Raw genomic sequence first — 72,089 nt, 5'->3', positions numbered from 1 at the left:
GGGGGGGTTTCTTTAAAGCGGTATAAAACCCCAAACCAAAAATGTAATATAGTGTAGCTTACCAATCATAAGATATGGTGGCTGCATTTGTTTTCTTTTTTAGTTTTTGTCCCCTCTGTTTTCACCCAGTGATCTGGCTAGTAACACACCTCCTGTATTAGAGTGCCCCCACCCTGGATAAAGGAGCAACAGAGACATCTTTGGACAACAGCATTGTCAGTTTGGGGAGAGGGTAGCGTTAGATGCAGTAGCAGATTTAGATACACTAAACAAATTGAAGCCATACTCCAGCTAACGCCTTATTAGCAGTTATAGCAACACTTTTTTCTTTTGGGATAAAGGTTTTACATAAATAAAAGCTGATCATTGTAAGCAGGGGGAGTCAGGAGAGCAGGGGCAGGAGGGAAAAGTACAGGGGAGATTTGGAGGGCACAGTGCAGGCAGGCAGAAGGACACAATACTGGGGCCAGAATAGCACAGTACAGGGTGGCGGGCACAACTCCGGGGTCAGGAGGGCACAGTACAGGAGCAGCAGGGCACAATACTTGGGTCTGGAAGAAAAATTACAAGGGCAAAAGGCACAATACTGGGGTCGGGAGGGCACAGTATGGGGAGGGGGTTATTTTGAGATTAGGAGGGCACAGTATGGGGGCCAGGAGAGCACAATCTTGGGGTTAGGAGGGCACAATACTGGGGGCAGTAGGGGACAGTACAGACAGGCAGTATGACAAAATACTGGGGTCAGGAGATCACATTTGGGGGGTGGGATGACAGGGCACCATTTTGTGGTGAGGAGAGCACAGTACTGGGGTCTTTATAATCTAAGTTTCCTCATGCAAAGCAGCTCAGGGAAGCTGTTGTATTTCTTCTGGCACGCTGATCCCCATCCACCCTCCCTTTACTCTTGTGTGATGTCATATACAAGTGCTTGGGATGCACAAGAGAGGAGAGATGGCTGCGATCAACTATGAGTGGCATTCAAGTCAGTCGGGGACTTTTCATTTTACAGGTATAAAAATGGATGCTTGGATGCTATGTGGCGGTACTATACTCAGTAGTAAGTGACAAGTGTGTCCCATTACTGATAGGTGGTGCACATGTCACGGGCCAGTCCAGAGACCATTAATCAAGATGGCAGACAACAGTGTTGGTGCATGCATGGAACAGCTTGTAGGCATGAAGTTTCTTGTGAACAAAGGCGTAAAACCTGTGGATATCTACAGAAGACTTCAAGCGCAGCGCGGTGATGAGACACTCAGCTGCAGTAGGACATTTGAATGGTGTAAACGTTTCAAAGATGGCCGTACATCCGTCAGTGACGATCCCGGCCACCGTGGTTCCCAGCCTACAGCAATCATTCCTGTGAACATTCAGTGCATGGAACGCCTGATCCTGGATAATCGATGTGTAACCTGTCGCGAAATTGCAAAAGAGATTAATCTTTCTGTGGGAACGGTGAACACAATCATTTACAAACATTTGCATTTTCGAAAAGTTAGCGCACGCTGGGGACCAAGACAGCTTTCCACTTTTGTCCGGCACAGAAGTCTGCACTGCTATTAAGGTGCATTTTGGCAGGATTTTCTGGATCGCATCATTGCATGTGATGAAACCTGGGCTCATCATTTACCCCAGAATCAGAACGAGTATCAAAGCAGTGGAAGAATATTCAGAATATTGCTGTTGTGTTCTGAGTGATATGCATACACATCTGCAAAAAAAAAAAATGGCCTGGTTTGATCACTAAGGGTGTCCTGTTTCTCCAGGACAACGCACAAGCATCATACTGCTCACCGCACTACATGCACATTACAGCAACACTTGTATTGTCACATCCCCCCTACAGCCTGGACCTCACACGTGATTTCCCCATGTTTGGACCCTTAAAAAGTTCCTCTGCATTTCAGCACTGATGTTGAAGTGAAGCAGGCTGTCCTAGGATGGTTCAGGCGTACTGACAAATCGTTCTATGCCGAAGCTTTCCAGGCATTGGTTAAATGCTGTGATAAGTGTATAAATGTAGCAGGGGAGTATGTTGAAAAATAAATGCAGTTTCCACTCCTTGAAATTTGTTCTTCTATGATATAAACTCAAAAGTCCCAGTTTGAATTGAACGCCCTTCGTAGGTATCTTGCTTTTCTGCACTGCTCTGCATTGAGAGGAGCAGATAGACTGAGTGTCAGCTTTTTGGGGAAGCAGCCTACCTGAAACCTGCATGTGATGGAAGGGTAGATCATGCCGGTACCTCTGGGGACTGAGTCACTTACTTGATATAAAAATCAGACAAGGATTTCTAAATTTACTGTGACTTGACTTTGTTAGTCACTGTAAGGGCTAGTTTACACTTGCTTCAAAACATGGCTTCGGACACACTTTGTTAAAGCTCTCTGAATGCCAGTCAAAGCCTGTCACTAAATAAAATGGTTAGCTTACAGTCCTGTTTACACCTTGCTTTTGCTTGGTGGTTCGATGAGGCTTCAGTGGGGCTTTGGTGAGGCTTCATGGGGCTTCTCGGTGGGGCTTCAGTCAAGCTTTGCCATAGACTTCTATGGCTGCTTTGAAGACACTTTGAAGCGCCACTAAAGCTACATGGGTTATCATTTTTTAAGCGAAGCAAAGCAAAGCAAAAGCCAGGTGTAAACAGGCTTTAAGCTAACCATTTTATTTGTGACAGGAGCTTTGACTAGCGTTCAGAGAGCTTTAACAAAGTGTGTACGAAAACCTTGTTTTGCAGCAAGTGTAAACTAGCCGTTAATGTGTGTTGAAGCCGAAAGCAAAGTGTCTCTTGCCTCACAAAGTCATGGATTGTGCCACAAAGTTTATCTTTCTGATTGTAACCCACTCAGCAATAGTAATTAATGTTTTTGCCAATTTTGTCATCCAAATTGACCATGCACATAGGCTTCCCACACACATACCACAGCCATTTCCCCTAAGCTTTACTTACCTGAGCCACGAAGGCCACTGCAAACTTAACATGAAGCTGTCCAAATACATAAATGTGGAAACAGTTACCTAAAGTACAGTACATTAACCACTTAATGTTCAACAGATTTGCTACGTTTCATGACCAAAGTACTTTTTGGGTTTTTGAAATGTAACCTTTAACAGCAGCATTGTTTTAAGACTATCTTATTGAACAAAAGAGGCTCTGCTACCATCACCAATGGCAAGTTACCATGGTAAATTTAACTAAAACCTCCAATGAGTACTACATTATTATACACCATTGTTAACTGATTGTCAGTCATTTATATTTATTTTTAAACTGTACTAATATGTACACACTCATTGGTTTTTGGATGGGCTGCTCATAGAAAAAAGTTCTATCAAGTGGAGTTTACAAAAAAAGAAAAGAAAAAACACAATCCAACCTTTGAACAAGAAGACAAACTAATCAGCTATTTCTGGGAAAATTCATAGCAGTTACTACAGTTAGTCTAAGCCTGGTCTATGTGCAATAACATTATCTTTTCTCCCTTTTTTTTTTTTTTTTTTTTTTTTAATGAGGTGGAGATTGAAGAGCCTGGGAAAATCTTGAAACAGTTGAAGTGGTGGGAGGGGCCAGGTAGAATATATTGACATTTTCATTGAACAAACTAGAAGCTTTCATTAATGGAAACACTACTCTGTAGACATTGTATTGGTCTTCATCTCTACAGTTTGAAAGACATTTTGCTTTCCAGGGTAAATGTGAGAATATACAGTATCTCAAAAAAGTGAGTACACCCCTCACATTTTTGTAAATATTTTATTCTATCTTTTCATGTGACAACACTGAAGAAATGACACTTTGCTACAATGTAAAGTAATGAATCTACAGCTTGTATAACAGTGTCCCCTCAAAATAACTCAACATACAGCCATTAAAGTCTAAACCGTTGGCAACAAAAGTGAGTACACCCAAGTGAAAATGACCAAATCGGGCCCAAAGTGTCAATATTTTGTGTGGCTGACACTATTTTCCAGCACTGTCTTAACCCTCTTGGGCATGGAGTTCACCAGAGCTTCACAGGTTGCCACTGGAGTTCTCTTCCACTCCTCCATGATGACATCATAGAGCTGGTGGATGTTAGAGATCTTGCACTCCTCCACCTTCCATTTGAGGATGCCCCACAGATGCTCAATAGGGTTTAGGTCTGGAGACATGCTTGGCCAGTCCATCACCTTTACCCTCAGCTTCTGTAGCAAAGCAGTGGTCATCTTGGAGGTGTGTCTGGGGTCGTTACGTTGGAATACTGCCCTGGGTCCCAGTCTCTGAAGGGAGGGGATCATGCTCTGCTTCAGTATGTCACAGTACATGTTGGCATTCATGGTTCCCTCAATGAACTGTAGCTTCCCAGTGCCAGCAGCACTCATGCAGCCCCAGACCATGACACTCCCACCAACATGCATGACTGTAGGCAAGACACACTTGTCTTTGTACTCCTCATCTGGTTGCCGCCATAAAACCCTTGACACCACCTGAACCAAATTTAAAGTTTATCTTGGTCTCATTAGACCACAGGACATGGTTCCAGTAATCCATGTCCTTAGACTGCTTGTCTTCAGCAAACTGTTTGCGGGCTTTCTTGTGCACCATCTAGAAGATGCTTCCTTCAGGGACGACAGCCATGCAGACCAATTTGATGCAGTGTACGGCATATGGTCTGAGCACTGACAGGCTGACCCCCCACCCCTTCAACTTCTGCAGCAATGCTGGCAGAACTCATATGTCTATTTCCCAAAGAGAACCTTTGGATATGACGCTGAGCATGTGCACTCAACTTCTTTGGTCGGCCATGGCTTGGCCTGTTCTGAGTGGAACCTGTCCTGCTAAACCACTGTATGGTCTTGGTCACCGTGCTGCAGCTCAGTTTTAGGGTCTTGGCAATCTTCTTATAGCCTAGGCCATCTTTATGTAGAGCAGCAATTCTTTTTTCAGATCCTCAGAGAGTTCTTTGCCATGTGGTGCCATGTAGAACTTCCAGTGACCAGTATGGGAGAGTGATGCCCCGTACACACGGTCGGACTTTGTTCGGACATTCCGACAACAAAATCCATGGATTTTTTCCTAAGGATGTTGGCTCAAACTTGTCTTGCACACACACGGTCACACAAAGTTGTCGGAAAATCCGATCATTCTGAACGCGGTGACGTAAAACACGTACGTCGGGACTATAAACGGGGCAGTGGCCAATAGCTTTCATCTCTTTATTTATTCTAAGCATGCGTGGCACTTTGTCCGTCGGATTTGTGTACACACGATTGGAATTTCGGACAACGGATTTTGTTGTTGAAAAATGTTATATCCTGCTCTCAAACTTTGTGTCGGAAAATCCGAAAAGTTTTTTACTTTTTTTCTGTCAGTAAATTTTGGAACTGAGTAATTTTTGCCTTCACTGATGTGTGCTGATGAGGCGGCACTGATGAGCACTGATAGGCTGAACTGGTGGGCATTGATGAGGTGGCACTTATGGGCACTGATGAGGTGGCACTTATGGGCACTGATGAGGAGGCACTAATATGCCGCACTGATAGGCGGTACTGATAGGCAGCACTGATGGGCATTGATAAGCGGCACTGATAGGTGGCACTGATTGGCACTAATAGGCGGCACTGTTGGGCACTGATAGGTGGCACTGGTGGGCACTGATAGATGGCACTGATAGACGGCATGGATAGGCGGTACTGATGGGCACTGATAGGCATTGATGGGTGGCACTGATGGGCATTGATCGACAGCAGTGATGGGCATTGATGGGCAGCACTGATTGCCAGCACTGACTGGCATCGCTATTGGGCACTGCTTGGTGGCACTGGTGAACACTGATTGCTGGCATTGGTGGGCACTGTATGGTGACACTGTATTGCTATACTGTAATCAGGGCACTGATGATCAGTGCCCTGATTACATTCCTAGATGTCCCCCTGCATGGAGATGCCGCTGCTCTGCTCTCCTCGCCACACACTCTGTCAGTGTGAGGCAAGGAGCACTGATTACCGGCACTTCCTTGTCTGGGAGGCCGTCATATGACGGGCGGCAAGCAGTTAACTAAATATCATTCAGCTATGGTTTACATCTACCTTAATTCTTGTAGTTACAGATAATGTGAATAGTGAGCAAAGACGACTGATGGGGGAACTTAAGGCAGTAGGATTAACAATGGCAGTATAACAAAGGCAGTATATCTTTAGACACTATATGCTATAATCCCATGGGTAGGGTTCTTCATTAAACCTGTACACCAGTTACATTATGGGGTTGATTTACTAAAGGCATATAAGCAGGGCCGGACTGGGAAAAAAAATCAGCCCTGGAAATAATTTCATACCAGCCACATAGCATTTTTATACCAGCCCAACAGCATAACGTCATTATTTTTTGTTCATAAAAAGGAAAACCATGCATTTTAAAGCACATTTGAAGAGCGTATTATATGTAGATAAGACAGATATGAAAGCACATAGGGCTAGGGGGATATATATATATATATATATATATATATATATATATATATATATATCAGCAAATTTCAGTTAAAAGTAGTAAAAGTGAAGTAATCATCAAAGGGGACACCTGGGTCTCTGGGAATGTGAGGGGGGGGGGGGACTCTGGTGACCAGAGACCACCTTTCACAGAAAATACACTAAGGTAAGATACTGATATAGGGGGGGGGAAACCTTAATATCAGTGTCCCCTTACATTATTGTATTCACTTCCCCCTTACATCAGTGACCCCTCCTCAGATTGGCCTGGCGGCGCTGTCACTGACCCCCTCTCAGGTGCACCATGCAGAGCTCAGTCAGTTGGCTCCAGCTTGGTGGCTCTGGTTTTCCTATTGTCTCCTCTCCACAGTCCACACATGTCTGATTTCTCCCATGACCCCCATCCTGGCGGTGCTCCCATTCTTGACTCCTCTCCAGACTTCCTCAGAGACTGCAGACATGAAATAAGACAAGAGATGGTCAGAGGCTGCGGGCATAGTACAGGAGATGGTCAGAGACTGCAGGCATAGTACAGGAGATGGTCAGAGGCTGCGGGCATAGTACAGGAGATGGTCAGAGGCTGCGGGCATGGTACAGGAGATGGTCAGAGGCTGTGGGCATGGTACAGGAGATGATCAGAGGCTGTGGGCATATTACAGGAGATGGTCAGAGGCTGCAGGCATAGTACAGGAAATGGTCAGAGGCTGTGGGCATATTACAGGAGATGGTCAGAGGCTGTGGGCATATTACAGGAGATGGTCAGAGGCTGTGGGCATATTATAGGAGATGGTCAGAGGCTGCGGGCATAGTACAGGAGATGGTCGGAGGCTGCGGGCATGGTACAGGAGATGGTCAGAGGCTGCAGGCATAGTACAGGAGATGGTCAGAGGCTGCAGGCATATTACAGGAGATGGTCAGAGGCTGTTGGCATGGTACAGGAGATGGTCAGAGGCTGTGGGCATATTACAGGACATGGTCAGAAGCTGTGGCATAATACAGGAGATGGTCAGAGGCTGCATGTATAGTACAGGAGATGGTCAGAGGCTGCGGGCATATTACAGGAGATGGTCAGAGGCTGTGGGCATGGTACAGGAGATGGTCAGAGGCTGTGGGCATATTACAGGACATGGTCAGAAGCTGTGGCATAGTACAGGAGATGGTCAGAGGCTGCATGTATAGTACAGGAGATGGTCAGAGGCTGCGGGCATATTACAGGAGATGGTCAGAGGCTGTGGGCATGGTACAGGAGATGGTCAGAGGCTATGGGCATATTTCAGGAGATGGTCAGAGGCTGTGGGCATGGCACAGGAGATGGTCAGAGGCTGTGGGCATATTACAGGAGATGGTCAGAGGCCGTGGGCATGGTACAGGAGATGTCAAGATGTCAGAGGCTGCAGGCATGGTACAGGAGATGGTCAGAGACTGTGGGCATATTTCCGGAGATGGTCAGAGGCTGTGGGCATGGCACAGGAGATGGTCAGAGGCTGTGGGCATATTACAGGAGATGGTCAGAGGCCGTGGGCATGGTACAGGAGATGTCAAGATGTCAGAGGCTGCAGGCATGGTACAGGAGATGGTCAGAGACTGTGGGCATATTTCCGGAGATGGTCAGAGGCTGTGGGCATGGCACAGGAGATGGTCAGAGGCTGTGGGCATATTACAGGAGATGGTTAGAGGCCGTGGGCATGGTACAGGAGGTGTCAAGATGTCAGAGGCTGCGGGCATGGTACAGGAGATGGTCAGAGGCTGTGGGCATATTACAGGAGATGGTTAGAGACAGAGGACATGATACTAAAGATGTTAAGAGAATGTAGACATGATACAGGAGATGGTCAGAGACTGCGGACATGATACAAGAGATCAGTGCAGCCTCACTGTGCCCATCAATGCAGCCTCTGTGCCCATCATTGCTGCCTTACTGTGCCCATCATTGCAGCCTCACCGTACCCATCATTGCAGCCTCACATGCCCATTATTGCAGCCTCACCGTGCCCATCATTGCCGCCTCACCATGCCCATCATTGCTGCCTCACCATGCCCATCATTGCCACCTTACTGTGCCCATCATTGCAGCCTTACCGTGCCCATCATTGCCACCTTACCGTGCCATCATTGCCGCCTTACTGTGCCCATGATTGCAGCCTCACATGCCCATCATTGCAGCCTCACCATGCCCATCATTGCCGCCTCACCATGCCCATCATTGCCACCTTACCATGCCCTCATTGCAGCCATACTGTGCCCATCATTGCAACCTTACTGTGCCCATCATTGCTGCTTTACCGTGCCCTCATTGCAGCCTTTCTGCACCCATGATTGCAGCCTCACTGTGCCCATCATTGCCACCTTACCGTGCCCTCATTGCAGCCTCAGCATGCCCATCATTGCCACCTTACCGTGCCCTCATTGCAGCCTTACTGTGCCCATCATTGCAGCCTTACTGTGCCCATCATTGCAGCCTTACCGTGCCCATCATTGCCGCCTTACCGTGCCCTCATTGCAGCCTTACTGTGCCCATGATTGCAGCCTCACATGCCCATCATTGCAGCCTCACCTGCCCATCATTGCCGCCTTACTGTGCCCATCATTGTCGCCTTACTATGCCCTCATTGCAGCCTCACCGTGCCCATCATTGCCGCCTTACTGTGCCCATCATTGCCATCTTACTGTGCCTTCATTGCAGCCTCACCGTGCCCTCATTGCAGCCTCACCATGCCCTCATTGCAGCCTTACTGTGCCCCCATTGCAGCCTCACCATGCCCTCATTGCAGCCTCACCATGCCCTCATTGCAGCCTTACTGTGCCCTCTTCGCAGCCTTACCTTGCCCTCACACAGCCTCACCATCGTTGCACTAATCGGCTGCGCTGTGACAAAAGTCCCGCCCTCCTCCTAGACCAGGGGCGGATCCAGAGCCTAGTCTCGGGAGGGGCACTGCCAGAAAATACTTTTTTTGGGGTAAATTTAATGGGGAAATGGGTGGTGTTAGCGCTTCAATCATCAAAGCACCATGGTTGTTATGGTGTCAGGATGATTGAAGCGCATTATTACTATTATTACATGGTTATAAAAAATGAAATGGTTCAACTCACCATAGAATCAGTGGGAGCCCCGAGCGTGTCACTTGCCACATGTTGTGGATTGTCACTTGCCACGTCACCTGTCACTAGATGCGGATTGTCACTTGCCACGTCCCATGCCACACGTTGCGGATTGTCACTTGCCACGTCCCATGCCACACATTGCAGATTGTCACTTGCCACGTCCCATGCCACACGTTGCAGATTGTCACTTGCCACGTCCCATGCCACACGTTGCGGATTGTCACTTGCCACGTCCCATGCCACACGTTGCAGATTGTCACTTGCCACGTCCCATGCCACACGTTGCAGATTGTCACTTGCCACGTCCCATGCCACACGTTGCAGATTGTCACTTGCCACGTCACATGCCACAGGTTGCGGATTGTCACTTGCCTGCTATAATTGTCTGCTGTGTCCCAGTCAGAGTCAGGCTTATTTAACTGGTGACCCCCTGTCATCAGTGCTGGGCAGGGAGGAATGGGCTGGCTGCTGCCGCTGGGAGAGTGATGGGAGCAGAGCGAACACAGGGCTCATCCTGAGCAGATGTGTCAGCGCTGCATCCCGCCCCAGGGGCAGCAGAGAGATGATGTAATCTCTCTGCTGCCGCGGCTTCCTGTACATTCTACAGTGAGGGCGGAACTGCAGGGATGCAGGGCGGCGCTGGGTGGTGAGAGATGATGTTATCTCTCTGCTCCCCCGCCCGCCGGCTCCCTGATTGGCCAGCAGCCGCTCACAAACTGTCACTGAGCCGCACACAGCTGTTCACGTAATGGAGCCGCCCATGCTCTCAGCTGTGGAGCCGCCCGCCGGCTCTCACCCACAGAGATGCCTGCCCTGCCCACCCACTCACCCACAATTTCGGAGGGGGCAATTGCCCTGTTGCCCCCCCCCCCCCTGGATCCGCCCCTGTCCTAGACCAGCTCGTGTGATAGACAGAACACTGCATCTATCACACGAGCTGGTCTAGAAGGAGGGCGGGACTTTTGTCACAGCGCGGCCGAACATTTAACACTGAGCTCCGTGACACAGCGGTCTCCCGCGCATGTGTTACAAGTAGGGGGGAGGAGGAGGAGGAGGAGGAGGAGGGAGGGCAGCCACAACGACAGCTTAGTAAATGAGATGAAGCTCTGCTGATTTGTGTGCAAGCAAAAATACATTTTCTTTATTTTTCTTGGGTATTCATTGCAAAGTGAATTTTCACCACATTCACTAAGCTAAGAGCAAATTCCCTTGCAAAATGAAGCACCTATTTGCCTTTAGTAAATCAACCCTGTGACATAGAAGCAGGCTCATTTAATCCAGGAAACAGCTAGACCCCACATGCTTTTCAAGTTCAGAGGAAAGGAGAAAGTTAATTTCTATTATTCATCCAGTAAATAAAAAATGTACCCAAATGAGTAAACTGCAATCATCGAACATTTCTTTTAATCCTTATTACGCAGGAAACACAAACACAAAGGATTATTTATCTTTTTAGTAATTACTTACATTACAAACATTCACACCTGTTCAAATGTATCCGATCTACAAACCAATTGTTTAAAGGTGTACAGAAGAAACAAAAAAGGGTGACAGCAAAAAAAGAGACCAAGTAGTTCATCAAGTCTCCCCCAATTATTTTTAATTTACATTTTTTTTTTTTTTCTTATTTGTCTGAGTATCGGTCTGAGTATTGATCCATGTTTGTCCCAAGCATGTTTGAATCGACTTACTGTTGACTGGCTCACTACCTCTGCTGAAAGTCTATTCCAAGCATCACCTACTCTTTAGAAACACCAGTTGTGGCCAAATCAAGAGTACATATTACCATTAACATTATTGATATACCATCTTCCTTAGCACTGTGTGATAACTGCAGGATGTACATTTTTAGAAATGGTGGATCGTAGAATACAGAATGCATAATTGGAAGCCTTTAGCCGTTGGGTAGCTGTCCTTAGAGAAACCTCAAGTAGTATAGGCAAGTGTGTTGCAATGTGTGTTGGTTGGAAGAAAGCTGGATCACCTGCAAATAAATGACAGTATAAATGGCCAGCACATGGTCTTTTTCAAGTGGACTTCCATCCATATAAAAGTCAGCAACTACAAAAAGTGTAGCTGCTGACTTTTAATAATCGAACACTCACCTGTCCCAGGGTCCAGCGATGCGGGCGAACAAAGCCCCACTCCTCTCCTCCTCCTCTCCTCGGCACCAGCATTGTGACTGTGGGCACCCGGCTGTGGCTTCACAGCCGGGCACGCACTGCACACACGCGAGCCGCGCTGCACACTGTGATTGGCCAGGCAATCTTCTGGGAACTGTGATGTGTCCCAGAAGATTGCACGGAAGGGAGGGGGGAGAGGTGAACTTCCTTCTGGCTCCACAGACCCCCGGGAGGAAGTGGGAGCTGGATGCCCCTAAATATAGGGTATCTGCCTCCCCCCAAAAAAATGACATGCCAAATGTTGCATGTCAGGGGGTCACCTTCACTTAAAGCGGAAGTTCCATTTTTGGGTGGAGCTCCACTTTAATGTTCATGATCTATATGATATAGCCATGGTCATGAATATATCTTGTTTGAGGTAGGTGACAACTAATTATAATTATTGAATATTAAAGCACACTTCCCCGTTAGTTCTAATTAACAAGAAAGAAAATGCATTTTGTTGTGATAAAAACCCAAAAGGACCAGTACCGGAAGTTTTTCAGCATGGTGCACAATGTATTAAAGTGGCACTAAAGGTTCATTTTTGTTTTTATTTAAATAACAAACATATCATACTTACCTCCTCTGTGCAGCTCGTTTTGCACAGAGTGGCCCCGAACCTGCTCTTCTGGGGTTCCTCGGTGGCTCTCGCGGCTCCTCCCCACATCAGATAACCCCCTGGGAGAAGCGCTCTCCTGGGGGGTTACCTTGCAGGCGCGCTCCCGAGTGGAGCATTTGGCGACCATAGAGGCCGAATGCAGGACTTGGCCCCGCCTCCCCAGCGCTCGCGTCATTGGATTCGATTGACAGCAACGGGAGCCAATGGCTGCGCTGCTATCGATCTATCCAATCAACAGCCGAGAACCCCAGGCAGAGAGACAGTGCGTCCCCGTGGGTCAGGTTTGAGGGGTCAGATAAATAAAAACGGGGGGCTGGGGGGCCGGTCACTGACAGAAAACTAACACAAACCTTTACAACCCCTTTAACGATCTTCTGGATCGGGCTCTTGTGGACTTGGGGATGATCAAAAGCAATTTTTTAAAAAATTTTGGTAGAATTGTCAAACTGTTTTGCTTATGTTTCATTGATCCCACCACCAAATACAAGATACAACAGCTGGCCATGCAAATTACTTTTTACATAACCATGCATGAACTGTACTTTGTGTGGGATAGGAACAGAAACATCACAGAAACATTGGGATTTAGTGGGGTAGGAAATTTATCAAAGTTCTCTCTGGATGAGCAGATGGCACTCTGTGATGCCTAAAGAAGGTCACACAACCAAATTGTGGATGTACTGTACTGTGCAAAGGTTTTAGGCAGGTGTGAAGAAATGCTGTAAAGTAAGAATGCTTTAAAAATATATATATATTTTAATTGTTTATTTTTATACATTTACAAAATGCAAAAGTGAGCGAACAGAAGAAAAATCTAAATCAAATCAATATTTGGTGCAACTACCCTTTGGATTCAAACCAGCACAACTCTTCTAGGTACACCCTGTACACACAGGAAGGAACTCAGCAGGTAGGTTGTTCCAAACATCTTGGAGAACTAACTACAGATCTTCTGTGGATGTAGGCTGCCTCAAATCTTTCTATCTCTTCATGTAATCCCAGACAGACTCGATGATGTCGGGATCAGGGCTCTGTGGGGGCCAAAGCATCACTTCTAGGACTCCTTGTTCTTCTTTACACTGAAGATAGTTCTTAATGACATTGACTGTATGTTTGGGGTTGTTGTCCTGCTGCAGAACACATTTGGGGCCAAACGCACGCCTCCCTGATGGTATGGCGCGATGGATGAGTATAGATGAATATGGCCATCCTATATCAGAAAGTTGGATCACAGCAGCAAAAAGGAATTTGGAGACTTGGAGTAGGCTGAGCGCAACAGAAGGCACATTTTAGAGTTAAAGATACACACTTGAATATAATATATTTTTTAAAACAAAGTTTAGTGTCCATAGGTTGGACTTAATGGACTTGTGTCTTTTTTCGACCTCACCTACTATGTAACTATATAAGACTTTTCTCTTATTCATTTCTCTCTGATTTTTATGCAGTTGCTCTTCAGAGCATTTTAGATGTTCATTATCTCTAAAGAAAATTTGCCCAAAGCTACACATAAGATGCAGAAAGCAAGATTTAACATACCATGACAAATGCAGAGGTGTGACTGTAGCGTAAATATTCTGTGCAGTAGTATGTTAATTCACATATACCTGTGTATATGTCACAGTGATTATAGATATTATCATTTGTTGGCAAATGCAAGTTACAGGAATTTCCAGCTCTTGACTTAGTTGTTATCAGTTTTCAGCTACATGTCACAATAGTGTCACTGAAGAGTTAAGCGGGCAGGTCCTGCACCTGTTAAATGTGAGCATACAGGGTGTGTTTACTCAGGTACGGGATAGCACTATATAAACTAAGATGATTCCTCTAGAGAGAAGAGAGAAAGAGAATAAGAAACAAGAAAGAAAAGGACAGAAGGTGAATACAGGGAGACTTCAGAGGGGGAATCAGAAAAGAAGGGATAGAGGTAAAGACAGTTATAGAAAGGAAATGAGTTAAAAGAAGACAAAAATCATAGAAACAGTGAAATAACTAGAAAAGGATAGAAGAAGAAAAAAAAAAAAGGAAACAAAAAAACAAAGAAATCTTTGTTATCTTAAAGATAACGAATAGGAAGAAAAAAAAAAAAAACTGAAGGTAGAAGTTGGGAGATGCAAGGTATTTAAACAGGCAAGCAAGGAGAGGAGGAAGAAATAGAAGAGACATCCTTTGCACCAGGGACACGTGTCTCTTCCAGGATTTAAAGCATCGTCAGCGAGAGACAGAGGGAGGAGAGAGGGCCTTAAAGAAAAAGAGGAGGGAAAGAGAGAGAAGGGAATAGAAATTGGGAGAGAGAACGTCAAACAGAAGTGAAAGAGAGTTGTCTGTGACTTGATACAAATGACACTGTGATATCCCAAGGTGGCACTTCACTTTCTGGACAGGTAAAGTTCTACATTTTAACTTACAAAATGGAGAAAAGAACAATGCTTCATTTTACGCATTAGAACTTAAATCCCGTTACTTAGATATAATGTTTTAAATATTTTATGATCTTCTTAACATCCTTAATATTTTTCCATATTGCAGATTTTTTTGTGCCTTTTCGATGTTTTATTTTTCTGTATTCCAAGCAAAATACTAACTGTAAGGCCATTAGGTATAAATAATGTCACTATATTTAGGGTTTGTACCATACTGTTACTTAGTTTTTAGTTTGGTACCCACAGATCCTATATCCTATCATCCAATTATTCACAAGCACTTACTCTTAAGATACCCAAGCATATATTTCTATGACTTCAACCAAAAGCAGTGTCTCGTATCTGAATACCACATGGAAATCTCTTCTGTTTTAAACAGGTAAGAATGAGCCATATTGAAAGCGTTTAAGATGACACAAACAGGTGACTCTGTATGCCGTAGGATTATATGTCACTGTTTGGATCCCGTGATTTTTTATTTTTATTTTTTGCCATTGTTTATAGAATGTTCTGTTTCAAACACCTTAAATTCTAACATTTTTATAATACGGAGTTGTTTGAAAAGCAGGCAGCTTAAGGGCGTAGTCTTATATATAATTATTTCGCAGCTTAGAAAATGTAGCATTTCATATCTATAATGTACATGTTTTATATGTGAATACATGTATGTTTGCTAGTTACATCTCTTATGTACAATATGATGTGAATAGATGACCTAAGGCAGCACAGTGACGTAGTTGTTAGCAAAAGTAAAATCTACATGTGTGACCATGGTACGGTTTGCGGCTTCCAAATGGAAGCCATATCTAGTTTACCTTTAATTGTCTTCCTGCAGACTGGATAACTTCAGCAAACATTTACAAAATTCACTTTTAAAACTAACATAAGTGTTAATATGACAAAATATCCTGTGAGGCTAAACCATTTGACCTTGGTATGGTCATGGCTGCCACTTCATGTCACCATCTTTTAAGTCTTATTCCTTCAAAGGGAGGTCTTTTATTATGCTAGGGACGGTCCCTTTAACAAGCTTAGAGATGTCTTTATCTATGTTCATCCACTGGAATATATGGGATTTCAGTGTTCTAAACACCACTTAGCAACGTATATAGAATTGGCAAAAGAGATTGGACTGGTGAATTGAACATAATCTAATAAAACATAAACTGCTATTAGTTTATAGGAATGGACAATACTTTTTAGTTTACAATGCAATATTTTAGGTACCGACATATGTCAAATGAAGTCTAGTTATCACTAAAATATGTTAGTTTGGGATGCATCTTTTTAGAAATTGTTTTAGTAAAACCAACACCACTCTATGCTTCCTTGTCTTGTAGAAATCTGGATTTAACCTAGTAAGTTAGTGGTTTATGTATTAGTTACACAGTCATGTAATACATTTGTGTGTATATTTAACTATTGAGCAGGTCATTAAACAGAGCCAAGATATATTAAGATAACCAAGATATATTAACAATCTGTCACCCAGGTTTATTTTGCAGTCTGCAAAGCTTTGTAGCAACCAATGCGCAAACATTTTTCTAGGTTCTAAGTTTGGCAGAGCTGAAATTTGAATGGTTACTTTGAGTAATCACTTTCCTTGTGCCCAGTGAGCAGGGGGTGGAAGGGTAGCAAATATAGTGCCATATTAATGCAGCAAGAGGAAAAAGAAGAACCTATTTCCATTTAGAAAAGGAAGCTTTAACACTCTGACTTTGAAAATTTGTCCCTTGATATGTTTGCTTGTGACGGCGTCCTGCGTTTTTAATTTTGCCATGCTGCTCAACCACATTAGTTATCCTTCTTACTTTGCAGGGTATCAGTTTAATCATGTCTGGTGGTTTATCCGCTCAACCTGTATTTACACAGTGCTGATATTTTTTGCAATGTTTTGCAGAGTAAATATTCAGAATTAACATCAGTCACTACTGGAGCTTGCAATTTAACTTTCCTAGCATATTTCTATAGGCACCAAAACACTAGGGTCATTTAGGGCAAGAACGAATTATCCTAAAACTAAGTTTCTTTGAATATAGAAGAGGGTATCTATTAGGAATTAAACATCCATTTTTGTTTTACTCATTTCTGTTGGGTTGGAGATAAGAATAAGCTGTTGGACTTCAATTAGCAGCAAAAAAGTGCTGTTGGTATTGTTTTATCACTGAGCTTTACTAACTTTACTTTATAGCTAACTACATGACAATAATTTCACAGATAATTTCTTACTAAACATCATCAGTGGTACCCGGGGCTGCATTTACATCTCAGGAGCCTATAGGAAGAGAATTTTGAAGCACCCCCCCCCCCCCCAAAAAAGACAGCAAGACTGACTTTTATTTCTTGATAAATTACCGCAAAGGCATAGGAAACGCCTCAACCTAACTTGTGTGCGCCCATAAAATGGTGACATACATCAGTACCCTATATTTTCTAAAGGTGACGCTTCAAAAGCCCCCTTTAGGTCATCAGTTTAGCGTTACAGCGGAGGTCTTGTGCTAGAATTATTGCTCTCACTTTGGCGGGTGTGGTGATATGTAACATGTGTATAGCAATCACAGTTTTCCCTGCATGCCTCCTCTGGGCAACACTGAAAGTAATGCAATGCACATAGCATTGCAATACATCCCTTCCTGGCTATGCTAGCCAACAAGGAGAGGAGGAGAGCGCCAAGTCTGTTCCAGGCTGGGGCGTACGCGGGGGGGGGTCACCAGTATCGGGGGGGGTGTTGTGGAAGCATTTGGGTGGCAGTGCAGCCAGGCCAGGAGTCTGCCTGTCGGTTTTACAAACAATCCCAGTGGCTACAGCCAGAAGTTCTAACTTGCATACTTGTTTCAAGCCAGTGTCTTTGAAAGTACTAAAAACAGAAGAACAGCATTTTGCCAAGGCAACTATGATTTTCAGAATGTTTATAATGGCAGTATACATATGATGATGGTTTCTGTGTTTGCAGTAGGGCTGTGAAGAAACTCATTTTCAAAGTTCATTATACTGGCAGTGCGCTTTTAATGAGAACAGATCTTGGCAAGATGTTAGCCCTCTCATGTAAACACCCAGTAGATCTTTCTAAGCTGTTAGAAACAAACTAAAACCCAACTTCAGAGTCTTTGCCTTGATCCTTGAGAAGGAGTAACTTCACATTAAAAGCAGCTAGATACTGTAAGTCACGGATGGCTTGGTTTAAACCTTTTTACAACTTGTTAGGAATATGTGTAAAGTTTAATTATCATAGTCTGGGCACAGTTTTACTTTAACCCCTTCCCGCATGTAGTGGCACAGGGTTGGGCCTTATGCTATGCTTCCCCATATAAATGCATATGGCTGGAATATATTTTGTGCATGCAGCATGCTTAGCACAAAATATGCTCTTAGCACTGTGACTGCACTGTCACTGACAGCTCCTGGTTACACAGTGAACATCAAGAGCCAGTAGGATGGGCTCCTTGTCACGTGATAACTGTGACAGCCAATCATGTTGATTACATGATCGGGAGCCTGCCCTACCACTGCTAGGATCCCCTTGAAGAGAAAAATTACACAGCCTGATTTGAAATAACACTAGTCACACAGGTAGGAATTGATGCTGAGTGCAGGAGACATCCTGTAATTTTTGCCCCTACGGTGCTGTTCCCTATGTGCAGAAATACACTGAGATTTTATATTATAAACAGATTTACTGAGTTCTGAGCTTTGCTGTCAGACACACTTGAGTTGATATATTGAAGGACCCAATAGCTTATGGCTTCTATAGGTTATAAGAAAAATCAAAGTTACATGTGAAATACACAAATGTGTCTGGAACACAATCCCAGCAAAAGCTGAAAACCTATAGTGTATGTGGCTTCAAAAAGAGACATCTCTTACAGTATCCAGCTTTGCTATGCAAATACTTATTCTGAACTACAGACTGATGCACCAAATTTATTAAAGTTTGACCTGTTTCACTAAAAATGTAATTGAAATCACGACTAAAAGCAGAACAAAGTATAACTATAAGATGAATATAGAATGTTGCAGTAAAAATGAGAATGTTTACAATTTGATTTACAGGTATTCCTGCTTACAGTCTTACGGCATGGGGAGCAGTGGAACAAACCTTCCTACTGCGACGCACTTGGAGCTACAGGATTCCTCACTGACTAGCTTGGATAAGCCTCCTGAAGAGGGTGCACCTGGGTACTACCTGCCATTTTGTGACATGCTGTACAGTGGTGATGGAGGAAACTGGGCTCCCAAAAGTCTATTGCCAAGTGCACAAAGAGAAGTTCAAAAGGAACCCGAGCAATGCCCTGTCATAGACAGTCAAGGACTTCATCATGAGCTGGAATACCAAACATCACTACACCTAGAGGACCATTCTTTGGAACAAATGCAGACTATGGTTGTAGGGGAAGTTCTAAAAGATATTGAGACAGCATGTAAACTACTCAATATATCCGCAGGTGAGTGGAACATCTCTGTTGTGCACAGTCACATGTGGATTGCTATACAGCTTGATTAAAAAGTTCATTTATAAACAAAAACCATGCAGATAATTTGAATCTGATGTGCTCTATCAATGTATGCAAGGGCAAACCACAGTCTAAAGCCAGGGTACACACGATCAGACTTTCCGACAGGAAATGTTCGATGATAGGCTGTTAATGGTAAATCCGATCGTGTGTATGCTCCATCGGACAATTGTTGTCGGATTTTCCACGGACAAATGTTGGCTAGCAGGTTTTAAAATTTTCTGAGGACAAATGTGTGTGTTGTCAGATTTTCCAAGCGTGTGTACACAAGTCCGTAGGACAAAAGTCCAAAGTACAAACATGCGTGCTCGGAAGCAAGGACGAGCCAGAAGCGGTCGGTCTTGTAAACTAGCGGTCGTAATGGAGAATTAACATTCGTGGCGTGGCAAATTATGAGATCTCGAAATGCAGCGCACATTCTCTTCTTCTTTAATGGGATAATAATGAAGCTGCTTTGCCGGTGATACTAATGGAGTTATTGCAAACAAATTTTCAAAGGCTTTTTTTTTACTAGTGATATCAAGAAATATATTATTATGCTTTTTTTTTTTATTTGGGCAAGTTACCACAACACTATTATCCCGTAGTTTTTAAGATCAAAGATACAACTATGTTGGTGTCCCTTGTCAATTTTACATTGTATTTTTTAAAATGTAACTGCCTACTCCCAAAATGTAGTAACACACATAGCCAAGTATTATTCTCCACAATTTTTTTTATTGTGCATTAAAAAAAGAAAACAAATACAATTAGACATGCTATCTGCCAATAGAACTTAACCAAAACGTGCATTCTATGCATCCAAAAATATAGAAAATATACCAAATCAAATCATTATTCAACCAAAAAAATAATGTCAAAGCAATAACTCCAAGGCCAATTATAAATAACCCGTTATCTCCTCCGATTCCGCAACATGTCTGGTTGACCAATGGCCGTTCAGAAATGAACTGAAAAGGGCGAAATGAAAAGTGCGAATAAACACTCACCAAACTTCTACTAACACGAAATTAGCAGAAGGAGCCCAAAGGGTGGCGATAAAGAGCTGAAAAACCGTGTAATACGTCTAGTACGTCACTACGTTTGTAATTGTTGGCCAACAATTGTGTGGCCGTGTGTATGCAAGACAAGTTTGGGCCAACGCCCTTCGGACAAAATTCCATGGTTTTGTTGGCCAACAACCCGATCGTGTGTACGAGGCTTTAGATTAACCAGTGGGATATACTAAAGATAAATTACCTTCTGCTCCAAGATTAGGGAAACAGGTGGGGAGGGGAACAATTAAGAAAAGCTTTTTGTGTGGGGGTTTCCCTGACTGTCTTTATTATGGCCAGTGGTTTTAGTGCTTTCTGAGTCACTGACGTAGAACCAAGAATCATATTAAGAGGTATGACATTACTGATCTGCATGGTTGTTGCAGGTTACGGTCCGAAAATAGCCAAATATTATACAGTTTTTTTCTCAACAATCCCCACTAACTAAAATACAAAAGCTGAAGAAGATCATCTCTAAAACCCCAAAGATTAAAGCGTGCTTAGAAGAAATACAAATGAATGTGCTATAAATAGAAAGTGCATTTAAAATGTTACTGTAAAATAGTACACTGTTGCATAAGCACAAAATTATTACAAAATATTTATCATGATTATGCGGATAATCAAAGGATAAGAAAACAAGTTCCTAAATGCTATTAGTATTCTAGGCTGCACCACTGTTTGCCAAAATTACACCAATTAACAGCTCAGTTGTTCAGATAAAGCAAGCCAATGCAAAGCAGTAGATATACAGTATCTCAGATGGGATCACTGAGCTTATTCTCTGCTTTGTCTTCTCCCTACTTACACATGGCCCACCTCATGTTTTCCATTTACCAGTTCAGAGATGTGCTGTTTCTGCATTTCACTTTAAATCTTGGGATCCCAAGATATTAATATGTTAATTTTAAGCTCCTTGAGGGCAGGGTACGATGAGATTGACGTATGTAAAGTGCTGCATAAATTTTCAGTGCTACATTAAATACCTCTAATAATATTCAATTTATTGCTTTTAATAGGGACATGTTGTTTTGGGACCTAACAAAAATGCAAACTAATAATCTCAGTTCCAGGGGCAGCTCTAAGCATTTTTTTATTTATTTTTTGCTGCTTTTTTTTTTATAAGTTGGGGGTCCCCTAAGTTATAAAAAATGAATTATATCATCCTGAGAAACTCTAATGCTGTGTACACACGGGCGGACTTTTCAACCAAACTCGTCCGCCAAAACGAATCCTTCGGACAATCCAACCTTGTGTGGGCTTCATCGGACTTTGGACTGACCTTTTTGGTCAAAAATCAGACGGACTTTAGATTTGAAACATGTTTCAAATCTTTCCAATGGATTCGAGTCCGGTCGAAAAATCCGCTCGTCTGTATGCTAGTCCGACAGACAAAAAACGGCGCTAGGTGCAGCTATTGGCTACTGGCTATCAACTTCCTTATTTTAGTCCGGTCGTACATCATCACGTACAAATCCGTCGGACTTTGGTGTCATCGCGTGTAGCCAAGTTGGTTCGTTCGAAAGTCTGTCGAAAGTCCGTCGGAAAGACAGTCGGACCTTTGATGACGAAAAGTCCGCCTGTGTGTATACGGCATAAGGCCCCTTTCACACGGGGCGGATCCACTCAGCGGACTCCACTAGCACAGCAGGGGATGGCTCCGTTGATCCCCGCTGAGCAGGCGGATGACAGGTCTGTCTCTGCTCACTGTGCAGGGATGGACCTCTCAGAGTCCCGCTGCTCTCTATGGGAAGATCGGATTAAAACGGATCTTGTCGGATCACATGGCAGGCAGGTGTCAGCTGACACATCTCCGCTGACATCCGCCTGCCCATACAAGTCCATAGGTGGCCTGCTCAGATCTGCCTTAAAAACAGACAGGCAGATCTTTGCGGCCGATCGTGTGAAAGGGGCCTTGAAAGTAAAAAATGTAATGTCACATAGTAAACAGAAATAAAGTAATAATAATAACACATATTGTAGCCCCCTTGGGTGCACATAAGAGAAAACAGATTAGCATTCAAAGGATATGCATAGCTACAGTGCATCTAGAAAGTATTCACTGCGCTTCGCTTTTTCCACATTTTGTTATGTTACAGCCTTATTCCAAATCGGATTAAATTGATTATTTTACTCAAAATTCTACAAACAATACCCCATAATGACAACGTGAAAGAAGTTTGTTTAAAATCTTTGCAAATGTATTAAAAATAAAAAACAAAAAAATAACATGTACATAAGTATTCACAGCCTTTGCCATGACACTCAATATTTAGCTCAGGTGCATCCGGTTTCCCTCTGATCATCCTTGAGTTGTTTCTACAACTTGATTGGAGTCCACCTGTCGTAAATTCAATTGATTTGACATGATTTGGAAAGGCACACCCCTGTCTATATAAGGTCCCACAGTTAACATTGCATGTCAGAGCAAAAACCAAGCCATGAAGTCCAAGGAATTGTCTGTAGACCTCCGAAACAGGATTGTATCGAGGCACAGAACTGGGGAAGGGTCCCAATGAGCACAGTGGCCTCCATCATCCGTAAATGGAAGAAGCTTGGAACCACCAGGACTGTTCCTAGCGTGGGCTGCTCGGCCAAACTGAGCGATCGGGGGAGAAGGGCCTTAGTCAGGGAGTTGACCAAGAACTCGATAGTCACTCTGACAGAGCTCCAGAGTTTCTATGTGGAGGAGAACCTTCCAGAAGATCTCTGCAGCACTCCACCAATCAGGCCTGTATGGTAAAATGGCCAGATGAAAGCCACTCCTCAGTAAAAGGCACATGACAGCCTACCATGAGTTTGCCAAAAGGCACCTGAAGGACTCTCAGTCCCTGAGAAACTAAATTCTCTGGTCTGATGAAACAGAGATTGAACTCTTTGGCCTGAATGGCAAGCGTCATGTCTGCAGGAAACCAGTCACCGCTCATCACCTGGCCAATACTATCCCTACAGTGAAGCGTGGTGGTGGCCACATCATGTTGTGGGGATGTTTTTCAGTGGCAGGAGCTGGGAGACTGGTCAGGATCGAGGGAAAGATGAATGCAGCAATGTACAGAGATATCCTTGATGAAAACCTACTCGAGAGCGCTCTGGACCTCAGACTGGGGCAAAGGTTCATCTTCCAACAGGAAAGTGTAGTACCCCTTATATGAAAGTCAGTAAAAAAAAGGGCCCATTACCTTGCTGCATCAGTGATGAAGTGCCCTCTTACTTTGGTAGCCAGTAAAGAATTGCATTCTTAAGCTGGCCATGGATGGATCGATGTTCGGCCGAATCAGCAGACCCGGACGAATTTCAATCCATCTATGGTTGTTCCCATTCTAATGATCAACTTCTCTTGAACCGATTTGTTGGAAAGTTTTCCGCGCTGCAGTCAATCAGATAACACAGTGGGGAGGATTCCTTCATTCACCTTGCTTGTGTGGATGGGGGAATCCGCTCAGTTTTTTTTTTCAACAGCTTGCTGGTTGATTGAGAAAAAACAAACTGATCCATGTATGGCCACCCATAGATTGGTGGTCAATAGCCAAGTTCGCCCTTAAAGCTGGATACACACTATACAATTTTCTGTAAATTTTTTCCTTCATATTTACCAAAGCCATATAATATGAGGTCAAACCTTAAGAGTTTCAATTTGTATGCAATCAGGCAGGCCCTTGCACTACATGGTTTTGGTAAATCTAAAGGAAATCAAACAACAAATGTTGTGTTGAGTTATTCTCTTTACGGTCAACCCAGAGGACACGGGGGCACTCTTTACGTCTAGAGGAAAAGAGATTTCATCTCCAAATACGCAAAGGTTTCTTCACAGTAAGAGCTATGAAAATGTAGAATAGATTCCCGCCAGAGGTGGTTCTGGCCAGCTCAGTAGATTGCTTTAAGAAAGGCCTGAAAACTTTCCTAAATGTACATAATATAACTGGGTACTAACATTTATAGGTAAAGTTGATCCAGTGAAAATCAGATTGCCTCTTGGGGGATCAGGAAGGAATTTTTTCCCCTGCTGTAGCAAATTGGAGCATGCTCTGCTGGGGTTTTTTGCCTTCCTCTGGATCAACTGAGGATATAAAATTGGGTATATTGGATTGTACGATATTTTTTATTTTATTTTTTTATTTTTTTTAAGGTTGAACTGGATGGACTTGAATCTTTTTTCAACCTGACTAACTATGTAACTATGTATAGTGTGTATGGGGTCTAACACTGGTGGTCAGGGTATTTTCTCCACTACAGCAAGCAGTGAACGGTATGCATTTAGTTGAACAGTGCGCGTGACCTAAAGAGGAATGGTTAAAAAGAACATGAGCCTCTTCACTGTATATACTGCACACGCCTTTTAACTTTTCTGATGCTAGTGTTGGTTCCCTACCTCTTAATTTTAGAATTAAAAAAAAAGAGGGACAGAAATTTACAGGGATGTATGGTGTGATTTCTGGCCTCCATCATCCGTAAATGGAAGAAGCTTGGAACCACCAGGACTGTTCCTAGCGTGGGCTGCTCGGCCAAACTGAGCGATCGGGGGAGAAGGGCCTTAGTCAGGGAGTTGACCAAGAACTCGATAGTCACTCTGACAGAGCTCCAGAGTTTCTATGTGGAGGAGAACCTTCCAGAAGATCTCTGCAGCACTCCACCAATCAGGCCTGTATGGTAAAATGGCCAGATGAAAGCCACTCCTCAGTAAAAGGCACATGACAGCCTACCATGAGTTTGCCAAAAGGCACCTGAAGGACTCTCAGTCCCTGAGAAACTAAATTCTCTGGTCTGATGAAACAGAGATTGAACTCTTTGGCCTGAATGGCAAGCGTCATGTCTGCAGGAAACCAGTCACCGCTCATCACCTGGCCAATACTATCCCTACAGTGAAGCGTGGTGGTGGCCACATCATGTTGTGGGGATGTTTTTCAGTGGCAGGAGCTGGGAGACTGGTCAGGATCGAGGGAAAGATGAATGCAGCAATGTACAGAGATATCCTTGATGAAAACCTACTCGAGAGCGCTCTGGACCTCAGACTGGGGCAAAGGTTCATCTTCCAACAGGAAAGTGTAGTACCCCTTATATGAAAGTCAGTAAAAAAAAGGGCCCATTACCTTGCTGCATCAGTGATGAAGTGCCCTCTTACTTTGGTAGCCAGTAAAGAATTGCATTCTTAAGCTGGCCATGGATGGATCGATGTTCGGCCGAATCAGCAGACCCGGACGAATTTCAATCCATCTATGGTTGTTCCCATTCTAATGATCAACTTCTCTTGAACCGATTTGTTGGAAAGTTTTCCGCGCTGCAGTCAATCAGATAACACAGTGGGGAGGATTCCTTCATTCACCTTGCTTGTGTGGATGGGGGAATCCGCTCAGTTTTTTTTTTCAACAGCTTGCTGGTTGATTGAGAAAAAACAAACTGATCCATGTATGGCCACCCATAGATTGGTGGTCAATAGCCAAGTTCGCCCTTAAAGCTGGATACACACTATACAATTTTCTGTAAATTTTTTCCTTCATATTTACCAAAGCCATATAATATGAGGTCAAACCTTAAGAGTTTCAATTTGTATGCAATCAGGCAGGCCCTTGCACTACATGGTTTTGGTAAATCTAAAGGAAATCAAACAACAAATGTTGTGTTGAGTTATTCTCTTTACGGTCAACCCAGAGGACACGGGGGCACTCTTTACGTCTAGAGGAAAAGAGATTTCATCTCCAAATACGCAAAGGTTTCTTCACAGTAAGAGCTATGAAAATGTAGAATAGATTCCCGCCAGAGGTGGTTCTGGCCAGCTCAGTAGATTGCTTTAAGAAAGGCCTGAAAACTTTCCTAAATGTACATAATATAACTGGGTACTAACATTTATAGGTAAAGTTGATCCAGTGAAAATCAGATTGCCTCTTGGGGGATCAGGAAGGAATTTTTTCCCCTGCTGTAGCAAATTGGAGCATGCTCTGCTGGGGTTTTTTGCCTTCCTCTGGATCAACTGAGGATATAAAATTGGGTATATTGGATTGTACGATATTTTTTATTTTATTTTTTTATTTTTTTTAAGGTTGAACTGGATGGACTTGAATCTTTTTTCAACCTGACTAACTATGTAACTATGTATAGTGTGTATGGGGTCTAACACTGGTGGTCAGGGTATTTTCTCCACTACAGCAAGCAGTGAACGGTATGCATTTAGTTGAACAGTGCGCGTGACCTAAAGAGGAATGGTTAAAAAGAACATGAGCCTCTTCACTGTATATACTGCACACGCCTTTTAACTTTTCTGATGCTAGTGTTGGTTCCCTACCTCTTAATTTTAGAATTAAAAAAAAAGAGGGACAGAAATTTACAGGGATGTATGGTGTGCAGTACGCTGTGCTGAAAAGTAGACATGACTACATAGTGCTGAATACTGGGCATGGTGTAAAGGGGCATGGCTGATAAGGAGTATGTAATATACAGCACAGCTTGCATAGTGCAGCAATTAGCATTATTTAACTGGCAATAGGTAAAAAAAAAAGGCCCCAGAGTGAGTGGGAGGAAAAATGCCCTTGCATTTAGGCTGGGTTCACACTGATACTACACGACAGTCATACGTCTGTCATCCTAATTTGCTCTGCGACATCAGTCCTACATCGGTCCTTCATCCAACCAAATTGAATGAACGGGATACTACTTTGATCCAACTTTGTGATAGTCTGACTTGTCCTTTGACCAATCAAAACAATCCCAGTGGTGACATAAATTTCTTTTACTGCTGCTGTAATCACCATATCAGATGTCACAAGTTGGATGGTTAGGACAAGGATCCTACTTTGATTCGACTTCAATGATATTCAATGGGCTGCAATAGGATCAAAGTCGGGCCAAAGAAGTGCAGGGAGCATTTTCAAAGTCGGACCAGTTAAGATGGCTCTCATAGGGAAACATTGATTTTCACACATCAGGCGACATGAGCTCCCAAAGTCGGAGCGTTTGTCGTACCAGTGTGAACCCGGCCTCATGGTCAGTAGGAGATAATTATTCACCTGTGTTAACAATCAATGGAAAGAACAAATGTGCTGTGAAAAGAAAATGCCCCCCAAGCACCACATATAATACATACAAACACATAAACACTATAAGATCGCTGAATTTCATATACTCCACCACTTGGGTGTGTGGGCAGTGTATTCAGCACCAAAACTTAGACAGGACAGGATCCGAATATGCCTCAAAAGCTCCCTACTGTCACCTGTATTTCTTTTGCAGCTCTCATGTGATATGTTGGAGCCATGAAGCCCTTTGTTTACAGGTGATGGCGGGGATCTAATGTGACATGTTTGGGTCCCACTCTGCATAGACTGTTGATTTATATATATATGGTCAGCCTGATTTTAAAATATCCTTTTGTAGTATTACCAACAATTTTGCACTAGGCCCTGCCTGGTAACATATGAAACTGTTTAGATCAGTGGTTCTCAACCTCAGTCCTCAAGTACCAACAGGCCATGTTTGCAGGTGTTCCTTTATCTTGCACAGGTGCTTTAAATCAAGAGTCAATGGCTTGGTATTTTGGACAGCTATTTTATCTAAGATAAATTCCCAAAACATGGCCTGTTGGGGGTTGAGAACCACTGATTTAGATGGACTATAGCCTTACAAAGTTGTTAATTCTAAAGGCGATTGCACAGGCACCCAAAGGCAGCCACAATGGACCTAAATGGCACAAACTTGTGAGCAGGCTGCCCATTTTCAGTATGCATGACCAGCACGTGCAGCTGAGACTCCCCCCACAGAGAGAGCTTCACCCACCCATTGTTTCCAGCGCCCAAGCTCACATGTTGTCCACGTGCACAGATGCTGGCCAAAGTCCTCACTGACTCATCTTCCTGGTCCATAGTCCTGTTAACCCCTTATAACCCAGATCACCACTCATGTAGGGCCCTGCAATTTGTCCTGGTCCAGGTCAGGGCTTGGGGAATCCATGCAAGCATCTCAGGCCTATGTCACATGGGAGCCCGGGTCACTTGTCGCATATAATGTGAGGGGGTTCTCTCTCACCGCCAGAAGGGTGATTTCTGTCCCCTAACCACCTTCTCCGGAGCTGACCAGGCTTGCACAGTTAGAAAACAATTCTTCATATTGTAGCTTAGGTTAACCCACAATATCCATGAAATTCTGTTCACTGGCTGAGACAACGAAGAGCCGATAAGTATCTTTGCTTTCAATTTTACTTGAACAGGTGATAAAATGTGAAAATCAACTTTTTGTCATATCATTGGTGCAAATAACATATACAACTGTCCATAACATTAGTAGTAAAGTACAGTAAAACATCCTTCTAGGTCCTGAAAAAAACCTGTTCCACTAAATACAGGAAGGGTGATGTGATGCTAATGCTGCTCTACTCAGGCCCTAGGCCTTCAGCAGATCTATTCCTTCTCCCAGGCTCCAGGGTGAGCTCTCCACCTCAGAGGTACATCCTCCTTCTTCTAGCTGTTGGTATCCAAGACCCTGATTGGCTCCTTCCCTCAGAATATAAACGAAGAGGGGCTAAGCCAATCCTAACAGCACTCCTCCACTGTAAAGTGGGATGCCAACCTGAGTAGGATACGTCTTTATGGGATTAAAAAGCTTTGTTGAGGGCTGCATTTAATTAATACAAAAATAAAATGAAATTATTTGGGGGATTAACATACCCATAAGACATTTTATTTATACAAACAAAAAAGTATGTTGATCAAGTTAATAAATGTTTTACAAATAAACAATTCAGAGGGAGTGATTCACACCAGGACCATGCGATGCCTGCGTGTTCCAATGCTGTATGTTTTAACAGCTCATTCATTTGAATGGGCTGCCTAACACACTGGACCATAGGAAAAGTAGAGCTTGCACTACTTTTAGAAATGCACTGCACCAAACCACATGGTACTGCCGTATCATGCACCTTGGTACCCGCAAACACACTGCGTTTGCAATCTGCACTTGGAGTGCCATGAACAATACATTGGCACCTGCATGCAGTTCAAAAGGGCAGTATGATCACCTGCAGTACAGGAAAAGTGCACAAAACTGGCCTTTCCCGCACTATGTTCTGGTGTGAAAAGGCCCTGAGAATCAATTGCCTAGGACACCACTGTGATAGAGCATTCTGTTTTCTAAACACGCACAGCAAACGCTGTTCATGTGCAGACAAGCTCTTTCTATCTCAAATTCTGTACAGATTGAAAAGAGATGGGAAGGGATGGAGAAGGTTGTCTCCTTTTCTATGGAAAAAACTGGCCTTATAATCTCTTTCCTATTAACATCATTGGCAACAAATCCAATATTTACCAGCCAGGCCAGTACAAATACTGGCCCGACAGCAACTCTAGAGGGGGGGCGAAAGTAACTCAACTGACTCATTCACTTATGTGTGTAATTTAAGCTTGAGCTATGGAACCCTATAAATGTTTTTTTTTTTTTCAGCAAAGCAGTAAAGCTTAACCTGGTAATTATGTAAAAAACAGCTTATAGCTCCCCTTTTTGGCTGGAAAGGATTATATGTTAATATGCAATTTTTTTTATGTTAATATTATTTTTATACAGGATTTATATAGCGCCAACAGTTTACGCAGAGCTTTAAAATATAGAGGGGGGACAGTACAATTACAATACAGTTCAATACAGAAGTAATAGGAGAGCCTTGCTTATGAAGCTTACAATCTACAGGGGGGGGATTGGTACTAAAGGTAACAGCTGCAGGGGATGATCTGATGGAGGTGACTTGGGTACAATTCTTAGGTGGAGGTGGGGTAGGCTTCCCTCAATAAGTGACTTTTCAGGGATCCCCTAAAGGCAGACAGGGTAGGAGCTGATTGTTTAGCCATCAATTTAATAAACTAGACATTGCCTTTAAAGCGGGGGTCCACCTATCTATCGTTTTTTTTTTTTTTTAGTTCATTCACAAACTTTTCTTCTCAGCATTACATACTCACATATTGTGTGTAATATGTCCGCCTGTGTCAGATTTCGTCGGAAAGAATAACTTATATTATTCACTGCAGTCGGTTTCCATCTTCATTGTGGGCATTTGAAGCCTACAAGCACTTATTTCCTGGATGTGGTGAATGCTGTGCTCCCAGCATTCACCGCTCGTTCCCGCACATGCTCAGTGGCATCCTGGGAAGCCTGAGACTAGCTCCCAGGAGTCTGGGAGAGGCTAGAAACACGCCTACTCCCACGGGAGGAGAACCAGGAAGTGCAAAGAAGAATAGAAAAATAAAAGGTAATTACAGCGATTTAAATTTTTTTAAACGGCATGTCAGCATCTAGGCAAGAAGGAGAATACATACAGATATTGTTCAAAATTTGGGTGGAACCCCGCTTTAAAGTATGATTTAGCTTTAGTCCAAAAGGGCTGAGTATGTGGGTTAATAGGAGTTGACTGTAACTTTAAAGAGGCATTTTGTCCATTTCTGTGTAAAACCTTCAGACCCATTGATACCTACACTATATTGTCAAAAGTATTGGGACGCCTGCCTTTACACATGACTTTTAATGGTGTCTTAGTCCATAGGGTTCAAGATTGAGTTGGCCCACCCTTTGCAGCTATAACTGTTTCAACTCCTCTGGGAAGGCTGTCCACAAGGTTTAGGAGTGTGTCTATGGGAATGTTTGACCATTCTTCCAGAAGCGCATTTATGAGGTCAGGCACTGATGTTGCACGATGTTGCCTGGCTCGCAGTCCAATTCATTCCAAAGGTGTTCTATCGGGTTGAGGTCAGGACTTTGTGCAAGCCAGTCAAGTTCCTCCACCCCAAACTCGCTCGTACAGGTCTTTATGGACCTTGCTTTGTGCACTGGTGCGCAGTCATGTAGGAACAGGAAGGGGCCATCCCCAATTTGTTCCCACAAAGTTGATAGCATAAAATTGTCCAAAATGTCTTGGTATACTGATGACTTAAGAGTTCCCTTCACTGGAACTAAGGGGCCAAGCCCAACCCTGAAAAAAAACCCCACACCATAATTCCCCCTCCACCAAATGATGTGGACCATTGCACAAAGCAAGGTCCATAAAGACATGAATGAGCGAGTTTGGGGTGGAGGAATTTGACTGGCCTGCACAGAACCCTGATCTCAACCCGATAGAACAGCTTTGAGATGAATTTGAGTGGAGACTGCAAGCCAGGCCTCACAAATGCGCTTCTGGAAGAATGGTTAAACATTCCCATAGACACACTCCTAAACCTTGTGGACAGCCTTCCCAGAAGAGTTGAAGCTGTGATAGCAGCAAAGGGTGGGCCAACTCTATATTGAACCCTACGGACTAAGACTGGGATGCCATTAAAGTTCATGTGCGTGTAAAGGTAGGCGTCCCAATACTTTTGACAATATAGTGTATCAAACAGGTGATTTCCCACTTCATTACCTCTGTCACTGCTAGTGACTTAGTGAATCTAGGTATGAAACAACATGTGACCTCCCATGATGCAGTGCTTAAGCCTATCAATTGGCTCCTAGGCCTGAGCACTGTCACATGAAAGATGGGTCACATGCTTCCCTATACAAGGAAACACTGGGTGGTTTGTGGCAGCTGCTACAGAGAAGTGCAGAAGTGAATATTAATGTGTCGGGAGAGCAACTTTACACAGAAAAGGCCAAAGTGACAGTGTCTATTTGGGCTTCATGCAAACGGACAGTTTAGCCCATACAGCACAAGTATTTCTCAGCGTCCGGGAGCACAGGGGTGGCAAACAACGCACTTCCAGCAGACTGTCAAAATAATGACAGGCTGAAATATGCAGCATCTGTACACAGCTATACCCTGTTCTGAACAGCACTCTTGTACAGGACTGCATGCGTACAGACTTGTGCCCTGAGTGCAGAAATTCCACATTTGGGGTATACGTCCCTGAACTAATATGACCCTAAATGTAAGTACCACCATACAGGCGCTGCATATTTCAGCCTGTCATTGATTTTGGGCCAAACCCTCCATGAGCATAAGGCCTTTAAAGTTACAGTAAGAACCATCAACACCCATATTCAACCCTCCTAGATTAGAGCTACTTTAAGGGAATGTATTATTGCACTCAATGACTGACGGAGGAAGGAGCAGCAAAGGATCGCTGAAGAGGTGAATATCAGCGGATTGGTGAGGCAGCTTTACAGCAATGTCTCTTCATTGAGCGTTTAGCACGTTATAGCAAGCTTCAGCACGATTGAATTTTCATTAAGCCTGCTAAAAGCTTCTTCAAAGTGAACCCGTATCTTTTCCATGCTTGACAAAATAACAAGTTCACTTTTCTGTAGGGGCCCCAAACATTTACTTATCCTCCACTCGCCCTGCACTTTAATTTACTGCAAGAGCATAGGAATATGTGCGATTCTTTCCACTTCCCGACAATGCATCTCTTAAAGCCTGTGCAGGTCCTCTTGTGTACGTACAGCCCACTCCTTCACATACTGTCATATCCTCCACACTCCTCCTTCACATACTGTCATATCCTCCACACTCCTCCTTCACATACTGTCATATCTTCCACACTCCTCCTTCACATACTGTCATATCCTCCACACTCCTCCTTCACATACTGTCATATCCTCCACACTCCTCCTTCACATACTGTCTGCTGACATATCCTCCACACTCCTCCTTCACATACTGTCATATCCTCCACACTCCTCCTTCACATACTGTCATATCCTCCACACTCCTCCTTCACATACTGTCATATCCTCCACACTCCTCCTTCACATACTGTCATATCCTCCACACTCCTCCTTCACATACTGTCATATCCTCCACACTCCTCCTTCACATACTGTCATATCCTCCACACTCCTCCTTCACATACTGTCATATCCTCCACACTCCTCCTCCACATACTGTCATATCCTCCACACTCCTCCTTCACATACTGTCTGCTGTCATATCCTCCACACTCCTCCTGCACATACTGTCTGCTGTCATATCCTCCACACTCCTCCTGCACATACTGTCTGCTGTCATATCCTTCATACTCCTCCTGCACATACTGTCTGCTGTCATATCCTCCACACTCCTTCTGCACATACTCCCCCCCCATTTACCACACTTCTCTCCTGCACATATTTCCCCCTTTCATACCCTCTGCACTCCTCTTCTGTTTATACCGCCTGCTGTTACACCCTCCACACTTCACTCATGACTATACTGCCCACTGTCATACTGCCTGCACTGCTCCCTTATACATACCGCATGCTGTCATACCCTCCACACTCCTCTCCTGCACATACTGCCATCTGTCATGCTTACTGGTGCTTCCTCCTGCACATGCTACCTGCTATCATACCCCCTGCTCTCCTCTCCTGCACATGCTACCTGCTATCATACCCCCTGCTCTCCTCTCCTGCACATGCTACATACTGTCATACCCCCTGCACTCCTCCCCTGCACATGCTACCTGCTGTCATACCCCCTGCACTCCTCCCCTGCACATGCTACCTGCTGTCATACCCCCTGTACTCCTCTCATGCACATGCTACCTACAGTATCTCACACAAGTGAGTAAACCCCTCACATTTTTGTAAATATTTTATTCTATCTTTTCATGTGACAACACTGAAGAAATGACACTTTTCTACAATGTAAAGTAGTGAGTGTACAGCTTGTATAACAGTGTAAATTTACTGTCCCCTCAAAATAACTCAACACACAGCCATTAATGTCTAAACCGCTGGTAACAAAAATGAGTACACCCCTAAGTGAAAATGTCCAAATTGGGCCCAAAGTGTCAATATTTTGTGTGGCCACCATTATTTTCCAACACTGCCTTATCCCTCTTGGGCATGGAGTTGAACAGAGCTTCACAGGTTGCCAATGGAGTCCTCTTCCACTCCTCCATGACGACATCACGGAGTTGGTGGATATTAGAGACCTTGTGCTCCTCCACCTTCAGTTTGAGGATGCCCCACAGATGCTCAATAGGATTTAGGCCTGGAGACATGCTTGACCAGTCCAGCACCTTTAGCCTCAGCAGTGGTCATCTTGGAGGTGTGTGGGGGGTCTTTATCATGTTGAAATACTGCCCTGTGGCCCAGTCCCTGAAGGGAGGGGATCATGCTCTGCTTCAGTATTTCACAGTACATGTTGGCATTCATGGTTCCCTCAATGAACTGTAGCTCCCCAGTGCCGGCAGCACTCATGCAGCATCAGACCAGGACACTCCCACCACCATGCTTGACTGTAGGCAAGACACACTATTCTTTGTACTCCTCACCTGGTTGCCGCCACACACGCTTGACACCATCTGAACCAAATAAGTTTATCTTGGTCTCATCAGACCACAGGACGTGGTTCTGGTAATCCATGTCCTTAGTCTCCTTGTCTTCAGCAAACTGTTTGCGGGCTTTCTTGTGCATCATCTTTAGAAGAGGCTTCCTTCTGGGACAACAGCCATGCAGACCAATTTGATGCAGTGTGCGGCGTATGGTCTGAGCACTGACAGGCTGACCCCCCACCTGTTCAACCTCTGCAGCAATGCTGGCAGAACTCATATGTCTATTTCCCAAAGTCAACTTCTGGATATGACGCTGAGCACGTGCACTCAACTTCTTTGGTCAACCATGACGAGGCCTGTTCTGAGTGGAACCTGTCCTGTTGGTCTTGGCCACCCTGCTGCATCTCAGTTTCAGGGTCTTGGCAATCTTCTTATAGCCTAGGCTTTTTTTCAGATCCTCAGAGAGTTCTTTGCCATGAGGTGCTATGTTGAACTTCCAGTGACCAGTATGAGAGAGTAAGAGCGATAACACCAAATTTAACACACCTGCTCCCCATTCACACCCGAGACCTTGTAACACTAATGGGTCACATGACATCGGGGAGGGAAAATGGCTAATTGGGCCCAATTTGGACATTTTCACTTAGGGGTGTACTCACTTTTGTTGCCAGTGGTTTAGACATTAATGGCTGTGCGTTGAGTTATTTTGAGGGAACAGCAAATTTACACTGTTATACAAGCTGTACACTCACTACTTTACATTGTAGCAAAGTGTAATTTCTTCAGTGTTGTCACATGAAAAGATATAATAAAATATTTACAAAATGTGAGGGGTGTACTCACTTTCGTGAGATACTGTACTGTCATACCCCCTGCTCTCCTCTCCTGCACATGCTACCTGCTGTCATACGCCCTCCACTCCTCTCCTGCGCATGCCACCTGCTGTCATATCCCCTACATTTCTCTCCTGCACATGCTACCTGTTGTCATACCCCCTGCACTCCTCTCCTGCACATGCTACCTGCTACCATACCCCCTGCACTCCTCCCCTGCACATGCTACCTGCTGTCATACCCCCTGCACTCCTCTCCTGCACATGCTACTTGCTGTCATACCCCCTGCACTCCTCCCCTGTACATGCTACCCGCTGTCATACCCCCTGCACTCCTCCCCTGCACATGCTACATACTGTCATACCCCCTGCACTCCTCCCCTGCACATGCTACCTGCTGTCATACCCCCTGCACTCCTGCCCTGCACATGATACATACTGTCATACCCCCTGCACTCCTCCCCTGCACATGCTACCTGCTGTCATACCCCCTGCACTCCTCCCCTGCACATGATACATACTGTCATACCCCCTGCACTCCTCCCCTGCACATGCTACCTGCTGTCATACCCCCTGCACTCCTCCCCTGCACATGATACATACTGTCATACCCCCTGCACTCCTCCCCTGCACATGCTACCTACTGTCATACCCCCTGCACTCCTCTCCTGCACATGCTACCTACTGTCATACCCCCTGCACTCCTCTCCTGCACATGCTACCTGCTGTCATACCCCCTGCACTCCTCCCCTGCACATGCTACCTGCTGTCATACCCCCTGCACTCCTCTCCTGTACATGCTACCTGCTGTCATACCCCCTGTACTCCTCTCCTGTACATGCTACCTGCTGTCATACCCCCTGCACTCCTCTCCTGTACATGCTACCTGCTGTCATACCACCTGCACTCCTCTCCTGTACCTGCTGTCATACCCCCTGCACACCTCTCCTGCACATGCTACCTGCTGTCATACCCTCCGAATTACATATACTGCCCACAAAGTCACTTCTTTAGTATTGTTTATTATAGTGTATCTCCAGCCTTTCCAGTTATGGAGTGGGGACTAGTGTAAAATAAAAATATTACACTAAAATCACACACTTTTTACAAAGAAGTATGTTTATTCACACTTTGTATATATCAACTGCATTCACCAGTAAATGTACTTTGCTAGTAAATGAGCACATTTCAGTTATTTCTCAGGGGTAGAAACAGTTTTGTTGCCTCCAGACACAGAATATTCAAAGCAGTTAAGTGGGAAAGCGAGTTTTTCTAGGCGGGGTGAGAAAGTAATAGGCTAATGTTAATATGTATGTAATTAAGCAGCTGTGTGTGTTTGGATATATTATTTATTCTTTTTTACATTTATATACAGGATTAAAATGACTTTTACTTCCCTTTGTGACCTGTCTGATTGCACTGTAAAGGCTTATGGAGATGGGCGTTGCTTTCTTGCATTTGACGTGTCTTTCAAACACATACCAAACACGGGTCAGCAGATTCCCATTTACCTGAAGAGGAACTGATCTCTAGAAATTGTGCCAAGAAAAAAGCAGGCAATGGGCAAGTAACTAGTCACCAGTATTGCCTGGGCACTCATATTTTCCCCAATACCGATTGTGTCTCTGTGCAGAGGCAGACATCTTGATCGAGGCAGTGTCTTGCTTCTTCATTTCAGTGCCTCTATAAAGAACAGCAAGAGGCACAATAGGGATATCACCAAATCTCACTCTAGTTTTCCTGAGACCTACAGTCAAAGGCAGTAGTGCCTTAAATCAGTATTTAACCAAAAACAGAAATATTCCTAAATATGCTTGCTACATTAGTTTTTTTTTTTTTTTTTTTAGGCTTTTCTCCCTTAATCTTCACCTGGTGATCTGCCCAGTAACACACATTCTGGATTATAATCGAGCTAATGTGCCGCAACTGGGAGCCAAGCATTAGGCTCATGGTTACGTTGTGGCCCCATTGACTTGAATGGCCGAGTTTCACAGGTGGTAGTGCCTGTCAACTCAGTATGCATTACATTTCTTGCAGAAAACATTGCAGCTGTGACAAGTGAACAGCCTCCTCTGGCTGTATTTTACATTTGAAGTGGGTGGCCAGGGGGTGGTAAAACCATGGCTGAGCCTCCTATTTTTATTGCCCTCCAGCCACTTGTGTGAAAAAGGCCTTAGGGCAGTGGTTCTCAACCTGGGGGTCGGGACCCCCCCGGGGGTCAAATGATGATTTGCCAGGGGTCACCGAATCCTGGGCTGTTCCTGAATCCCGCACCGCTCTCCCAGCCTTTTCGTGGCCGCACAGTTGCGTGGTTCCTGGAGGCGGTGACCGCCCACTCAGCCGCCCATTCAGTTCACAGCATGGCTGGGGGGCAGAGACTAAAGGTCAGCTGACTGGTGAGGAATGTGAAGTGGGAGAGGCTGGAGGAGACCCTATCTCCTGATTTCGGCATAGGTGTCACTGCTGCGAAACATCACAAAGTTGGAGACACAGTGAGTAACACTACCTGTGATTAGAGTTGCCATTAAAAGTCCCCACTACAGTTCTCAGATCAGCAGATGACCTTGATCAAGAGCACCAAAGTTGGCTTATCAGAACTCCCCACCAGCACTGCCACTGATCCCATTCCCCCCTCCCCACCAAGGAGTAAGAGAAGGAATAAAAATAGAGAATACATGGAATGGAGAGGAAAAGAGGGGGAGGAACAAAGAAAAGGGAGAGAAAGAATAAAAGAACAAGAACAATGGCTAGAGAGAGGGAAAGGGAAAAAAGAATCAAGAAATTGGGGTAGAAAGAGATAAAAGGGAAAGAAAGGAGAACAAAGAGAAAGAGTGGTACATCCTAAAATGTACCACAAGGGGTTTAATACAGTATGAGTGGAAGGGAATCGGGGAGCGCTAAATTTCCGTGGGTTAGGGGCACAAATTACTTGTCTTGCCTTGGGTGCCAACAACCCACGCTATGAAAATAATTTTACTGTTAGGGGTCCCCACAACTTGGGGAATTTTATCAAGGGGTCACGACACTAGAAGGGTTGAGAACCACTGCCTTAGGGAGTCTAGACTCTGGGTGAAGGAGTAATGGAGACACCTTTGGACAGCAGCCCTGTCAGTCTATGAAGAGGGTAGCATTAAGGCCCGTACACACAACACGAAAATCGCATGGAAAAATTTGTACGACGAGCTGTCTGCCGATTTTCGGATCGTTAGTACGGTGCTTTCGACAGCCGATTTCGCTTTTTCACCAGACAAAAGCTGGATGTGCAGACTATAACATTTTTGTCAGATGTGAACTCAACGTCTGATTTTTATTTCATCAGAACGGTTTTCGTAAAAAAAATCGTAAGAGCAAGACTACACATGCTCAGAAATGAAAGAATACATACAAAACGCATTACGTCACTTCTGAAGTTGAATTCTGCCATACGAAAATTTTCGTATTGTGAGTAACCTCTTCACTTTTGACATGTGACTAGCATGCCACAAAAAACTGATGTTCGGGCGTCCGAAAATCTGATCGTGTGTACGAGGCTTTAAAAACACCAACAGATTTATATGAACTTCACTAACAAATTAAAGCCAAACTCCAGATAACACTTCTTTTAAGCAGCCACTACAACAGTTTTTTCTCCCTTTTGGGATAAAGGTTTTACAGAAATGAAGGTAAGCTGATGATGAGGCTATGAGGCTTCAGGCACAGGAGGTCCTAAGCACCCTCAAATATCAGGAATTGCACTTCATGAGGAATCCCAAGTAATGGGTAAATTTTTGAGGGTACTTTTTAGACACAATTAACAATTACAATTTTTTTAGAGGACAAACAGTTCAGTTCCACTTTAAACGGTGGAGTGCGAGTGAAAGCTTCAGGGGCTATATTTGACCCGCTTTGCATTAGCAGATCCTATTATTGTTAGCAATAATAAGTATTTATATAGCACCAACAACTTATACAGCACTAACCATATATTGTACATTCATATCAGTCCTTGCCCTCAAGAGCTTACAATCTAAGGTCCCTAACTCACATTCATACATATGCATACTAGGGCCAATATGGACAGGAGTCAATTAACCTTGAACTGACGACCCTGGTGCTACCAGGCCAAAGTGCTAACCCCATGCTGTCCCCCATTTCCTATTAAAGCAGTTGCATACCGCTGGAAAGTTTTTTATTTTTTCTTCCTGCAAGGTAAAGTCATAATGTGCTAGTATGCATCACATACTAGCACATTATGTGAAACATACCTTAAAACAAAGCTGTTCCAGCGCTACGATGTCAGCACTGCAGCCACTTCCATCTTCACCCGTCTTCCTTCAGGGAGCCACCGTACACGGCACAGGGCTCAGAAGGAATGTCACGGGTGGCCGTTCCTTCAGCGCACATGCGCCAGTGATGTCACAGGCTTCATGTAATGTAAATATCGCCTAAACAGTACACATTTAGGAGATACAGTGCCTTGAAAAAGTATTCATACCCCTTGAAATTTTCCACATTTTCTCATGTTACAACCAAAAACATAAATTAATTTTATTGAGATTTTATGTAATAGACCAACACAAAGTGGCGCATAATTGTGAAGTAGAAGGAAAATGATCAATGGTTTTCAATTTTTTTTACAAATAAATATCTGAAAAGTGTGGTTCAGCCCCTTTTACTCTGATACCTCTAAATAAAATCTAGTGGAACCAATTGCCTTCAGAAGTCACCTAATTAGTAAATAGAGTCCACCTGTGTTTAATTTAATCTCAGTATAAATACAGCTGTTCTATGAAGCCCTCAAAGGTTTGTTAGAGAACCTTTGTGAACAAATAGCATCATGAAGGCCAAGGAACACACCAGACAGGTCAGGGGTAACGTTGTGGGGAAGTTTAAAGCAGATTTTGTATACAATTTCTGTATAATATCACTATTTACTGGTATTGTGAATGATAATAATAATAACAACAATGCACTGGAACATTTTTAATAATTCTTTTATAAAAAAATAATTGCAGAAAATTTCAACTAAGTTAGTGATTAAAACCAGGGAAAGCCTATGAGACCTAGGTGTTAACACAATTAATAAAATTAGTTTTAAACAGGTTTTATGATTTTTAGTTATGACATTTTCAGACCATACAATCAAAGCACTTAGCAATGCAATTAAAAAAAATCTTACATGCAAACCTCTTGAATGAACTCAGAATGCACAACTGAGTTTGACAGAACTGAGAAAACCTGGAAGATTTATCAAGAATGTCGGGAATTAAAGAGGCCAGCATGTAATTCAACATATCAACAACAGCATAGAGCTCATATAGCCCTTTGGGAGGAATTTCATGTGTGCAATATTTGCAATTGGGAAGCTAGGTTTATTTTAGAAAAGGGAAAAAGTTGTCAGAGGCCACACAGTGTAGAGAAAAACTGCCTCAAGAAAAATGTACAAAGACCGTTCAATTATGAAGCCATCTTCTTGAAAAAAATTGTTTAAAACTAACCTGCCAAAGATCAGGCCATCTATAATGCAAAAGCAGTTTTCATAGTCATAAGGCTGTGATAACTTATGTGGCATATCAAAGTTGTATTTACTCATTTACAGTATGTGGTTTTGATTAACCTGCCTCCATGGAGGGCAAAACAGAAATTGTTTTAATTGCCTGCCCCTCCTCAGCAACACATACAATACTTAGTTTCTTTACTTCACTGCCGCTCTGTTTGATAAATACCCAATACTTCCAAAAATGAATCACCAATCACCAGTGCGGTCACATGCCTATTGAGTGACACGTCGTTTACACAAAAAGCTATGCCAGCTACTAGCAGTTAAAAGGAGTGATAGGGGGCAAAGAAAGAGTAATACTGCTGGGAAGAAGAAATGAAAAAGTGAACCTGTTACCTTACCCTGCATGAACAAAGCACTGGTTTATTTTAAGGGCAACCAGAAGCTCATTGGCACCTATGCGTTTTAGCTCAGATCAGTGTGTGCACACAGGTTAGCCATTGTTTTCATTTGATAAATATATACATATTCTTTAAGTTTAGGGATGAATTTTATTGCATAGTTACATTGGTCTGGCTTGGATGGGTCCCCCTGAAGATCAGAAAACATATAGAAAACAGCAGACGTTGAGACAATGAACACCAATGTCAGGAGTATGTAATGTACAATATAGTATACATAGTAGAGGTCAGGCGTATGTAATGTACAATATAGTATACATAGTAGAGGTCAGGAGTATGTAATGTACAATATAGTATACATAGTAGAGGTCAGGAGTATGTAATGTACAATATAGTATACATAGTAGAGGTCAGGCGTATGTAATGTACAATATAGTATACATAGTAGAGGTCAGGAGTATGTAATGTACAATATAGTATACATAGTAGAGGTCAGGAGTATGTAATGTACAATATAGTATACATAGTAGAGGTCAGGAGTATGTAATGTACAATATAGTATACATAGTAGGGGTCAGGACTTTGTAATGTACAATATAGCATACATAGTAGGGGTCAGGAGTTTGTAATGTAAAGAGTGCAAAGGCCAGGAATTTGTAACATACAGAATGCAGGGGTCAGGAGTTTGTAATTGCAACCTGGTATACAGAGTGCATGAGTGTTTAAAGTGAACAAACATGTTATAACAAAGCAGCACTGAGCTTCCTCTTCTCAGGTCTCCTGCTGGCGTTCCTGGCTCCTCCTCTTCTTGGTGTGCCACCAACGACTTGGGTACAATCTGCCTGCCCCTACATGGATCGAATCTCGGCCGAGATGTGATTCATATATGGCCAGCTTAACACATTGCAGAGTGCAACATTCAGGCATATCTTACATATGGCCCCATGCACAAAGTACTCATCCAGCACCCATTCAGCCACCTTCTAAACAAAAATCTCCCTCTCCATCATATCTCTCATGGCTGTCAACTTGTCTATCTGCAAGACACAGCAGACAGGCAGGGAGATTACTGCAACCAAGTAAAGCTACCAGGGACAGGAGCACATAGTGGTAAAGTTTGTAAGTCTTTGACCCAGGGCACCGAGGAGGAAACCTAGCACTTGTCCTAGTTGCCAGACCTAGTGACTTCCCTGTGGGACATTATTACCTAGAAACATGAGTAGTGACAAATTTAAATATTATTGGAAGCTTTTACAAAGAATAGATTAAAGTGATTGTAAAGTCTGTTAATTAAAAAAAAAAATGTTATACGTATCTGCTCTATGCAGTTGGTTTTGCACAGAGCAGCCTGTATCCTCCTCTTCTTGGGTCCTTCTTCGGTGCTCCTGGCCCCTCCCTCCTGTACAGCAAGCAGCTTGCTATGGGGCACATGAACTAAGTCACAGCTCTCTGTGTCCATTCAGACACGGAGCCGCAGCCTGGCCCCACCCCCTCTCTCTCCTGATTGGCTGGCTGATTTTGATTGACAGCAGTGGGAGCCAATCGCACTGCGCTGCTGTCTCAGCCAAGGAGGAGGGGAGTCCCAGGCAGCTTAGACACTCCTGCAACATCGCTGGATAAAGTTGGGCTCAGGTAAGTATTAGGGGAGCTGAAGGGGGCTGCTGCACACATAAGTTTTTTTTTTTTGCATAGAATGCATTGAGATAAAAAAAAAACAAAAAAAAACCTTCTGCCTGTACAATCCCTTTAAGCATCAATACAGAAGTACTGCAGTCAGCAGAACAAATAAGCAAAACAAATTAGACACATGGACAAGTTATACCCAGTGAACCAATCTCAAAATAATAAAGTCAAGAACAATTTGTGTGGGGATCAATGTTCTTCCTCCCGATGCACCGATAAGATGGAAATGGAATGAAATCGACATTTTTATCCTGACTGTTAGGGGTGTTTGGGGTTTTTTTGCTGCCTCTAAATGCCCCTGCATGTTGGCCTATGTGTCCATGCCCATAGGAGGTGTTTTGAGGCAGAAATAAAATCCTCACAGCCAATGCTTCCAGGAGCAGCGGTGTTTTGACAGAAAAAAAACACTTGATGTGTGTAAACGTGTGTCAATACTAGGCGCGTTTAGCGTTTGATCGTTAATTCATTTAGGTGGCTAAAAAAAATGATTATTCTGGCCAATGAAATGAATTGACGCCCAAGCGCTTGATGCACCTAAACGTGTTACACTTATTTACAAGTGTCAAGCCTTTTTTCTGCCCAAACTTTGCTGCTAGGAGGAAAGGCATCTAGGAAAATAGTAAAACGACCTGTGTACAACGGGCCTATAGCTATTCTTGTTAAAGTGATTACATGTATTTAGTATTTATACATTTTAAATTATTCTTTAAGAAAGATAAACCTACCTACATAACAAAAGCAGAAACAACAGTTACCAGATAAGCTCAGGAAGATCTAAAATACCTTTGCACCCTTGTAAATATTTTCTGATTATCTGTTTGTGGATTTAATCACAGTGAATGGAAATGGCTAAACATGGCAAAAAACAAAACATAAATGCATTTTGTATTTGTGATTGATGGCCATGAGTCCATTTTTTCCCTCTCTTGCAGAGCTACACTTTCAGGTGTGTCAGATAGAATGTCCCCATTGGGTGTCATGGTTCCTCCCATCAGCCTCTGTGTCACTGCAGGACTCTGTTGCCAGAAGGTGGAACCACATCACCCAGCAGGGGACACCTTATCCGACACATCTAGCAGCAGTGCTACTAGCTCTGCAAGAGACTAAACATGCCAGAGAGGTAAGAATTAATTATTTTCTATTAAAGGTTGAAATGTAGACTACTTGCTGCCATCTATTCTTTAAAAAAATTTGATTGTGGGACTGTATAGTACAATTGCAGCACTACATGTAAATAAGACTTTAAAGCGGAGTTATGGCGAAAAAAAAAAAAAATTTTTTTTTTTTTTGCATCCTAGCATTTTTGCGATGAAATTTCAAAAAGACTATACAGTAAAACCTTGGTTTGAGAGTAACTTGGTTTGAGAGTGTTTTGCAAGACAAGTAAAATGTTTTAATACATTTTGCCTTGATATACAAGCGATGTCTTGATATAAGAGTAGCGTCATGTCACAGCTGAGTATATAAAAGAAGAGAGGAGCCTCTAAGTGTAGCAATATGGTTACATTTAATGAAGGTACAACATTTAACAACTTATTGCTACACTTAGAGGCTCCTGTCTTCTCTTTTATACCCTGTAAAAAAAAATGCTTTGATATACAAGTGCTTTGGATTAAAGGCATGTTTCTGGAACAAATTATGCTCGCAAACCAAGGTTTTACTGTGCAATGATCAAGATCGCTTGTTAAAAATATAAATATCTTACTGTTATCTTTAATGCCTCCATTTGTGGCCATTTCCATCCTTAATGTGGGCATGTGAAGCCCAATCTAGATCGCTTCCTGGAATACCTTGGGAGAGGTGCATGCTGGGTAACCAGCATGCACTTCCTGATCTCGCGCATGTGCGATTCAACGGCGGCCATAGCGCCGAACACAGTACTACCCACAGACTCCTGGGAAATGACATCATTTCCCAGGAGCACAGGCGAGGTAGGAAGTCTCGAGGAGCTCTGCGGACCAGGAAGTGGCAGATTACGAGGACTACATAGCAACAGGCCCTTTCTGGTAAGTATAAAAAAAAATTTCCTTCAAATGATTTTTTTCTAGGTTAAAAGGAGTCTTTTAACATTTTTTAGAGTGGAACTCCGCTTTAAGGCATTTTGAACAAAACATTTTTATTTACATTTTCAGAACATTTAACATGATTGTGGACAAAAAACCATGGAAGGAAACTTACGTGTGCTAAGGGTATCATGATCTTAAAATAAACAGCCCTGCATTTATAGTTTTGATTTTTGCATAAGCTTAACCACTTAATATTTTAATGCAAGCTAGTTAAAAAATATTTATGTATCAGTGCCTGTGAGCTGTGTTTTATATATATCTATATGCAAATACTTGTGTATTTAGTAATTTGCTACGGGCAATAAAATGGAAATCCTATTTTAAATATAACTCATGGGGTCGTTATAAAAGGTTATTGTCCTAAACTTAGTGCTTTCTTTTGTTTGATCAGATCCCATGGAATGGTCCTCAGGTAATGTTCAGAAGTGGATTCTATGGACAGAGCACCAGTATCGCCTTCCACAAGTGGGTCGTAGCTTTCAGGATCTGACTGGAAGAGACTTGTGCGCTGTAAATGAAGATGGTTTCCGAGACAGGTCTCCACTGTGTGGGGATGTCTTGTATGCTCACCTGGACATATGGAAGTCAGGTAAAACACTGGAAATCATATTTTACATTTATGATTGACGCTAGAATTCTTTACACCTATCTTAAACTGCATATAAATGCCAACAACAAACTTCTCCTAATTTCTTTTGGGCAGTTAACCTCTTTTTGAAAGCAATACAGAGGGCAGATGCGTGGTTGGAGACTGGGGGCTCCATTGGCACCTCCAACGGCAGCTCACAGTGAATTACCGATGATAGGGAGCTGGTAGGATCAGCTCCCAATAATTTCAGAACTGTGCGCCCTTCCTACTGGCTTCATCATGGCCCATTTATAACACTGACCAATGGTTAAATATACCATTTAAAGAATTTTGCTGGTCATTTCAGATATTTAAAGCTAGTTATCGCAAAAAGATCATTTAGCTCTCATAGTTCTTATCTTGGGCTACAGAATTTTCATTGTCTATGTTGTAGAGATAGGAATGTGGCAGTGTTGGGTAGTTAAGGTATTAAACCCTCAACAGTTTTTAGTTTAACACATTGAGCACAATAAAATAAACATTTCCCAGTAAACCGTTTTTTGAGATTCTTATCCTAGCACTTGCAGTTTACAACGCTTTTCAATGCTGCTGGCTCCTGCTGTCTCTCAGGTCTGCTTCCCTGAACCTTTGGTCTTCAAAGGAAAGAGTTAGCAGTGGACAGTACAGTCTCAAGTCAGTTTGTTAGCTTGGAGAGGGAGGAGGGAGGAGCAGGGGGAGTGATTTGCTATCCTTGCATATGGGGCTGTGTGTTTCTACTGATACACAAAATGTAGGGAGGCACATTTCCTGCATGCAAGGGTGGCTCCATAAGATACTGCAAAAGAAAGAATCCACCCTGAAATTGGAAACCTGGGGCTGCAGTCATGGCACCAGCTTAAACAGGAACGTAGTCAAGGAATAAAAGATAAAGAAGCAGCACACTAAATAAATGATTATATCAGCTGTTGCGAGAGCTTAAAAATGAGGGTCTGATATCACTTTAAGCAAAGCAAAACTGGGCAGGGCTGATACCACTAGGTCCTCAAAAATGCTGAGTGTTGTCAGCCTACAACAGGACTTAGGAGCTAAGTGTATTTTTGTAAGATTGACAGATAGTTTTATGTACTTTAAAGGGATAAAATATGGGCATGCGCATTTATTGTAGAGAAGTACTCCATATATTTTTTATTATTTTGTCCTGACTTATGCTTTAATGTTGCTTTTGTCTCTGTAGCAGCTTGGATGAAAGAGAAGACAGGATCTAGTGATATGAGATACTGTGGTAAGAGAGATAAAGTATACCACCTATGTTGCACTGAGCATATGGTAGCAGTTATTACTTAATTCTCTATAACCTTGGGGGTTATGGACACATCTAAAATAATTCATTAATGTGCACCACTGATGTTTACAAGGTCAAAAACTAGTGGGAAGAGCCTACTAGCATCTTACATCTCTTCTTGAATTCACTAGTGGTGAGAGCTCTCCTTCATTTTTCTTGGTTCCAGTACATCCCATCCTAGAGTCTCACCTTTCTTACTACAACGTGGCTGTAGCTGCATTCCACATAATATAACATAAATTCAAAATTCAACAGACAGCTCGTGCTTCCACCATAATTGCCCAGACAGGTGTGCATATCTGAAAATGTATGTCTAGAGATCGGACCATCTGTGTCCCCTTGAAAAATTTGTAAATTGATTTAACTTTCTCATTAATTTTAGCATATATATAATACAGTGCAGACAGATTTAGCAGGGTTTCCAAAGTCATTATGGCTTGGACCAAAGACTTGTCTTGTTATTCTATACTGTGCAATGTCTCACTCTTTTAAGCAAATAAACAACCATTCTGGTTATGGTGAAGTAGGCTAAAGAGACCAAAAAGCCCACCCTTACACACACACTTAAAAGAGAAGTATGGGCTTTGCCAAAAAAAAGAAAAAAAAAAAAAAAACAAACCTTATACTCACCTAGGTAGAATCGGAACGATGCTGCGTCTGTCCGCTACTGGCTCTGCACAGAGAACTGAGCAATCAAACACCTTGATTGCTCAGTTCTACCCCTCTGCTCTGAGCAGAGAGCTGGGACTGTCAGTCTCTGGCTCTCTGCTCTGCCCCTCCAGCACTCACTGGAGCGCTGGGCTGTGGAGGGGGTTGGAGGGGCTGGCTCGGGCTCTCGGATCGTGGAGAGGCTGAGCCAGGTGCTAGTCCACGCTTTTGGTTGGTCGGGACCTTTTCAGAGCCTGGACTGGCTTTGTGACATCAGCCGTCAATGGGCTTTAGCTCGTTGTTGGCTGGAAACAGGTCACAGAAATTTCAAACGAACTGCATTCCTGTGATCCATAGGAGAAGTACAGCCAAAAAAGCTTTAATTAGTGAGAAACACAGTAGAACCTTCCTAAAATAGAAGGTATGTGAGTGTTTCATTTCCATCGCAGACCCCCAAAAAATTGTTTATTCCCTTTTCAGGATAGTGGGCAGACTGATGCAAATATTCCTTTTATGCCCCGGTGTCCAAATGTACACCCAGAAGCCCTGCTTTATAGTACAGATAAAGCCTTTCAATTGTCATAAATCAGGGCGCAGAAATGGGGGAAGTCAGATCATGCACATGGTTTCACCATGCTTTCCACAGTCTTGGAAATCAACCAGCATCCTGGCAAATTATTATAAGAACACAGTTCCCTGATCCAGAATATGTAGTAATTGAAAACAACAGCAAGCACACCCAGGCACTAGCTGTCATACCCTGCATTCCCATCAGCCACCACTAGAGGGAGACTCACATAGATACAGATTCCTATTGCTGGTAAAAAGATCTGTTCTTGCCTTTGGCAGCAATGATAACATCCACAGAAATACACTAATCAGCATGCAATCAGATTGCCCATCTCCTGTTAGCCAATTGCTGCAATTACAGACAGCATGAGGGCGCAGCCATAAGATTTAATCTCACACAAATTAGCAGTGAATTTACAACAGAGCATACAGGTAACTTGGTAATGCAATAATACTGTCTCTTTAGGAGTGTTGAATTCTTTGCTTAGCACACAAAAGGCCAAATTAGTCATTTTTATATGTAATATCCCTAGGTAGGCAGTGTATAGAGATATATACAACAGTAATTACAAAAAAAAACAAGAAATAAAATGGCATACAAAAGGTTTGGCTATTTGCCATAAAATAGAAAGGGAGAAAACAGAAATAAACTTTATTGTTTGGGCAGTATCATTTTAGCCTGTTGGTGGCACCAGGCTGTAAATTCAGCACCCAGCAACAAGCTCCAGATGAATTATACTGTTGATTTTGTTGCTATCTAATTTATAGTGGTTTCACAGTGGGACAGACACTTTCCTCAGCCAGGGTTCATACCCCTCTAATGCTTTGTATTGCGAGTTCCTATCTGCTTTTGAGTTTTGGGAAATGTCCCCCTGGTGTTGCCTTCCCAGTGCTCTCCTGTGACCCCCAACAGCGTATGCGCTCACCTCTGAGCGTGTGACACAGTAACCAAACAGTGTCTAAACACGCATTGGAGCCACTCCTGGGCTCATAAAGGGTATGCTGATGCTGATCTCCAACCCGCTTGGATAACACCAATGATTCACATATAAGAAGAAAGAAACTGCATAGCGTAATACAGTCAGGGATTTATTGAATAAACCATACAATTCCCCTCATGAGGGTACTCACAATGCACAGGTGCATGAGTGCACCATCCTATCCAGAGTATAGTATACAGGGAATGCTCGTATGGTGTGCGGTGTGGTGTGTTGGTGTGGCTGGTCACGTGACTCGTGGCCGCTTTTCAGCTCCGATACATGGCTTCTGTAGGAGGGGTCGAGATCCCCCTCTGACGTTAGCCGGGAAGATCACGTGGCCGCTTAGCCCCTCATGCAGAAGCCATGTCTCGGAGCTGTAAAGTATCCGCGAGTCACGTGACTGGCCTGAAGATAGCTCTAAATAGTTATTTACAAGCCTAGTTTTTAGAAAAGACATATACAGTGTGATATGCCAGGGTATCATAGAGGGGCTGGCAGTGACCATTTAAAAGTTTTGGATTTTTACTAATAGCGGTGGAGACAGAGACACACAACAAGGAGCTGACAGGCAGAGAGCAGGGGGTGAGAGGAGAGCTGAGAGCAGGCTGCAGATCATGGAGGGACGTACACTGACCATGGTGGTCAGGGCTCAGCAGCCCTGATTATCATGGTCAGTACAGAGAGCGGGATACAAGAACTGACAGGTTCGGGCAGGTTTTTTTTTTTACAGTTTAGAGGGGGGCAAATTACACAGCACAAGCACTGTGCTTTTTAATCTGCTTTAAGGGACCAGGATATCTTTTTTTTTTTTTTTTTTTTTTTTTTTTGGGGGGGGGGTTAACAAACACTTTAATTGAACAAGCTGAGGTTAGAAGCTGATTGGTTTCTATGCATGAAGTGAGCCTGATTTTGCAACCTCCAGTGTTAGTAAATAAACCCCTAAGAATAATATTGCATTGAAAAAGTGCTGACTGATTTGATTACACAGAAAGTGCATCAGCCCATGGTACAGTCGTCATGCACATTTGACTTGCTTTGTGCCTATGGAAAAGTGCACAAGATTGGTAAACTAAACAGAGAGCTATTTTACATGTTTCCACTGCAAATCAAGTACAAAGAAAATATATTTAGAAAAGAAGGTCTTTGCTTTTCTGTAGCTGCTCAGTTTTACATACATATGGTAAAATACTATATGGTCACATCAAGTTTGCCTGGACCATAGGATCTGGAAAATTCAGTAGTGAATCACATCTAAAAAATGGAGGAACGCATTTTGTTGAATGTCATTTAATGCATGGGTCATGAGACTGGAGCATCTTTTGCACGTACTAATGATTCTATTTCATTCTAGAGGTGATTGCAATAAAAATAAACAATTGAGTACTGTCCATGATATCTTTTATTTGCACTAACATCCACATTTTTAAGACAAGCTTTCAAGGTGTGCCTCCTTCTCCAAGGGTCCAACTGCTTGGAACTTGAAGAGGGGGTACACAACAAAAGCTTGTCCTATATCATTCTAGATATACCAGTCTGCCTGATGAAGCTGCCCCCGCAACTGTAACTAAGCTTTGCAAAGCCTCATATATTATTGTAGCCATCATAATTAATGTTATTTAACTGTATCCCTACTTTAAAATGCAAAGTGTATGGCTTTTTTTGCCAATGTATGTTGAAACTATTCAGTTATTACACTGTTATCACTTTCAAACACCCAATCACCTACTGTTTTTTTTTTTTATTATACTAAATAACATCCAGTATTGTGTATATTTCTTAAACAAATTTGTTGCTGTAAACCCAGTAACTGTGTGTTGTATCTTCTCAGGCGGAAATGCATCTGTTGGTGAATGCTGGCCAGACACAGAAGTAGATTCCTCCAGCTCTGGGCAGCCCATTCATTTATGGCAATTCTTGAAAGAGCTTTTGCTAAAGCCACACAGCTATGGAAGTTCTATACGCTGGCTTAACAAAGAAAAAGGTAAGACATCTTGTTGCCTTCGATGTTTCAAGGAAATAAGCCACCTCATGCACATTCGTTTTACCAGTGTCTGCAAGAAGTCCCAACAGGCAGGGATAGAATTACCATTATGGACACATCTGTACATTTAAGGGCAAATGTAGCGAATGAACTGTATGGATAAGTGACCTAAGAAGTAAAGAAACATAAGGAAAAACAGAAAAGCGCCTCTGAGTGCAAAGTTTAATGTACAGTAGCATAAATATTCCAACACTTACATAAAAGGTAAGGAATGGGTGCTCATATGAGAAAGGAGCATGCATGCTCCGTACAAGCTTCACGCATGCTCTGAAACACGTTGTGTTTTCCCCATATCCTGGTGGCATCACACGCCGAGAGATGTGGCTCTCTGAGCTGATCACACCAGCCTTACATAGCCACCTACAGCAGTGGTCATCAACCCTGGCCTCAGGGCCCACTAACAGGCCAGGCAGGTTTGCAAGATAACTGAAATACATCACAGCTGATATAATTTGCTGCTCGGTGATTGCAGTATTCTAGTCTGCATCTCCCCAAGGTAATGCATAAAACCTGGCTTGTTAGTGGGCCCTAAGGACAGGGTTGATGACCACTGACCTACAGCATTAGCTGGCTTCCTTCCTGGGTTACCGCGGTCCCCACAGCGGGTTCTCTGCTCACATAGGAGACACTGGAGACGATCATGGGTGAACTTCTTCCATATGAGCACACCATTCCTTACCTTTATGCAAGTGTTGGAATATTTATGCTACTGTACATTAAACTTTGCACTTAGAGGTGCTTTTCTGTTTTTCCCTATGTTGCAATCCAGAGTTGGCTTCACTCCTGAGAAAAGCTGTGCTCTTAGTGCGCGTTTCATTCCCAAGATCCATCATCCAAGATCCAATAGAAAAAAATCTTCAAATACAATTCTTTCCAAAGTTGAATTTTCTGTGTTATTGAAGTGGAGTAGAATTGAACCCCCCTCCCCTGCTATGCAGAGCCCCAGTCGTGAAATCTCCCCCAATCCCATTATGATCATAGCATGGTGAGAAATCAGCTTTGTGGCAAAAGCCATTTGTGTCACTAGCCTGTGAGATTTAGAGTATTCCTGTGGGGCATGATAAAGAATTTAGGTACCCTGCATTCTCTAGTGCAGTGGTTCTCAACCTCGGTCCTCAAGAACCACCAACAGGTTATGTTTTCAGGATTTCCTTCATCTTTCCCAGATGTTTTAAATTAACATCAACCACTTAGTATATATGACAGCTATTTTATTTTGGGAAAATCCTAAAACATAGGCTGTTGGGGGTACTTGGGGACCGAAGTTCAGAACCACTGCTCTAGTGGTTTGTCTGTAGGAATATATTGAGAAATAACCAGTGCCATTGAAATGAGTGGCTTGGCTTTCTGATGGCTTTTTAGCATATCATGGTATCACAGGACCAGAATTCTTCATAGCTAATAGCAAATTTTCCCACAGTTACGTCAAAAGTGCTCTGCAACAGAAAAAAAAAAATGAGTACAGTGGAAATGCCAGTTTTATACTGCAGCTTAACATATGCAAATCATGCTGCAATAAAAAGGAAAACAAAGCTAAAAAAATAACTTGAGCATGACAATAGTAAAAAGATTAATTAGGTTGTGAGGTAAAAGGGTAACAATTTAATAGGCGATATAGAACACAGACCCATTATGCTACTAAATGTTTAATACAAAATTCAATCTAACTGCCAGTATCCAAAGAGAGCTCCTACAATATTGTAAAGTGTACTAACTTTTACTTTTTTATTGCACATGGAAATGTCAGTTATAAACTAGCTTATAAAATAAGTTTAGTTTTCAATTATTTGAAATAAAACCATGTGCCAGGTGAGCAATTTTGGTAAAATGAAATTGTGTAACTTGAAATAATGGGTCCTGGGTAGCTGAAAATAATACAGATCATACAGGTGCATTGGCGAGAGATGGCAGGCATCCAGTGTTAATTTTCAAGGTATTGTCTCTGGACCACTTTACCCACATTAACAATGGTGGAACTTGCTTATGCAATGCGCGTTGGCATGCCTACATGTAGTCTCCATTGGTGGCACATGTAACAATGTGACAATTGGGAGACATTTGTCAGCCCATAACAAAAAATGCCAGAAGAAGAACCTTCATGGTAGGATCACTAGGTATTATTATAATAAAAGCTGCAGATTTAAAAAGACTGAAAACAACATTTGAAATTGCATTAACATAAAACGGAAGTTTAGGCATGATTTTATAGCAGCCTTACAGATCCAGCACTCGGCACTATCACAATTTGGAGAAAGCTTTGTATTTTTTTCAGTGAATAAAAGCGGTTTTCTAGTTGGATGAGGTGGAGAGGGGATGGTGATGTCACAATCTCCAACTCATCCAATCAGAGAACAATTTGTATTAATTAAAAAAATACAAGGCTTTTTCCAAATGGTGGGACCGGACCCAGGAGACCACTGCTATCACTGTAGTAGTGACTCTAGGTGCTGCAAATCACTTTAGGTGACTACTGCAGTGATTTGCAGCATACACAGGGATCAGTTAGGTATGAGATATGCATACCTCAATTGGTCCAAGCCAAAGAAATATATAAATATAAAAAATTATACCAAAAACGTTAGATTTAAAAGGGGAAGTACATCCAAAGCTTGTGTGGCTGTACTTCTGAGGATCACAGGAGTGCAGTTTGTTCTGCACTACTGTGACTCATTTTCAGCAGACAGCGGGCTGAAGATTGCTGTTGGTTGATGTCATAGAGCTGGTCCAAGCTGGGGAAAGATCGCGACGATATGGTCCGACACAGCCCGGAACCCTGGCTTAGTCTGTCTTAGTGAGCCGTTGAGAGACTGGGCCAACTGCTCCCGCCCCCTCCACAGCCCAGCGCTCAAGAGAGCCCGGGGGGGGGGGGGGCAGAGCAGACAGCGGTGTCAGTTACCAGCTCTCTGCTCATGGAGCTCTGAGAACCGAGTGATCAGTGGTGTTTGATCGCTCTGTTCTCAGTCTTAGCGCTGGCAGGGAACAGATGCAGCTTCGGACTGATGCTGCATCCACCTAGGTAAGTACGATTGTTTAAAAAAAAAAAAACTCCTCTTTTAAGATTATTTGAGACTTTAGTGATAGGGTTAAGATCTGCTTTCAATTATCTCTGTTTCTGTGCAGGTTGTAGAGACTTACACATTTGTGAATGTTGCTGGCAGCTCTCACAGAAAGTAAATCTTTCATTTTAGGCTTAGGGAATCATTGATCCTTCTATGTTAGTTTTTTATGCTACTTTGCCCATATTGTGTGCTATTTTTACAGGTATTTTTAAGATTGAAGACTCTGCTCAAGTTGCACGCCTCTGGGGTATTCGCAAAAACCGCCCAGCAATGAACTATGATAAACTGAGCCGCTCAATTCGACAATATTACAAAAAGGGAATTATCCGCAAGCCAGATGTATCACAACGCCTTGTCTACCAATTTGTGCAACCATTATAGAAGATGTCAATCTATATGGATCCAAAACAAACTAAAGCTTTGTAAGTGAAAAAAACAGAAAGAGGAAATGAGACTCTAAACACTGGATGATCCACACACTGGAATACAGCAGTCCCATTGTTTCAGAGTTTTATATTTATTAAAGAATACATTTCTCTAACAAGCTGATCAAGGCTTTTAGATCAGCAAAAACTCAATATTTGCTGAATGTTATGCTTCAAGAGACTTAAACCAGCACAAGAGATGTAGAATCCAGTACATTTTCCATTTACTCAGTTATCATCACTGCCTGCTTTTCTTAGAGATACTCACTGATGTGAGACCTGCTGGACTCAGTGACCTTATAGGACAATAGGAGGTGGGTAGAGTAGGACAGAGTGACCACAAAGCACTGTAAAAATAATACAAAATCAAATACATTAGAGCAAAACTTGACATGAATGTATGCTTTGGATCTCTACTACATGAAGTGGTAATTTTTTTTTTTTAGATTAATTATTTATTGTAGCAGCATAACACATAAATTGTACAACATACTGAATGAAACTCAGAACTCATAGTGCCATTATGGGTGTAAAAGTACATGAATATACATTGTATGTATATATCACTGTTAGGTAAAACTTAGTGTTGTATGTTGATAGACTGTTTTTGCTGGATTATTCATGTGATCACTTTTTATTTTACATTTCAGCCTAGCTCACAATACTGCCAAATAAACTGATTTTTATAGATAAATTTTACCATTCATAGAAAAATGTATATTTGTACACATTTTTCTTTTTGCTTGTTTTTAGTGCTTTTTTTGTGCCTTCCACAGTTTATTTACAAGTGACACATTAAATAATATTTGTATTTAACTGGTGAAAGAATTATGTTATGAGCTTCTTATGTTGTAGAGAATATTGTTTAGCCCTGGTTCACACCAGTGTGATTCGTCATGCAACTTGACAGTTCAAAATCGCGTGACACGTCACACCCCATTACCGGCAATAGAGATGTTCAAATCACTGCGACTCAAGTTGCAGCGACTTTGGAAAAAGTTCCTGCACTACTTTTTGCGATTTCATTGCAACTTGCATTGAGTTCTGTTAAATGAAATCGCAAGCCACAGTGAAATCGGAGGTTTAAATCGCACTGATTTGCGGCTTTGAAATCATGCTGAAGTAGCACAATTTCAAAGCTGCACTGGTATGGTAGAATTTGGAGCTGTATTTTTGCCAGATACATTTCTATTACCTGTGAAATAAATACTGGATATGTAAAGTATTACCAGTAATTGCATGCTCAGTGGCCACTTTGTATGGGATACTTGTTACAACAAAGTGCCAGATGTAGTGGTTACAGCATCTCATAAATTGCTTACAGGGCATGTATATAAATTACTACATCTAAAGCTCACAGTATGTCAAAGTGCAATATAGTGTTCACCCTGTTATCAGTGGCCTTGTACCCAGTGGTATACCTATAGCCTGTTTGACAATCAGGCCCCTCTTCTATACGGCAAAATAAATTTTAGTAATCATAAAACAAACAGCCAATATATTACATTTCTGATTATTTTCTGTTAACATTTTTGTGAGCAATATTTGCTGGTTACAATGCCTTGTATGTTGTGGCTAGCTCTATCTACAGCACATGCAGAAAGGATTGTCACAGAGAGGCTTAGCCCTGGTTCACACTGATGCGATGTGGAAAACGCACAGGAATCTATGTGTTTCCCGCATCGCATATCACCGCAAAGCAATTGCACTTTGTTCATGCGATCTGCGGCAGGAGTCAATTAAAAGTTAACGACACCCCAAAAGTAGGTCTCAGTACATTTTACATTTTTACATACTAAATCAGATCGGATGGGTATGAGCACTCATGCGATCTAGTTTCAGTGCGGCAAAAAAAAAAAAAAAAGGTGGCTGCACCTTTTTCGCGTGGATGCAGTGCTATTCAAGCCATACAAAATGGTGGGCTCAAATCGCATTGCACAAAATTGCATGTGATGAGCACAGGAATGTGATGCGATTCCTGTGCGTATCACGTGTGATGCGACAGAGCATAATATCATCACATAAAAGTACAAGGTCATCACGCAGCATGCTAATTTTAATACATACTGCACATTAGTAAAAAGCCTAAAAGGTAATTACTGCTGAGCCTCCAACTGGTTTTAAAAAAGGAATTATCTTTACTGTGAGGGGTCATAAATGTAGATTTCTATTGTGCAATACACTTGTATTTAGTGGTAATCACAAACTACTAGACGCAAACAGCGCCTGCTTGAGCTTAGCTAAAACCCGACCAAACCCTCTTACATGTGATTCCAGACAACCACATAATACTTTACTCTAAAGACGTGCTTTCTTTGTCATTACTAAACTTCTGAAGAGACTTCCTGCTTCTAGCAGTTTGTAATCTCCAATGATTACATGTGTGCATTGCAGCACAGCAGTAAACATTTATGGAACATTAAAATAAACAAATATGTGGAGCAGAAATCTTCCATGTTCTCACTCCAGATACTGAAAAGCAGAATTTAAAAAGGACAATGTTTTGGGTTATTTACAAGGGCCTTGTTGTCCTGAGTGAGGATCCTCTATGATTAAAGTTGGACCTTCAGTCGTTTTTTTCAACTTTCCATCTATTAAATCTTCTGCCCTTCTGCTTGGATAGTTAAAAAAAAAAAATTCTGACAGTAAACACCTTATACAGCCCAATTCCTGTTTCTTGTCTGTTAATTAGCCTAGACTTATGACATCATGCATAGCTCTCTCTCTCACTCTTGTGAGTTTGCCAGGAAGGCAGGGGGGTGAGTCATAAGAGGACCAATGGGAGCTGGAGGTGTGCCTCTGTGTAAATCCAGGAAGTGAACAGGCAGCAGCTTCAGCTTCCCACAATTAAAATTGATGCAGCCAGACTCAGTGGAGGGAGATTTCTGAGTGAGGATCCTCTATGATTAAAGTGGACCTTTAAGGGAAGCTTCAGAATGGCAAAAATGTTTTTATTACAAATGATGTGAGCAGACTGCATTTCCATTGGGTGAAACATGTTAGGGGGTGATCCTGGGGAGCAAGACCATGTGCTGAAGCTTGTTGGCTAATTAAAGTTTTGCCTGTGAAGACGCCATCAGTGTGCTGCTTTTCCTTTGGATTACCCTGAGCTTTGTTATTTTATTATACTTGACTTTGTGTCTAATATCTCCAATGAATAACATTACAGCTAAGGAATAATTACAGCTGATATCAAGCTGTTCCTTAAAACAACAGAAATGTGCCATAACCACCTATTTGCAACATATATGTTAAGCAAATTAGGCACTAAGGAGAATATGAGATGAACTACAAAAAATAAATTAATGTATCATTTCTACAGACCTTCATCCTTTAGCATGAGATTTTTTTTTTTTAAGTTATTGTAAGGTTGGTGTGTGAAACAGTGGGATAATATCAAGATCCATGTTACCTGTGATGTGCTTTTAAACTCTGTAGAAATAACACAAACCATAGCCAACCAACTTTGCAGGAACAAACAAGATCACTGGTAGAGTTACAGTTAGTTATAGTCCGGGAATCTTTATGGCTTCTCCTGTTCCCGTTGTATTTTTCATAACATACACTAAATAAAAACTTCAAAAGGGAGAGTGAGGCCCATAATAGTTTAGGTAGGTAATCTGACAACGTCCTCAAGAGATTAAAGAAACTAGTAATGACAGCCAGTACCTACCGTTAAATGAAACATCTACTCAGGGTGGACTGATTTGTTTGCTTTGCCACCCTGTTGTCACTATCAGGAAAAACATAATTTGACATACTGGCCAATTTTTACTACTGCACACTATATTATATACACACTATATTGTCAAAAGTATTGGGATGCCTGCCTTTACACGCACACAAACTTTAATGGCATCCCAGTCTTAGTTCCCTTAGGGTTCAATATTGAAATGGCCCACCCTTTGCAGCTATATCAGCTTTTCTTGGAAGGCTGTCCACAAGGTTTAGGAGTGTGTCTATGGGTCGCTTCCAGAAGTGCATTTGTGAGGTCAGGCACTGATGTTGGACAAGAAGGCCTGGCTCCCAGTCCCTGCTCTAATTCATCCTAAAGACGTTCTGTCAGGTTGAGGTCAGGGTTCTGTGCAGGCCAGTCAAGTTCCTCCACCCCAAACTCACTCATCCATCCATCCATTATGGACCTTGTTATGGACCACAAAGTTGGGAGCACGAAATTGTTCAAAATATCTTGGTATGCTGACCCCTTAAGAGTTCCCTTCACTGGAACTAAGGGGCCAAGCCCAACCCCTGAAAGATAACCCCCACACCATAATCCCCCCTCCACCAAATGATTTGGACCAGTGCACAATGTAAGGTCCATAAAGACATAGGTGAGCGAGTTTGGGGTGGAGGAACTTGACTGGCCTGCACAGAATCCTGACAGAACACCTTTGGGATGAAATAAAGCGGGGACTTTAAGCAAGGCCTTCACATCAGTGCCTGACCTCACAAATGTGCTTCTGTAAGAATGGACAAACATTCCCAGAGACACACTCCTAAAGCCTGTGGGCAGCCTTCCCAGAAGAGCTGAGGCTGTTATGGCTGGGCCTCAATTTTGAACCCTATGGACTAAGACGGCATTAAAGTTCATGTGTGAGTGTTAAGGCAGACATCACAATACTTTTGACAATAGTGTGTGTATATATATATATATATTTATTTTATTTCAGGTACTTATACAGCACCATCAATTTACGCAGCGCTTTTACATATACATTATACATTCACATCAGTCCCTGCCCTCAAGGAGCTTACAAGCTAAGGTCCCTAAACACACATTCATATATATATATATATACACATACTAGGGCCAATTTTAGACAGGATCCGATTAACCTACCAGCATGTCTTTGGAGTGTGGGAGAAAACCCATGCAGGCACAGGGAGAACATGCAAACTCCAGGCAGATGGTGTTGTCGTCAGGATTCAAACCAGCAACCCTTTTTGCTGCTAGGTGAAAGTGCTAACCACTACACCGCTGTGCTGCCTGCCATATATGGATTTGCTAGGGCAATAGAGGTTGTGACCTTGGACCTCATTGTTTAGAGTCTTTACCACTCAATAGCCTAACATTTCATCAACTAGACATATTTGATCCAAGATTACCTGTACAGTTTGTGTACACCACCGCAGCATCCTAGTCCTATACCACAAACTACCAGCACTTTTCAAGTATATCTAGAACCAAGACTTTTTTTTTTTTTTCTTTTAAACATATTCCAGTGCAAGTGGCTCTGTACATTGGGATCACTGTGGGACCAATGACAGCGATGAGGGAATGAGAGACACCTCTCACCACTAGTTTAACAGGTGGTGAGGAATGTAAATGGCGATACCTTTAAACTCCTCCTAAGGCCCCTTTCACACTACCACAACTTCAAAGTTGCACGATTTTAGGGAATGGCTGTGTAAACTTGAGGTATATGGACCTCAACTGGCATGAAATTTGGACCAAAGTAGTACAGGGACTGCTTTGAAGATGGCACGACTTGAAGTCGCACATATATGAATGGTTATCATTGTAAATCATGGGGAACGACTTGTCATGCAACTTTGCAAGTCCTAAGTCGCAGGACAAGTCGCACAAGTGTGAAAGGGGCCTAAGTCACACTCCTCTGATGTATTTCACCCGCCCACTAGGAATTAGTCATAGAGGTCAGTCATCACAGCAGTAGCAGCCTCAAATAAAGTTTAGCTCTTTCGGTTCCCTCTTCCTCTCTTATACTACTGATTTACAGCCTGGCTATCTCTATTAGATCAATATACCACCCTCTGTACTCTAAAGTGGTTCTTCAGTCACCTGTTGAAAAATTTAAAGTCAGCAGATACAAAAACACTTGTGTTAAAAAATGGAAATATGGTGCACCTTCTATTTTAAAATGGAAATTTGTTATCAGGTACTGTACTTACCATCATTTTCCTTTCCTGGCCTATCCTCACGTCAGCACACAATGTTTTATCACCTCCTCTGGAACCCACAGGACCACCTCCTAGCCAAATAAAAGACAGCCCCTCCCCAACTGCCGCGTTCAATAACCTAGCCTGCGACAGGCCATTAGGGAGGGAGTCCTGTGCTGACATGAGGATAGGCCTGGAAAGGAAAATTACGGTAAGTATCTGATAGCAATTTTCAGTTTTCCTGGCCCACCTCACATGAGCACACAATGGGATATAACTAGCTGAATAAATTAGGAGGGAGAGCACTTCTATCATTTTGACAGGAACGAGCTACCAAGATACCAGCTACTACTCTGTGAACACCCTGATAACCTAGCTCATACCCCACTTCAATCAGTCCTAAGGGCCCCATTGACAGGACATACCCCCCAACATAAAGCAGGCATGTTGACACATCACCGGAGGGTGTGGCGGTTGGCACTACAAAAACTCGGAATTCCACAGGTTCATTCCCACACCCCCCTTTGGTTCAACACACGTCTACCTGAGCTGTTGTCTGTCCCGGACCCCGCAGTTTGGATACGTTGCGGGGTCTTGTATATACATCAGATCATGACGACTACGGGACTTAAAACATTCCAAACACTAAAAGATGAATTCTCACTTCCCAATCACCTCTTTTTCAGGTACTTACAACTTCACCATGCTATACAAACTCAGTTTGCTGGCTCCAACCCATCCCTGACAGTCCCCTCCATAATTGACACGATCACAGGCGCTGAGCCAGCGAAACTAATCTCTACTCTTTATTCCGCCATCCGTCTTCCCAACTCCACAGCCCTGGCTTATAGTGCTAAGACTAGATGGGAGGTGGAGGTTGGAATGATTGAGGATGTGGATTGGGATGAGATCTTGGAAGGCGTGAAAAAAGTTTCCCCTAAACTGTCGGACCGCCTAACACAGTTGTATATCATACATAGAACATATCTGACTCCCCAGAGGATAGCGCGTTTTAAATCCATGCATAATCCAGGATGCCGTCTATGCGACCACAGCCCAGGCTCTTTCTATCACCTTATATGGTCCTGTCCAATTATCCAAGCTTACTGGATACAAGTGATACGCTTCCTCCACAATCAGATGGGCTCTCCTGCTACCCTAGACACAAAGATGTGTCTGCTTGGTCTGCTACCTGACTTAGACGCTGACAAACCCCTCCGTACCTTTCTACATGAAACGCTATTCTTGGCGAGAAAAGCGATTGCCCATAATTGGATGCAGGCCCTACCCCCTACAATCCAGTGTTGGAAAAAAGAAATTAATGACACTCTCCCATATAAGAAGCTGATTTATGTACATAGAGGATGCCCACTTAAATACGAGCAGGTCTGGAACAGATGGCTGGAGGATGGTGAAACATGTACTTGAAATGTTGATATGTTCCTCTCTCTTTTTCTTCTCTCCTCTTCCCCCTCCTTCTTTACTGTGTACTGGCTTCATGTCCGGTGGATATCTCACCCTATATCATGTAGATAACTCAATGTGTTCATGTATGTACTGCTGCTCTGGCCATGTTGGCTTATATTATTTTTTATGTACCAAGCATATATTCTCTTAATAAAGTTGGTTTTCCAATTAAAAAAAAAATAGGAGGGAGAGAACACATGAAAAGAAACACTGACAATCAAAGAAAAGCTGCTAAAGACAAAGAATTTGTTGTCTCTTGTCCCAAACTTTGCAGAACCACATGTCTAGCTTGTAAAGTCGAATGAAGGCTGCACAAGAACTTATATCTAGCTGTCATATATATATATATATATATATATATATATATATATATATATATATATCTTTTCCAAGGGAGTGGCAAATGGTGACATTACAGAGCTCACTAATACCACACCTGTACCCAGTTTCAGGAAGGTTTACATTCAACATTTTAGGTCTTCCAACTCCAGGAGAGGCTGAACCTGGAGGGGTAAGTGCAGCTTGGAACGACATCGACATACTTGCAGCAACCAAAGTACTTACCATATGCAATCAACAAGTAGCCTGGAGCATGAGCAAAAAAAGAACACTTAAGTTGGGGAGGGACTGTCTTTTATTTAGCTAGGAAGAGATGGTCCTGTGGGTTCCAGAGGAGGCATTTAACTCATTGTGTGCTGACGTAAGGTAGGACCAGAAAAAGTTTGTGTACCAAAAGGTTGTGATCCGGTGCCCAAAACGCTAAGAGCCTCCATCCCTTATATCTGTACACATGAACCAAGTGAAATGCCCATGGCACTTTAAATGAGGCATAACATTGAAACGATTCTAGGTAAAACATACATTTTTTGAAAATTACACACACAGCTCACAGATTAAAGCAACAAGCTGGTAATTATATTCAATATACAGCAGCCCAGAGTGCATATATTTCCACATAATCACATTACTCCTGAAGAAATGAAGGTTATTCACAAAACTTGTTGAGTTTATGATGCACTCCTTTTGTTAGTAGATGCCACCCATATAAAAACTGTAAGCTAAAGAACAAAATTTTAAAATTTGTTGGTAATCTCCATTTTTTAAGGGGACCATGAACTTTTGGTTGACAATGAATTTTAGAGCACAAAAAACGAGTATATTTTAAACATGATGCAAAATTAATAAATGCATCATAGTTCACCTATTAAATGATCATGCCTTTTGAAATCTAGAAAAATACCAAAAAGATGATCCCAATAAATGACTACTGACAGCAGTTTCTCCCCAAGAAGAGTTTGTCCCATGTGCACTATCCCGGTTACACGTATGCTAGCCAGAACAATAATTCTTCAAGGGTCACAATGTTCCTGATGGAACAATCAGAAGCCTTGCTTATGGGTACCCCAAGCAAGTACAACCATTACCTAAGTTTGTTTAACTTTTTATATTTAAAGTCAGCAACCAATTCAAGTGGCCAAATTCTACATAAATCCGTCTATCCCGTCTTTGCACACATACAGTATATGTAGCTGTAATGTTATTCCTTAAAGTGGGGTTCCACCCAAAAAACAAAAATACCTGGAAAAATTCTAAAAAAAAAAACCAAAAAAACATTTGGATATTTTTTTTTTTTCACTTACCTCTAAATGCCTGTTGCTAGGTGGTCCCTCGTAGTCTGCCTGTTCCTTTGCCTGGGCTGGTGACATCACTTCCCCCCCAGGCACAGGAAGGGCTCCGCTCTGCACCCTCCCTCCTGTCAATCATCCCAGGTGATTGAGCGGCCAATCACGGCGCGCGGCGCCGCTCGCGCATGCGCAGTGGGTGCCGGGCTGTGAAGCCACAGCCCGGCGCCCACAGTTGAAATGCCGGTGCTGACGAGCGGAGGGGGGGGGGGGACGAGCGGGGCTTCGATCCCCCGCATCGCTGGACCCAGGGACAGGTGAGTGCCCAATTAAAAGTCAGCAGCTGCAGTATTTGTAGCTGCTGACTTTTAATTTTTTTTTTTTTTTGACGGCCCCCCTGGGTGGAACTCCTCTTTAACAGCTGAGACCAATGCTAGTCATTCTCATCACTTTGCAATGCACACAGTCTAAAGCCTCGTACACACGATCAGATTGTTGGCCAACAAAGCGTCAGACTTTTGTCCGAAGGGCGTGTGCCAGGAACTTGTCTTGCATACAAACGGTACACAATTGTCGGCCAAAAAACACGAACGGAGTGACGTACTACGAGGAATTTCAGCTCTTGATCGCCACCCTTTGGGCACCTTCTGCTAATGTCGAGTTTGGTGAGCACTGATTCCGAGCATGCATGTTTGTACTTTGAAACTTTTGTGTGACAGACTTGTGTACACACGATAGGAAAATCTGACAACAGACTGTTGTCTGCCGAAAATTTACTAGCGTGCCATCCAACATTTGTTGGCAGAAAGTTGGACAACAATTGTCTGATGGAGCGTACTAACGGTCGGATTTTAGGCCAACAGTCTGTCATCACACAATTCCCTGCCGATAATCTGATCGTGTGTACGAGGCTTTAGGCCCCATACACACGATTAGATTTTCTGCAGATTTTTGTCTTCAGATTTACCAAAACCATGTAGTGCAAGGGCCTGCCTGATTGCATACAAATTGAAATTCTTAAGGTTTGACCTCATATTATATGGTTTTGGTAAATCTGAAGACAAAAATCTGCAGAAAATCTAATAGTGTGTACACACCTATGCATTTTTACTGCTTTTTGCATTTTTCAGATTTGCACTACAGAACGTGTTCCATAGGAAAACATGTTAACTGGACTGTAGTGCAAATCTACAAAATGCAAAAAGCACTAAAAATGCATAGGTGTGAATCAGGCCTAAAGCCTCGTACACTCACTTTGATTTTCAGACGACAGAACGTCTGATTTTTGTGGCATGCTAGTCTCATGTCGAAAGTGAAGAGGTTACTCACAATACGAGAATTTTCGTTTGACAGAATACAATGTCAAAAGTGGCGTAACGTGTTGAATAGTTTTGTATGTATTCTTTCGGTTCTGAGCATGCGTAGTCTTGCTCTTATGATTTTTTTCGTACAAAAACCATACTGATGAAACGAAAATCAGACGTTGAGTTCACATCCGACAAAAATTTTATAGTATGCACTTTCAGCTTTTGTCTGATGAAAAAGTGAAATCGGCTGTCGAAAGCACCGTACCAATGGTAAGATTTGCGGACGATCGGTCGTCGTAACACAATTGATGTCCGAAAATCAAAGTGTGTGTACGGGCCTTTAGGCTGGATTCACACCTATGCAGTTTTAGTGCTTTTTGCATTCTGCAGATTTGCACTACAGTCCATTTAACATGGTTTCCTATGGAACACTTTCTGTAGTGCAAATCTGCAAAATGCAAAAAGCACTAATAAGGAAAATTGTTATCCATACTTACCGTAATTTTCCTTTCCTGGATCCTCCCCATGTCAGCCTTCTATGGGTCAGCTCTGCCCCCTCTGACCCCCTCCAGGACCACCTCTTTTCTAGCCCATAAAAGGGCGGCTGTCTGCCCACACCAGTGTTCAAAAAAACCCTGCCTCGCAACGGATAAACTGGGTGGGAATCCTCCGGCTGACATGGGGAGGATCCAGGAAAGGAAAATTACGGTAAGTATGGATAACAATTTTCCCCATGTCAGCCTACTATGGGATGTACCAAGCAATATTAAGAAGGGAGGGAAGACAAAAAATAAAAAATAAGCCAAACCCTCAATGCAATGCTACTCAAATTTTTAATGGGCAACAGCCGCCGTAATACTGTAGAGCCAAATGTTTACTCAGGAGGACAAGCCATATTAAGCTTGTAATGCCTAATAAAAAGGTGTTAGGCACGCTCCAGCTTGCTGCTCTGCAAACTACCTCAGGGGTGACCTTCGCGTATGCCCAGGATGCTGCCATACCCCTCGTCGAATGTGCTTTGATCTCTGAAGGAGGGGGAAGGCCCAGCGTTTTGTATGCAATATGCATGGTCTTGACAAACCAGGAAGACACAACTCTGGATGTTGCTGGCATACCCTTTTTAGGCCCCATTGGGAAAACCTACAGCTGATCTTGTTTGCCAAAGCTTTTAGTCCATTTCAGGTAGGTTGAAATCGCAGAGACCACGTCTAACCTACTCCACTCATCAGCTGTATCTGCCGGAAAGGCTGGGAGAATGACCTCCCTGTTCATACGAAATTATGTGGCCACCTTAGGTAGAAAGCTCGGCATCGGCCTAAGGACCATCTTGTCTGGGAGCACCAAACAATATGGTTCTTTAGATGAGAAGGCGCACAACTCGGAGTATCTTCTGGCCGAGGCCATGGCTAGTAAAAAACACAAACAAAAAACTTTTAAAAGAAATAATGAACAAGAGAAAGCTTGATCAAACGGAGGAACCAGCAATGTTCCCAAGACTAGTGTTAAGTCCACTTTTGGAAAAAAAGATTTCAATGGAGGTCTGATTTCTATGGCTGCCCCTAAAAAAAATCAGATCACCAACGGATGTAGAGCATATCTTGTACACGACATAGCCGACAAGGCAGGGATTTGACCCTTCAGGGAATTATAAGCTAACCCTTGGAGACTACTCTGCAGAAACTCCAAAATGTTAGATACTGAAGGAGATCCAAGGTCCCAACCCCTTTCCGTAGTATTCCAGATCCGGTGATAGGTTACATTCGTTCTGACGATCCTGTAATAATTTCATTAACTTTATCCTCCTGTGGTTCGGGTGTCAGGCCCCACTCTGCAGAAGGAGATTTTGACAAGGAGGCAGAGGGATTGGTGAGCCCAACTTTATCCTCCAAGCCAGAGGGAACTACAGCTCCCTGAGCCAGTAAGGTAGGACTACTATTGCTGTGACCCTTTCTCGTTGAATCTTCAGCAGGATTTTGAGAGCCAATGGAAGCAGCGGGAACACATACACCAAGGGGAAGCTCCAAGACCTGGACAGAGCACCCTGACCCAATGCCTGTGGATGCTAGGTCTGGGAGAAGAAGCAAGGCAAGTTGACAATTCTCCAATGCCATAAGATCTATCGAAGGTGTCCCCCAGACCCCGAAGATCTTGCATAGGTACTTGGGGTTGAGGCCCCATTTGTTGTGATCCCCAAAGCCTCGACTCAAGCGATCAGCTAAAACATTGCCAGGCCCTGGGAGTTAAGATGCTGTAAGAGAGCCGAGATTCTTCTCCGTGCAGAGGAAGATTGACATGCCACCTGAAGGAGAGGGTGACTTCTTGTGCCCCCTTAATGAGACATAAGCCACTGTAGTGTTGTTGTCCAAAAGAATCTTGACAGCTCAACCTCGCAACATAGGTTGGAACACTAAGAGCACGTCTGACAGCATCCAATCCCAGGAAATTTGAACTCTTCGCCCCACAAAGGTACCGTTGGCCTTGAACCTGCTGTCCCAGGCTGTGTGTCCTGCAGCCTGCCAGACTGGCATTGGTCGACACAACTATTGGTTCTGAGGCCTTCAACGGAACTCCGCGGGAAAGATTACGAGCTACTGACCACCAACCAGGGACCAGATTATCGGAATTGGCAGATGATCTCACCGAAGAAGAAAGTTGCATTGAAACCTCCTTCTGCGCCACCTGACCCACGGGACTACTGGAACTGGCTGATAAAACCCCCAGATACTCCATGGATTCCTTCACCATCATAGAAGGCCTGGCCATCACTGCTTTGTCTGAAACTGGATCCCCTGGACCTTCCTCTGAGGAAGAGACCTCTTCCTCACGACCCCGATCCGTGTTGAATTGTACTCCTAAATACTCCAACATTTGGGTCAGATGCATCTGGCTCTTCCGAAAGTTGATCAACCAACCGAAACGAGTTAGTGTTTTGCAGGGGAATTCACATGAACTAGAAGGAGCTCATTTGACGGACCCAGAAGTAGCACGTCATCTAGATAATGAAGTATTTGCACTCCCTTGACCCTGAGAGTTGCAACGACAGAAGACAGTAGCTTTAAAAAATGTTCTCGGAGTCATGCAGAGACCGAATGGGAGAGATTAAAAATGAAAATGAGAGCTTTCCTACGGAAGGCCTGAGAAAGCGATGGTGAGATGCGTCTATGGAGACATGAAGATACGCATCCGCCAGATCGATGGAAACCATCCAGTATCCTGACTCCACAACCGAAACGATCGTTTCCAATGACTCCATTTTGAATGGTAGAACCTTCATGTAAGAATTCAGGACTTTGAGGTCAAAAACTGGTCCGAAACCCCCTGAAGCCTCTGGGAGCAAAAGTAGAGGGGAACATACTCTTTGACCCAATTAATGCCTTGAAACCGGAGGAATGGCCCTTGCTGCCAACAGCTCCCCTACATATCCTTGCAAACATTGCCTCCTTTCCAAATCCGTAGGAAGTCCAGTTTCTATAAACAAGGTCTGAGGGGGCCTTGTTTTGAACTCGAGACGATAACGTGATCGAATGACGGCTATAATCCAGGCATCATGTAATTTGTCCGCCCCCCGGAATTGGGCTAGTCTTGCTTCTACTTGAGAGGGTTAAGCGAAGACAGCTTCAGAAGGAGTTATTTGAAGCCTTAGGCTCTGTCTCCACTACTGCGAGTTGTTGTGCGACCCGACACATGCAAAGTCGCATGACAAGTCAAAACCCATGTATTTCAATGGTCCCCATTCTAATTGGTGTGACTTAAGTCGCAGCGACTCCAAAAAAGGTTTTTGCACTACTTTGTTCCGACATCTGTGCGATTTGTTCTCACATGGTTTTCACAGGTCGAATGACATTGCATCACAAATCGCACAGCAAAGTCGCAGTGTAAATCGTGCGACTCTAGGGACGCAGCAGTGGAAACACAGCCCCAGGAGCTTTGTTGGCCCTGGGCTTGGAAGGTTTCTGGAAGGTTGAACCAGCTCCCCTCCACTGTCTGAAAAACTGTCTGTAAGCCCTGACCTCTCTGAATCCTTCTTTGGATCTTTTGTTAAACCGAAAGGGCTGCTGTGTCTTAAAGAGCCATTATCTTTGCTGTCATCTTGACCTGGTCGACAGCCACTTCAGCCACAACTCTACAGCAGTCTGCAAAGGCGAAGAACTGCCACTTCCCAGACTTTCATCCAAACATCCATCAGCTCCGCTACCCACACTCTAATGCCCCGTACACACGATCGGATTTTCCGACGGAAAATGTGTGATAGGACCTTGTTGTCGGAAATTCCGACCGTGTGTGGGCTCCATCACACATTTTCCATCGGATTTTCCGACACACAAAGTTTGAGAGCAGGCTATAAAATTTTCCGACAACAAAATCCGTTGTCGGAAATTCCGATCGTGTGTAGACAAATCCGACGCACAAAGTGCCACGCATGCTCAGAATAAATAAAGAGATGAAAGCTATTGGCCACTGCCCCGTTTATAGTCCCAACGTACGTGTTTTACGTCACCGCGTTTAGAACGATCGGATTTTCCGACAACTTTGTGTGACCGTGTGTATGCAAGACAAGTTTGAGCCAACATCCGTCGGAAAAAATCCTAGGATTTTGTTGTCGGAATGTCCGAACAAAGTCCGACCGTGTGTATGGGGCATTAGGCTCCATTCACACTAGCGCATTTTTTGATGCATTTTGCAGAAATGCATGGGAATTTTTTAACATGGGTTCCTATGGAACATGTTCATATCAATTCATTTTTGTACCTCTGCGTTTTTGGAAAGGGTCAGGGACTTTTTTTCATGCAAAATGCAGCCTAAGGCTGGATTCACACCCATGCACTCAAAGCGCATTCCGCAGAACCGCACCACAGAACGTGTTCCATAGGAGACCATGATAAACGGACGGTAGTGCGAATCCACAAAAAAAAAAAAACGCACAGGTGCGAACCCAGCCCAAGTGCTGCTGCCACAGGAGTGAGTGCTACCGCCGGTCTGCAAGCTGCTGTGGGCAAACTATACAACATTTTTAGGTCTGCGTTTATTTTGCGATCCATAGGATCCCTAAAAGAGACCGAATACTCCAGCGGAAGCATAATGTGGCGGGCGAATATACGTAATGAAGCATCCACCTTAGGCGTAGTGTCCCAAGGGCTTCGATACTCCATTATGCACATTGAGCTTCTTCTCCGCCCCCCCCCCCGCTCATCGTCAATTACTTTTTTAATTTCAGAAATGAAATGGTAAGGAGGGTAAAGATCTCTTTAAATACGGGTAGTATCTTTGCTGTTTCTTTCGAGGCGACGATTCTTTCCTTAACAGCCTCCACTAAGGGGGGAACCAGTGCAAAAATCAACCGTATGCGATTCTGAGACCATCTCAGCCTCAGATGGATCCGAATCCTTATCGACTTCAGAGTTAAAACGCACTGAAAACACATGATCTGAATCTGCAGATGGTTAAGATACAGCAGGATGAGCAGGATTCCTTGAAACACTCTTTAACCCTTCCTTGACTGCTTAATCAGCAGTGAGCATTGTCCTGAGCCGATGTATTGACCTCTCTTGGCTCGAGTCCGAGCGACTAAAGTGAGGTAAGAGCAAGGGAGATCTGGAATGCTGTGACAACAGGCATCTATCCAGCTGCATGCGACTCTGCGATTTGTCATGTCTAGTCCCTTCTTTACTCTTTTGAGGCTGGAATGCTGATTCGGATCCTCTTTGCGGGAGTTTATCTCGCACAGTGGGCCCTTCTCTCTGTAAAACACAGAGGATGTGCTCTCTTTTAAAATAAATAAATACATAAATAAATAACTACAATTAAAATAAACTTCTCCATGCAATTCTTCAGTGCTTAAGGCAGCTAGGCAAAATTCCCCAGTCCTAGAAGGTACAGGATAATAAAAATACTCTGACAGACAAGTAACACAGCAGTAAGAAATGAGAGACCTGGAAGGAGGCTTACCAGAGCAGAGTAGCAGATTGACCAGCTGGAGACTGAGATCAGCCTAGGACAGAGGCTGCTGCAAATCAGCAGTGAGCATTCTGGTGTTTGCTAGACAACCCAAAGAGGAAGCTACCTCTGACCTCAGCTGCTCAACTCTGAGCTTCCTGAAAGGAGTACATGTGGAAGCGATGAACTACAAGACCCAGCGAGCCAAACCATGAACACACAAAAACATGGAAGGAGAGAGTGCCAGCACCTGCCTAACGAAGGTATATACAGTCATTTATACTGCCAGTAATACACAGTCATTTATACTGTACCATACAATTCCAGCACCAAGGGAACCCACCTCCTCAGGAGATTTACAGCCTATATGGGGGGGTCTTCTGAATCGGGAGAGGCTGAACCCGACAGGATGGATGGAGAAGAGAAAAAATAAATAAATAAAAGTAAACTTTAAAAGGCGTCCGGAGCGAGTACAAAAAAAGAACACTGGTATGGGCTGGCAGCCGCCCTTTTATGGGCTAGAAAAGAGGTGGTCTTGGAGGGGTCAGAGCTGACCCATAGTAGGCTGACATGGGGAGGTCCAGGAAAAACACATAGGTGTAAATCCAGCCTAAATCAAACAACAATTTTAAAAGAGAAGTATGGCCAAAGTTGTGTTGGCCATACTTCTCTTGTGGGTCAAAGAAGTACACTTAGACCCCATACAAATTATTATGCCGCGTACACACGAGCGGACTTCTCGTCGGACTGAACTCTGAAGGACTTTGACGGAGTTCCAACGAACGGACTTGCCTACACACGATCACACCAAAGTCCGATCGTTTCAAACATTATGACATACGACTAGAAAAGGAAGTTCAATAGCCAGTAGCCAATAGCTGCCCTTGCGTCGTTTTTGGTCCGTCAGACTAGCATACAGACGAACGGTTTGTTCAATAGGAATTGAGTCCGTCGGAAAGATTTGAAACTTGTTCTATTTCTAAGGTCCATCAAAAGGTCCGATGAAGCCCACACTCGATCGAATTGTCTGACGGATTCATTCCGTCGGACTTTTGATGCCGAAAAGTCTGGTCGTGTGTACGCGGCATAAGATTTTCTGCAGATTTTTGTCTTCAGATTTACCAAAACTATATAATGTGGAGGTCAAACCTTAAGAGTTTCAGTTGGTATGCAATCAGGCATGCCCTTGCACTACATGTTTTGGTAAATCTGAAGACAAAAATCTGCAGAAAATCTAATAGTGTGTA

At 43.1% G+C, this 72,089-nt stretch overlaps 1 protein-coding gene across 2 annotated transcripts; it reads left to right on the top strand.

The window, feature by feature from the left end:
* The first annotated feature begins 14,055 nt into the window (after positions 1-14,055).
* Positions 14,056-55,430, top strand: SPDEF (SAM pointed domain containing ETS transcription factor). Of its 2 annotated transcripts, XM_073616004.1 has the most exons (7): positions 14,056-14,738; positions 15,024-15,156; positions 18,828-19,219; positions 45,373-45,570; positions 46,784-46,831; positions 50,918-51,070; positions 54,392-55,430. In XM_073616004.1, exons 2-7 carry the CDS (start codon positions 15,131-15,133, stop codon positions 54,568-54,570), a joined length of 996 nt encoding a protein of 331 aa, XP_073472105.1. In that variant the 5' UTR covers positions 14,056-14,738; positions 15,024-15,130; the 3' UTR covers positions 54,571-55,430. The 2 variants fall into 2 exon arrangements, with proteins under 2 accessions (XP_073472105.1, XP_073472106.1); XM_073616005.1 differs by lacking the exon at positions 15,024-15,156 and having other exon boundaries at positions 14,096-14,738.
* Positions 55,431-72,089: the final 16,659 nt, after the last annotated feature.

This window comes from Aquarana catesbeiana, linkage group LG02 (genome assembly GCF_042186555.1).
Source record: "Aquarana catesbeiana isolate 2022-GZ linkage group LG02, ASM4218655v1, whole genome shotgun sequence".
Taxonomy (NCBI): domain Eukaryota; kingdom Metazoa; phylum Chordata; class Amphibia; order Anura; family Ranidae; genus Aquarana; species Aquarana catesbeiana.
Note: the sequence above shows the minus strand (reverse complement) of the source record. Positions and strands in the feature narration are given on the sequence as shown.

Coding starts and splice junctions, on each gene's coding strand:
- SPDEF (XM_073616004.1), top strand. CDS start 15,131: ATGGAAATCTCTTCTGTTTTAAACAG. Junction 15,157..18,827: donor ATCTCTTCTGTTTTAAACAG/GTAAGAATGAGC, acceptor TTTGATTTACAG/GTATTCCTGCTTACAGTCTT. Junction 45,571..46,783: donor CCTGGACATATGGAAGTCAG/GTAAAACACTGG, acceptor TTGTCTCTGTAG/CAGCTTGGATGAAAGAGAAG.